At 44.6% G+C, this 71,406-nt stretch overlaps 2 protein-coding genes and 1 pseudogene across 15 annotated transcripts in view; 1 reads left to right on the top strand and 2 right to left on the bottom strand.

Annotated features, from left to right (window-relative positions):
- LOC310669854 (RNA binding protein fox-1 homolog 2-like) overlaps positions 1–4,408 on the bottom strand; it is an 11,060-nt pseudogene extending 6,652 nt beyond the window's left edge. Inside the window, exon 1 of the transcript in view lies at positions 3,745–4,408. The product of the transcript in view is annotated as an RNA binding protein fox-1 homolog 2-like (transcript). The remainder of the gene's footprint in view (positions 1–3,744) is intronic.
- Positions 1–20,275, top strand: part of LOC310669839 (putative G-protein coupled receptor 34) — a 334,470-nt gene extending 314,195 nt beyond the window's left edge. For 10 of the 12 annotated variants that reach the window (XM_083424263.1, XM_083424264.1, XM_083424272.1 and 7 more), the window contains 2 exons: positions 14,965–15,080; positions 17,360–20,275. In XM_083424263.1, the coding sequence (XP_083280389.1) occupies positions 17,364–18,374 (1,011 nt within the window). In that variant the 5' untranslated portion in view covers positions 14,965–15,080; positions 17,360–17,363 and the 3' untranslated portion in view covers positions 18,375–20,275. The remainder of the gene's footprint in view (positions 1–14,964; positions 15,081–17,359) is intronic. The other 2 variants (XM_083424265.1, XM_083424273.1) reach the window with 1 other exon arrangement.
- Positions 20,276–24,890: 4,615 nt separating this feature from the next.
- TMLHE (trimethyllysine hydroxylase, epsilon) lies at positions 24,891–54,020 on the bottom strand. 2 transcript variants are annotated; one of them, XM_083424249.1, is made up of 8 exons: positions 53,672–54,020; positions 42,469–42,650; positions 41,722–41,898; positions 38,376–38,655; positions 36,217–36,336; positions 32,601–32,837; positions 31,131–31,269; positions 24,891–28,873 (listed from the first exon to the last, which is right to left on the bottom strand). In XM_083424249.1, the coding sequence occupies exons 2-8, from the start codon at positions 42,647–42,649 to the stop codon at positions 28,742–28,744; spliced, it is 1,266 nt and encodes a 421-aa protein (XP_083280375.1). In that variant the 5' UTR covers position 42,650; positions 53,672–54,020; the 3' UTR covers positions 24,891–28,741. The 2 variants fall into 2 exon arrangements, with proteins under 2 accessions (XP_083280375.1, XP_083280376.1); XM_083424250.1 differs by lacking the exon at positions 53,672–54,020 and adding an exon at positions 47,082–47,404.
- Between the last annotated feature and the right edge of the window lie 17,386 nt (positions 54,021–71,406).

Below are 71,406 nucleotides of genomic sequence, written 5' to 3'. Positions count from 1 at the left end.
GTTCTAAAATCTCCCAATATTTTGGCCAGTTTGCCTCCATATTGAGCTTTTTTAGTGCTTTTGCTTCCATTGGGGACAACCACCTTGGGGTCTTGGTTTCAAGCAAATCTTTATACCTCATCCAAACTTTGAACAATGCATTCCTAACAATGTGGATTTTAAACATTCTATGCACTTTAACCTTGTCGTACCATAAATATGCATGCCAACCAAAAACATTATTAAATCCTTCTAGATCCAACATGTCAGTGTTTTCAAGAAGTAGCCATTCTTTTAACCAACAAAAGGCTGCCGCCTCATAATAAAGTTTCAGGTCTGGCAGGGCAAAGCCCCCTCTTTCTTTTGCATCGGTCAATATTTTAAATTTTATCCTTGGCTTTTTGTAAGCAATTTTGGCCTGCAAGTACTCTGGGGGAAGAGTTTCAGCTCCAGAGGATTTATATCTGTTGTAGATACAACACAGAGAGAGTCTAGCTTGCTTACATTTGGAATCAAACCAAGGTGCACCGCACCTGGGTTGATCTCGGTTAACCAGGTGAGTCGGCATCGTAAAGAAGCTAGTTAAATCTGCTGAGAGGTGAGAGAACCACTCCAATATCCTATTTGGTTCAGACAACTCCGCCACTGAAACAATAAGGGGTTCGGAGATATTCCTCTGGAAGAATTCTGCGTATTTTGGGGCCTGTTTCATAGACCATTTAATGCTTCTTACTTGAGCTGCGGCATTTAAACCTACATGAATTGGATGTGAACCGCTAACCGGGTGCCAGTCAATCATTAGCTTGGCTGCTAGAGGTAGGTGGTCACTGAGTTGTACATTGTCTACTTTAAAGTAAAAGAAGTTTGAGAATAGGTCTTCTGAAACTAGAAGGTAGTCTAGGACACTATTTGATGTTGTGCCCAAATGAGTGAATTCACCTGGCATGTCCGGAGGGCAATTGCCATTCAAAATGTTCAAATTCATACGAATGGCCAATTGATAAAGAAGGACTCCCGCCTCATTCACTCTGATGTCCTTAGATCTTCTTGATGTAAAAGAGATTAAATCAGATTTTGGATAGGGGGGACGTACCCACCACTTGGCCTTGATTATCCCATCCCAATTGGCGGCTGTACGTGCATTAAAGTCACCACCCATTATCGATGGAATATTAGGGTACATAGCATAACATGCCAATAAATGATCTTCCAGAGAATCCCATCTATAATGGAGGTCCGATATAAGACCACCTGGAGGAAGATAAACATTGGTGATTAATAGGGAGAATTTTCCGCTTGAAATCAGACCTGCAAAGGCAAAAGGAGGAAAAGTCTGAACTAGCGAGAGTTTAGCGCTCATTTTAAGCGATATGGCGATTGCAAGACCACCTCTGGACCGGCCACCTTTTTGGGAGGGACTAGCTGGAAGTGATATCAGTTCAAAGCCATTTATATCTATTTTATCTTCTTCCCATGTTTCTTGCAAAAGGATTATCTGAAAAGAGTTTATATAGGACATAAATTCGGGATCTAATCTTTTCCTTTTCCAGCCAGCAATATTCCAACTTAGGACTGCTAGCAGTCAAAGCGAAGGAGGGGCAGACTCTCTGGGAGAGCCGGAGGATATAACAAAAAAATCAGTTATTTTACATTGGGAAGATGGTAACTGTGAGGAACCCTCCAAATTAAAAATTTTAACAATTTGGTTTGACTGTTGGAACACCTGGGATGATCTACTAGAAGTAGATCCCTGAACAGGATGTCTCTTCATTTCGAGATTCTTTGTACAACTTGACAGAGAAATACCCAGAGAGGGAGAAATTAAGTCCGTCGGAGGAGACCCTCTAGCAGATTTATCATCAGGCATTAGGATGATTTTATTGATGCGTCCCATCGGTTCTTCAATCGTTTCCGACGACGGGTCCCGAAGTGTGACATTCACATTTTCCTTTAAAGAAGGTAGTTGAAGGACATCACGGGGGCGGTAATTATAGAAGACTCTCAGGGGCATCACTTGTGGACTACTTCTATAACTGGTCGAAACTGGAGAAGATTCTAGCTCTGGCATAGATGAGTGAGTTAAAGAAGGATTTGAATCAGGCAGGGAGATCAGAGTTTCGTCCTTAGGTGTATTGGCCGGTGGATGTAGATGAAGGTTAAATGAGGATGGCAGAGCCTGGTCGCACTGGGGGCAGAAACAACTTGAAGATTTGAGTCTTGCAAGATGGTTTTTGCTTTCAAAGTGGGGCTGAGCTGAAGAAGGTCGACCACTTCTGGCCGGTGAACCCAAGTGGGGTTGTTTGAAGCATCATTAGTATCTTCCCCTCTGTGTTGGACTTGCAAAAGCTGCGATTTAAGCGTGTCAAATCTTTGCATCATCACTGACTGTTCTTTCGGAGGGAGGGCTCTGAACGAATCAATAAGTTCCCTTTCATCAAGGACAGTCTGCAGGTTTCCGTCCTCATATATGGCTGTTTGAGAGGGTATAGAGATTGGTCGAGAATGGCACGCTGCAGAATCATCGCAGTGGGGCCTGGCAGTATTTTGAAGTAAGGCAGAGTCTCTTGTCCTAATGCCCTCACCGCCAGGACACCTATTTAGAAAGGGTTTGATCTTGCTATCTGCAAAAACCCTCGTTGCTACGATATCGGCCATGGACAAAAGCGTTTTCCGCCTAACAATAATAGATGGTATCTTTTCAGAGTGGAACGCAAGTATCACCTTCAAGAAGTTGGTCTGTCGGAACAGGGCATCACCGCATAAAGGTCAATCTGGTGTTTCTTAATTTTTAAAAGTTTGCTTAAACAGTCTTTAGCCCCTTCTAGCGATGACCATCTTCCTATTTCCGACCTGACAGAAAGGCAACTTTTCTTGGGTTGCAGAGTTAGTATCTGATTATTCAATTGGGAATTTAAGATATATTTAATTTTAGTCTCCTTTCTTTTATCTGAATTGGGGTGAGGCAATAAGTTTTTGACCTCACGAACTGAAGATTGTGTTATTGATTCAAGTTTTTCGACTTTCAGCAGGATATTGGATAATTGTGAAGATACCTCATCCAGCCTTTTGAAGATACAGTGAAGGGTCTTAATTACTAAGTGTAACTGCTCACAACTGGGGAACTCCCCCATATCAGATGTTAAACCGTCATCCTGTGTTGAGAGTTTTTCTTTCGTATTCTCCTTTACAGGCTTTACTTTTAAAAAATCCCAAGTCGTCGAAGTTGGCGTGGCTTCCAAATCAATTAGAGGTTGGAAGCGATTTTGGGTTTCCACTGCAAAGCAATGCTCAGCATTGTCACTCCCTCTTCTATTCCGGTGTGGCACCAACCTTGATATTTTTGGTTTAGGGGATGATAGGGGCTCGTCAAAGTCTCTCAAGCGTTTGTTCTGACCCATACTTTCCTCAGGCCAAGGATTATACGATTCTTAAAATAACATAACATTTAACACACAAATAAGATAGTTAAGACCACTGAGTCCTCTCTCCAATTAGGATAATGGCGTTCTCTTCTCTTTTAGCAGCCGAGGCCGACCCGCTGATAAGAGAGAAACAAGGAGCAGTCTGCAGCAATCTGGAGCAGGGCCAAATCTCTCAGAAAGTTTCCATAGCATGTAGCTGCAGCAATTATAAAATGCTTCAAAGACTGACTGGGTCAGTTAAGATAAAAATATAGGTCAGTTAAGATAAAATATAAAGAATTAAAAGAAGATTAAAAGCAATCCGAAGAGCACCGGTAAGCGCGTCTTACCTCGGCGCCATGTTCTGTTCTCCATGCGCCTGTGTACTCCCGTAGATTGTCAGATTGTGCTCGCTGGTCTGGCCTGCATAGTCCTGAGTGTGGGGTACGCCATACTCTGTGGGGATCCCATTCTGTGGGGGAGGTGGGAATGGGATTGTTGTGAATGGCTGGACCATTGTGTCAGGAGTGGCTGTCGGCTCCTGGTTGCCCTGAGTGACCATTTTCTTTTTCTCCATAAACCAAAACAGGGGGAGGGAGGTGTTGGAGAAAGGGGAAAGAAAGACCCTTCCTCCAGGTGGGGCTGTGGCAGAACCCTTTGCCTATTTGCTTTACGCCCCATCTCCGAATGGCGACCTAGAGGGAGTGGGGGGTTCCCCATGATCCTGGTTTTCCTCCCTTTCTTCTCTCGTGTTGCTTCCTTTCTTTTCTCTTCCTCTCTGGCTGTCTCTCCCCCGCCCGCCCTCTCCGCAGCTCCCTCATCAGCATATAAGAGCACTGAGATTGGTTTTGTGGCCAATTTAGGAGCATGGAACTCCGGAGATGTTAGGCTTTTAACCATGTCATTGATATATAGGTTAAATAAAGCTGGGGCTAAAATGCAGCCTTGCTTAACCCCCTTGGTGGCTGGTACTGGGCCTATGAGTTGGCCATTTGTGGAGGATCTTATGTATTAGTCAAAAATAATAATCGTTTATCTATACTGGATGTATTCAATTTGGCCCAGAGTCTTACTCTTGAAATTGAATCAAAGGCAGCCTTCAAATCAATGAAGCTGCATATAAGACCCCACAGGTTTTCTTGGCGTATTTGTCAATAAGATGTGCTAAAACAAAACAGTGATCTATGGTAGATCTGCCTTGCCTAAATCCAGCTTTCTCCTCTGCCAAGATAGCCTCAGCGTACATCCAACTGGTTAATTTGATATAGAGGTGTTTTGCATATAATTTGCTAGGTATAGGTGAAAGACTAATAGGTCTGTAACTTGCCGGGTGTGCTGGTCCCAGGGGGCAGTTACTGCGGGGCGAGGTCCAGGACCTGGGTCGAGGGTCAGCAGACAGTCCTCCACGGGCGAAGCGGGGTCCAAAGCGAGGAGCTGGGCAAGGACAGGAACTCTGGAGGAATAGGACTGGGTGCTGGCCGAAACAGCCCTTCAACGACGTTGCTCCCACAACCTGGGACTGGGCTGACTGGCTTTTATCTTCTCTGAGGCCAGGGGCGGTCCCAGCCCCCAGGAGACCCGCCTCTCCTGGCCTTAAGGCGAGCACTCCTCCTGGGAGAAACCAGTTCCCTCCGCCTCTCTGCCCTGAGCCTCTGCAGCTCAGGAGAAGCTGGAGGGTAAATGGACCCAGGGGGAGACTCACCTTCCCTTGACAGGGCTGGGAGAGGCACACCTGTAGGCGCTGTGTCCTCAACAACCTCGGGAGCCAGAGTGGATTCACCTGGTGCCTGCTCCTGAGGATCCGGCACAGGTGTGGGCGCTTCAGAATCAAGGCCCTGCCCCAGTTCAGCCGGCCCTGGAGGCGGGGACTCGTGTGCAGGCTGGGATTCCTCCAGTTCAGTCTCTGAATCGGATTCCCAGGCCATCACACTGGGTCTGATGTGGGGCCCTTTTTATAAATTGGGATGATTATCGCCTCGGCCCACCCTTCAGGAAATGTGGTAGAGCATTGGCCTGGTCTTCAGAAATCTCCAGGAGGCTTCTACAGGTAGTGCTGGAAGAGATTCCTGTCTGAAACCCTGGAGAGACGCTGAAAAGTGAGTGTAAACAATCTGAGCAAGATGGTCCATGAGTAGGAGGCTTCACTGTTGAGCCCTAGACTTGGCCACTCTCTGCCCCCATCAAGCCCCAGGGTCCTCTAGGTGTGCCGTTCCTGTCCCCTGCTTTCCTGCCAGCAGTGCACAGTCCCCGTTTCTTTTTCTTCCATCCCATTTTGGTCTGGCTTTTTGGAACTGCTAAATGGTCTAAATCCAAAGACTAATTAATTGAGGACTGAAGTACTTCAATTGCAGCACAGTGTTTGTTTCACCAGATCCTCCTTACCACTAACTGACAAAGTTCCTGTTCCTGTTCCTTGTTGAGATAGCAATGGCAGATGTAGCTGATTCACCTGACAAGCTATCCAGAGGTTGGGGGTTGATTCATTTCAAATCTAACCCAAGGAGGTGCCTGGCTTCTTCTCTATTACTGCCTGCAAGGCACTGAGGTGCAACAGCAACACTGGACTGTTGATGGTGATGACCCAATTGCCAGCAAGCACACCATGAAGAAGAGTCAAGACAACCAAATGTGAATAATATAACAACTTGAGGATCTCCAAAACTAATAATTAGTCAGATTCAACAAATGCAACTGAACAAGCATAAATATACTGTCATCACCTCTCCCCATTGGGTGAAATAATCCTCAGACCATAATGTCATCCCCTAAGGAAATATCACCTCTCCTCTTCTTCCAGGGGAGGAGGGGTATGGCAAATTCATCCCCTCCAAAAAATGGCGGGAATGGCATTCTTCATGTGTGGAGAAACTGAGGTATGGAGCATCTTCTTTCATTTCCCCAGAGTGAAGGCTGTTCCTGGGAGCAAATATGCCTTCTTGAGAAGCAAGACTTGCTCAAAAGATGCCCCTGGAAGCACCAAGCCCACCTCTGGCAGCTCCAGCAAAAGGGAGTGCAACAAAGCAGAGCACCACAGCCTCAAAAAAACCACATGGTTGTTCAGTGGGGGATGTGCTTTGCTGACTCCAGATGCTGAAGAGATGATTCCTGTTACTGACGTGCTCCAGTTTTTTAAAAAAACCAACCAACACACAATCTTCCACATGCTGTGAACAGGACTTGAATGCCGCTTCTGTAACAGTCTTGATCAGTAAGACGCTGGAGAACTGCTGCCAGCCAAAATAGACATTATGGGACTTGGATGGGCAAATAGACTGAGCTGCCATAAGCCAACTTCATATGTCCCTAATGGAATTTAATGTGGTATCTGATCGCAACTTGATAGAGCATCACTCTCATCTAGCACCCTTTAGGTGTCTGCCTTGAGGAAATTTTAGCTGTCTGCATTGTGTGTTTGTTGTCATCTTCCTACACTACAAAATGCCCTCTGCTCAGGGGTGCCTGATCTTTGCTTCAGAAGACAGCCCTGTTCACACCTTGTTCTTGATTTCTGCAAGTGATCTATGTCATTGCCACACCACCCACAAATGCCTGTGTGTTTGTGGCTTTTAGACAAGTTGCAAGTATTCTGGTTTATTAACTGGTGGCTACAGCAAGTCCTTGCCTATCCTGATCTCCTTTATCTGGTGGATATAAACTGAGGCTCCCTGTGGGTACTTTTACTGGGAACATGGCACTTATCCCAACCTGGGGCTGAAACTGGGCCATATAGTATGTTCTGCAGTAGCAAAAGTTATTTGGACCGGTACTCATTAAGAACAACTCATTCCCAACCATGTGCCTTGCAGCTGAAAGTGAAATGTGCAAGGGACTATGTTGCTTTCGTGTATGACATGGGAGAGTAGGCTGCAATTTGAAGGAGCTAAACCTGGAGCTAAATTTCCACTAGGAGGTGTCTGTGTCTCCTCTGTTAAGGTGTTCCTGTGGCCACTGCCGTTCATCTTTACCACTGGCTTTGAGATATGGTCTACACACAAACTTCCCCTGAGCAAGAACTAGAACAGTCCAATCTGGAAACAGCAGGCTGAAACATCTCCTGCTGCGAGATGAAAGTGATGTAGAACTCTGGCAAGGTGTGATATTGAGAATCGTCTTGGATGCTTTCAGCCTCTTTGGTTTCCAGTGCTTTTTGTGCAGGCAGGATGAATTTATGCAAATCCAAGAAACTGACAGCCCCAAGCAGATGCAAGGCACTGAGGTGCAACAGCAACTTTGGACCACCAATAGTGGCTTGCCTCGCAAGATTTGTGGTGTTGGTCCAATTCTTCATGTGTGGAGAGGCTGAGGTGCAGAGCATCTTGTTTCATTTCCCCAGAGTGAAGGCTGCCCTCAGGAGTCAAGACTTGCTCCAAAGATGCCTATGGAAGCCCCAAGTCCACTTCTGGCAGCTCTTGCAAAGGGAAGTGTGACAAAGCAGAACACCACAAGATCAAAGAACCACACGGTTGTTCAGTGGTGGATGTGTTTTGCTGAATCCAGATAAAGAAGAGATGGTTCCTGTCATGAATGTGCTCCAGTTTAACACACAAGTCACCCAATGCTGTGAACAGGACTTGGGAGATCAGAGCATATTTCTGTGCTGCAAGTTGAAAGTCTCTTGGAGCCAAACTGGTTTGTGGCTCTGTAGGCTATAGTTTCCCATGACCTTGATGAAAATCTCTATTGTTTTGCCTTTGGAGTGTCTTTATCATTTTCAGTCATCAGCCATTGCTTCCTGTCACCTTTTCCCAGTTGAAGACTTAGTTTTATTTATTTGCAAAAATGTCTATACCTCCAACATTACTAGTACTACGAAGAAGAAGAAGAAGAAGAAGAAGAAGAAGAAGAAGAAGAAGCAGCAGCAGCACGTGGCTGAAGAGCATAAAGTGGACAATACAATTACATTCAGAAACAAGTACAAAACACATCTTCTGGCATCTGTCTTTCTCAGGAGACAATAGTGGAGGGGGCCTTTGGGGACAAACTCGAACTGTTGGATAAATTGCAGCACCTGCTATGGCTGCAGAGACCAATATGAGAGAGACATGCTTTGTTGCAGCTGGGACAGATGAAGGTGTCCAGTTGTGCTGCTGCACCATGATATTTCTTCTCTCTGCACTGCATCACAAATCAGCTTAATACACCTAGTTAACTGGATTGGCCTTTCCAGGAAAGCCTGCATGAACATTTTACCTTGCCATCTCCACCTTACAGATCTCAGATCTCTCCTTAAGCCCTGTGAAGCTGTTCCATGAGCCCCTTTGTTCCTTGTCGTCTCCATAATAATAATAATAATAATAATAATAATAATTTTTATTTATACCCCGCCCTCCCCAGCCGAAGCCGGGCTCAGGGCGGCTAACAATTAAATAATCAAACAATCAAATAATCAAACATTCTAAAAACATTCCATTATAAAAATTAATTAAAGTCAAATTAATGGCAACCGTTAAGCAAAATTCTGTGCAGGTTGCCAGAGGAGGGAGTCAGGCTGGGCCCTGACCAAAGGCCTGGTGGAACAACTCTGTCTTGCAGGCTCTGCGGAAAGATGTCAGGTCCCGCAGGGCCCTAGTCTCTTGTGACAGAGCGTTCCACCAGATTGGAGCCGCAGCCGAGAAAGCCCTGGCTCTAGTTGAGGCCAGCCTAACCTCTCTGAGGCCTGGGACCTTCAGGATGTTTTTATTTGACGAGCGTAGGTTTCTCTGTGGGGCATACCAGGAGAGGCGGTCCCGTAGGTACGAGGGTCCTAGGCCGTATAGGGCTTTAAAGGTTAAAACCAGCACCTTAAACCTGATCCTGTACTCCACCGGGAGCCAGTGCAGCTGGTATAGCACCGGATGAATGTGATCTCGCAGTGAGGACCCTGTAAGGAGTCTCGCTGCGGCATTCTGCACCCTCTGGAGTTTCTGGGTCAGTCTCAAGGGCAGCCCCACGTAGAGCGAGTTACAATAATCCAGTCTGGAGGTGACCGTCGCATGGATCACAGTGGCTAGGTCAAGGCGAGAGAGGTAAGGAGCCAACTGCTTAGCTTGGTGGAGATGAAAAAATGCCGCCATCCAGCATCTACCTATCCCTTAGTTGTTGTCCCTTGCTACACTGCAGTTTTCCTCTGCAGCTTCAGTTAAGTAGGGCTGTAAGCTTCAATGCCACAAGCAGAATGCAACAGAGATCTACTCTTATATATGAGGATTGGTGCAGATTTTCAGAGCTTCCACACCACCCAAGTGTCCCACTTTGGCCGGGACATCCTGGGTTCACAGAAGCCCTTCTGTATGAAATTCTGGATGTCCTGCTCTGCCACAACTGCCACCTCCTCCATGGCCTTTTCCTCCACTGTCATGGCCTCTGCCATGCTCCCAGAAATGGGCTCAGCACTTCTTTGAAGCACACTTCCAAAGTGGGTGCACCACTTCCTGCAGCTGCAGCAAGTCCGAGTAGGCTGCAAGAAGACATATGGCCGAAGTCTAGCCATTGCTGCCACAGTGGCGGAGGAAAGACAGCTGGCAAAGGCAAGTGGGGCGGGCGGGGGCAACTGTGGCATGAAGATTGGGCAAGTAGGGTGAGAAAGAGGACAGAGCTCAGGCAGGGTGGGTGGGATAAAGATTGTGGCGATTGGGCAGGGTGAGTTGGGGAAAGAGCGTGGAGTTCAGGTGGGGTGGGTGGGAGAAGCATCACAGAGTTGGGGTGGGGTGGGTAAAGGTCTTGCAGTTTGGGTGGGTCAGGTTGGGGGAAAGTGTGGGATTTGGGCTGGGTGGGTTGGGGAAAGATCGTGGAGAGCATTCCACAAATGGGGAGCCACTTCAGAAAAGGCCCTTTATTGTGTTGCCACCCTCCAGACCTCTTGAGGAGGAGACACACAAAGAAAGAGCCTCAGAAGCTTATCGCAGGGTCGAGGTAGATTTATATGGAAAGAGGCAGTCCTTGAAGTATTGCGGCCCTGAGCCAATTAAGGCCTTACAGGTCAAAACCAGCACTTTGAATTGGGCCCAGAAGCTAATTGGCAGCCAGTGCTGTCAGGCCAGGATCAATGTAATATGCTCAAACTGTATTGTCCTGGTGAGAAACCAGGCCACCGAATTCTCCACCAGCTGAAGTGTCTTCAGAGGCAGCCCTATGTATAAAGCATTGCAGTAATCTGTCCTACAGGTTACTAGAGCATAGACAACAGTAGTAAGGCTATATCTATCCAGACAGGGGTGCAGGTGGACCACAAACCAAAGGTCATGACAGCATGTTGATGAAAGGAAAGAGGTGATGGCAGCTTATGAATGATCTGGCTCTAGCAGTGTAACTATGTCAGGATTATATAAAAACAACCTAGATAGATAACAGCATTTCTGTTGAATAAAAACAACAAAATTTTTAAAAATGTATGTTAACTAGAGAAGATTCAGCATATTTAACAGCAACATTATAAAAAATGTGGTCAACCAAAACAGAAATGACAAAGCCAAGCCACATAGCTGTTACGTCATTTGTGTTGGAGCATACTGGCATATATAACTGTTCACTGGAGAAGGAAGGGTCGTCTATCCCCCAAACAAGGTTCAGTAATGGTCTGATTTTGCTTCTGTCTAGGGAAAGAAGATAGTTGGGTGGGCTGGGTAGTGTTGAAATGTTTCTCATTTGGGAGAATTACACACTTCTTCGAGGTTGCTTTCGATCTGCTGTCGAATTCATAGTCGAAACACACCTCTTAGAAGAAGACCCTCATTCTCTCCCCCCTGCTTCTGCTTTCTGGAAACATGGTTTACCGACCCCTACTTCTTTCTTTAATTTTTCCAGAAGCCTTTGAAATTATAGAGCAACATACAAGAAACTACACCAACTCCTTTTATATCTGTGGGGGATATTTTTGTGGACATCTCATTGCGCATCCTGAGCTCAGACATCAACGTCAAGGACGTGATAAACGAATGGTTTCACAGCTTGTTCCCAGAGGTCTACCCATGCCTGGTGAACTCTGGCTCCATTGATCTTTCACTGGAAAGTACAGGCTTGATTTTACATTTAAAATATTAATAGATGCAAAAAAAATGTACTATGAGGAAGTGTGAAGGATGAAGCCATTTTCGATCTAGAAGAGTTTGATCTGGTGTTTGGAGGGCATGGTTATCTATATTATGATAAAACCAAAGCCCACAATTTTTTTTTTCCAACCATGTGATTAGGAAAGGTTGAAGAAAAATGGCAGATTAAGTTGATGGACTATGCTGAAATGGCAAAAATGGCTGGAATAATCAGAAATCAGGAAGACTAAAATTTTAGTAAGGAATGGGGAAAATATATAAATTATCTTAAAAGCCACTGCAAATAATTAAAATTATTAGTAGAATTGGAATAACACTTGTAGTTTAATGTTGAATTTTGGTTAGAATGGAAATTTAATAGATTTGGATTAATGGACAATATGCAGGAGGAAAAGGTTAATATAAGGACCCACAAAGGGGAAGAGCGAAGTCCAGAAGATTCTTCAGAATTCTCTTTCTATGTTGGTTGTTTGATAATTGTTCATAAATTTCAAAATCTGAAAAAAATAAATAATATATTATTATTTTAAAAAGGAAAAGTCTGTACAATGTTTGGGCAAGATATAAGGACCTTTTAGAAAGAAAGACCCAGGCTGGGTATCGCCTATGGAAGCAGTGGCAGTAAAAAGGCTAAATATGGACAAAGTCCAGGGAACATACAAAGACCTCCTAGACTTTAAGTAAGATTTGGTATGATTGAAAAAGAGGTAAGAAACAGGAAAAAATATTTACAGACTGGTTCCAATATATGCAAGTGAGTAAGAGCTTTAGAAAAGAGAAAGAGCTCTTGTGACAGAGCGTTCAACCAGATTGGAGCCACAGCCAAAAAAGCCCTGGCTCTGGGTGCTTTAATGGGGGAATACTGGGTGCTTTAATGGGGGAAGGGCTGTAGCTCAGTAGCAGAGCTCCGACCTTGCATGCAGGAAGTATCACGTTGAATCCCCTGCCTCCAGCCCTGGAGAGTCACCCCTAATCTGCCTAAATGAACCAATGGTTAACTTGGGATACATCAGATTCCTCTCTACAGCCTAACAATATGCAGTCAACAGCTGAAGCTATACAAAAACACACCCACTTGCTGGATGGGAGAACAGGCCAGGAGGGTACACAGCCAACCTCGCCCTGCCCTTCTGTAGGCCTGCCCTTCTAACTTTTATACAAATTGAAACGTCCATATAACATATAATACCATGCAATTCAAGCAATTTAAGTTCCATCTAATACATGGCTTAAAAACAAACACAAACCACAAACTGTGCCAAAAGTAGATTCTGACAATTATTCTAGCGCTGCACCACTCACACCAATATTATATTTTAAGCAAGAGCTCTACTTCAAACCACTGCGGGGGTCAGGGAGTTAACCTCAGCCAGCCCACATTTTACCAGCTTCTCTGCAAAAATATCATTTGTCAAAAGGCTTACTGAAATAAATATACAAGATACACTGCAGGGGGTTGGACTAAATGAGTCTTAGGGTCCCTTCCAACTCTACAATTCTATGATACTATGTCCACAGTATTCCCCTGATCCATGAAGCTTGTGGCTCATTCTTTTTGGGGGAAGACGCAAAGTAGGGGTCCAACAATTCTGCCTTCTCTCTGTCATTGAATAGCATTGAATAGCTCATTCTGTGTTTTGGCTCACCTGAACCTTCTCCCTGCAACTGTTGGCTGCTTGTGTATATTTTTCTTTCATGATTTCTCTTTTCTTCCATCCGTAAGAGCCAACTCCTAGGGGTTATGGGGGCTTTGGCCCCCACAATATAATATTTGAGGGGGCTGAGCCCCCACAAAGTGGGTGGGCATTCCCATTCAAATGGTGTGCAAGGTGGGTTACCTGGCCCAACAATATTTTATTCAAGTTGTCACCCCAGCTTCCATCTCTTACATTTCAGCTCATCTGGGAGCTACTTATGCAGCCACGCTGGTTTCTTTAGGTGTTACACACACACCATTTCACTAAAATAATTTGTTATAGAAAATAAAGTGATGAAAGAACAAAGAAGGAGAAAAAAGTGCAAAAAAAATACATGGGATTTCACTCAGTAGTTCCTTAAGCTTTTTGAAATCAGCCTTCTTAATTGCCTGCTTACAATGAAACCCAAGAGGAAATGATTACTTCCTCCCAAGCTCCCCAGTACTTTCACTTTGTCAATCAGTTCCTCCCTGTTGGTGAGGATCCCCTTGTTGCTTCTTCCACCTTCTGGGAAATGAAATTGTTAGTGAAGCAATTGAGGAATTTGTTGGACCTTGCATTCTTGGCAGAGTTTGAGTTCCAGCAGATATTGGGGTAGCTGAAGTCTTCCATGACTACCTCTCTCCTTTCTGAATGTTTGGTAAGGTGCTCTAGGAAGGCATCATCCAAGTCCTCAGTCTGGCTTGGAGATCTATAGCCAACAGTCATAGTAAGATCGCTGTTGCTTCTTACTCCTACCATTTTTACTCATAGACTTTGAGTCTGCTTTCCATGGTCCAGGTCATGGATCTCTTTACAAACATGCACATCCTTTATATATAATGCTATTCCTACTCCTTTCCTATTTGGTCTATCCCTTTTGAATAGGTTGTACCCAGTGCTGTTTTTCTAGAAAAAGGGATGCTGGAGCTCACCGTGAACTCCCTTGTTCTCTGAGAATGGCAATGGCGCCCATCTGAGAGGTGCCAGAGCTGAATTCTGGAGAGCTCCAGCTGGTGGTGGGGGGAGGCACCAGTTTCTATATTCCAGTCTTAAGTCTCATCTCACCAGGATTCAGTAATGACTATTAGGTCATATTTGCCACCCTATATTAAGAGCTCAAGTTCCTCTTGCTTGTTTCCTGTACTCTGTGTATTAGTGTAGAGACAGCTAAAATGAACAACTAATATAAAGGTGGTTGCTAAGAGGTTGCTTTATTAAAATTACATTTTGTTTTCATTGTATGATTTCAAAAGGCCAAATGTGCTACCCTTTAAATAGGCCAGTTACATTTTTTACCAAGGAAAGACTAGACTACAACCAACACAACATCCACCCTAGCAACTCCACTCCCCCCTGTCCCTAAATCCCACATCAGATAGTAAGAATTCTGAAGCCTCACTGGGCTGTTTTTGAGGTCTCCCAATGGGTAGGTTGTGGGGGGGGTTGGGGTTTTTTTTTTTTTTTGCACTTTGTAAAAATTGAGGTTTCTCCAAGCCTCTTGTATATGTTTGTAGCTATGTAAGCAATGAAACTTACAGCTTTTAACATTGAAAACAGAAGGAATTCTGATAATTGCATGCTCAGATGCATATGTATCTCACCCCAAGACACACATACGGTATACAAAGCGCACAAGGGAAACACCATCACCTCTCATCCTAAGCCCAAGTGTCCACTCCCTACCCCCTCTCCATCAAATTGCTTCTGTTTCCCTTTGCTGAAAAGCAAGCAAGCAAACAAACACACTCTTTCACTTCTGCTCTTTCTGCAGCAGGCTCAGACACTGTTAGATGTGGGCTGATTTTTGTAGAATTGCTCTTTTTATATATATTAAAAACCCTCCCACATACCAAACCACTTCCATCTCTTTGCTGACAGTATAGCATCTTGACATTAGAGGTGAAAGAGGCAGAGACACTACATGAAATTCTGTCACGAGCTGGTTGGACTTTTTAAAAGAGCTGGGACGTGTGAAAGAAGCTGAAGCTGCAAAGGTAGGCAAAAGTTGTTGGTTTGTTTTTAAGCCTAGAATGGTTAGTTTAAGCTATAAGCTGGAAAACCAGGCATAGGTATGGTATTTGATAACCTTCATATTACTTGGAGCTTTATGATTTCAATATGTCTGATTTCTGAAACTCTTGGGTATTTTTTCGCTTCTGTCCTGGATAGTGTTGTTTTCTTGTTTATTGTTTTTGTCTTTGTGGATTTTTGTAAATAAAAAGCAAATATTTTTGTTTTTCAGATTGTAAATAAAACTGAAAAATGAGAGATGGTATAGAAATGGGGGGTAGCTTTTGCTTACAAACATTAATAGTTAAGATAACCAAAGATGCTGGTATTTAAAGGAAATTGCAAAACCTTCTTCTAAGATAAAAATGTGCTTCGTAATGGCATGTTTTGCTCCTACCATAGGAACACATGAAGGTGCCTTATATGAAGTCAGACAATTTTTCCATCTAGCTCAGAGTTGTTCAAACTAACCAGTAGTGGCTCTTCACGGTTTCAAAGTAGGGGTCCCTTCCAGCCTGGAGAAGCAGGGCATTGAACCAGGGGCCTTCTGCATCCAAAGCAGATGCTGTACCACTGAGCTCTTGCCCACTCCCATATATTGGCAGAGATATACAAATAAAGAACCAATTCTGGGTTTGCTTGTCAGTTTGGAAGTTTCTGCTGGCAAATCTCTGTCCACAGACATTAGACACTCTGAAACAGTAGGTTCATCATCAGGGCCGGTTTTAGGTTTAATGAAGCCCTAAGCTACTGAAGGTAATGGGGCCCTTTATATGTCCAGCTGTCCTTTGTCAGCAACAAATTGTCGCTGTTTTTTGTGTTGAATATATGCTATATGGTAATTTATGGACCTAGTAGGTACCTAAAGCCATTTCCACATAACAAAATATGTATTTTATCAAAGTAATTGTTGACCTGAAATTACAATTAAGAAGTGATATTTTAGGGAGCAGGCTAGCAGGTGGGGCCCATTACTTACATCATGGGAGTCTACACAACATAAAACACTGTTGCTGTATGAAGGTTTTTATTTTATTTGTTCTTTATCTTATATTTTGGAAATGTACTCCAATTTTTTTCTTTAAATGTTTTTGGGGCCCCCAAGACAGTGGGGCCTTAAGCTATAGCTTGTTTAGCTTATACATAAATCCGGCACTGTTCATCATTAAATAATGTGATTAAATAGTCGGGGTTCTGAGAAAGTGGTGCCACGTGGGGAGGTCAGAGGGGCAGTGGATCCCGGGTGCATTGGGAGAGTGCATCTTGCTCCTTCTGCCCTGCCAGCCCTGTGCTACAGGGCTGTGTGAAGAGGACACAACAGGAAGGGTGCATGCCTGTTGCATCCTCCTCCACATAGCGCTGCAGTATCACAAAGTGGTGCAGCACTGGCAGGGCAGTGTGAGTGTTCCCTTTGTGCCTGCTAAGGGCTGCTGGTGCACAGGGGTGCAGCGTGGCCCCACTTGGCCCAGGTGAGCAGCATGTTGGATATGAGGGCTTGACACAGGCTCCGTTCACCCTCCACAGCCTGTCCCCAGGGCATGCATGCGCCTACCAGCAGCTCATGCAGTGCCCCTGGTCTTTTGTTTTTGTTTTGGTTCTGTCACTTTCCCCAGGAATATCTGCTGTTTACTGTTGAATTGGAACAAATGTCTATTGGGTTTTCTGTGGATTGATGTTCTGATTCAGCAGTGAAACGGTGAGTTTTCATGGGGAAAGCAATGGGACAAAGAAAACCCCTCTTGGACGCATGACTAGAAATCATGGGACAAACAGAATAAATCACAGGACAAAGTAAGTGCACATGAAACACTAGTTATGCACAGATGCATTCATTCTGTGCAACTTTGGTTCTAGTGTGTTAAAACATAGCACTTAAAACATTTAATTGTGAGTTTTAGATTTCCTTTAACTTCTTAAACAAAACACATACTGAGGTTTTGTCAAAATTTAAATGATTAGCTAAAAGTCAGGTGGACTAAAAATGATTTAAAATAACATGACTGCACTGTCAGGTTTCTTTACAAAATTGGCATCTAGTACAGCAATCAGATATGCAATTTCCACCTATGAGATCCATCTGGTTGAGCCAAACTGGCTCAACAAACTACCGCAATGCCTTTCACTGCATAATAGGCAGATATGAATCAGCAACATGCCTGATAAGTTACCAGAGATGTTTGCAGCTAAAGCAAAGATGGACCAAGTTGTTTGTGGAATCAGCTAATCATCTGCACCTTGGTCCCACCCCCCTTTTCTTTTGCAGAACTATGAATTTCCTTTCCCCTAATGACCATCTCTCAAGGAATGATTCTAATGGATCAACTTGTGAAATCCAAGATGGCTTTCTTGCAGGGACTCTGCCTGTGATGTACTCAGTCATCTCCACATTTGGTTTCTTCAGCAACATACTGGCCCTCTGGGTGTTCCAGTTTGGCACACAGAAGACAAACTCCATCACGGTGTACATGAAGAACCTTGCCATCTCAGACCTCTTGCTTGCCCTCTGCCTGCCCTTCCGGGCTGCTTATCAAAATGAGAGTGGCCCTCCCCTCCTGTGCGAAGTGGTTGGCACAGTCTTCTATATCACCATGTACATCAGCATCCTGCTCCTCAGCCTGATCTGCCTGGACCGCTACCTGAAGATCATCTGGCCCCTCCAGCAGTTCCGGATCCACAAAGTACCTCACAGCACTTCTGCCTCCAGAGTGGTATGGCTGCTCTGCATTGCCATAATGCTGCCATACTTTTTCAACACGGGCAACAGCAACGACCCCTGCAGCCACAAATGCTTCCACTTCAAGAAGAGAGGAGCTCTGGCAGCAGTGCTCAACATGACAGCAGTGCTCCTTTTCTTCTTCCTGTTGCTGTTTTTCCTTTACTCTTACTGCAAAATCTCTCTTAAGCTCCACACAGCATCCTTAAGGAAAAGTAAGCGGGTTAGCAGCAGAGCCACTCTGAAGATCTCTGTGGTCCTGCTTGTCTTCACAATATGCTTTGCCCCCTACCACGTGGTCCGAGTGCCTTACATCTTTGCCCAGGTAGGAGTCTTTTCTGCTGCAGAGAGTGTTCAGGCCCTCCACTTTGCCAATGAAGTTGTCCTTTGCATCTCAGCCCTCAACTGCTGCTTCGACCCCATTATTTTCTTTTTTCTGTCCAGCAATTTCAAGAGGGCTCTGCTGGCAGCCACCCATGGAAAACTGAAAGGAGCTCTTCAGAAGAACCCAGACATGTCAGGCAACAGAAAATCCATCACAGACTCCAGAATGCAGGAGAGCTGAGGTACAGGATGAACGGCTGGTTGTTGGGCAGTATGGAAGATATGCAGCAAATATGTACCACATTTCAAGGAAGCCAGACGCTAGGCTAGGGAATGGACATATATGCACAATCCAAACAGGGGTGCAGAAACCTCTTCTATGTGGCTGGAATGTATCCCATTGTTCAAAGGTAGGAGTCGCATCCATTGCTCCTTCTGCTTTTGCCTATGACCCCAGCTATCTCTGGTTTGTGGTTCCATGAGAGAATGCAACCCTCAGGCTAAAAACAGCTCCCCGTCCCAAATTCAAGCAACTGAGTCCTATTACCATGCCTCTTTGATTTCATATACATTCAGTAATACCTTCCTTGGCTGGTGGCTTGTATTTAATTGGTTTTAAATGTTGCCCTACAATGAAAATGTTGCATTTTTCTTTAAGACGTTGTGGTGGTGGTGGTAGGATCGAAGACCCAGTGCTGAAATTGTATGCTTAGTTACACCACACTCACAGGTTCAACAGTATATTCTAGGACCAGAGGCAGTTTTAGGGTATGCTGAATTGCAAGGGGTGCCACAAAAATGCTGCAGAATAGAGCGCAAGAAGAGCTCCCCCCCCCCATTTGTCTCACACAGGGCGCCACTGAAAGTTGAGAGCCCAAAGTCCGCCACTGCCAGGATGTATACAGAAAAAGCAGCAGCTACAGGTGCTGAAGCATAAAATGGTCAGTTACACTTGCATGTATCATAGGGTGGAAGCATGACTGGGTCACACTAAAAGCTCATAGTTTGGAAACCACTTTTTATCTGTTTTCCTCAATGGTTTCCCTATGAATTTGCCTGGCCTGGAGAACTCCAGCCTTAACAGACCAACAGTATTTATAGTTCTGCCAACGCTTTACTATTCAACTAGCCTCTCTCCCTCCCACACTGCGATTCCAGTGCCTTTTTTGTTCCCACAGACTTTTAACTTGATTAACTTTGATTTTTTAGTTTTAACTGGCATTTGTTTGTTTTTTGTCCTGCAAATTGTTGAAAGACTATTGTAATTAAGCAGTATATGCATTGTTTAATTAAATATATAAATAAAAGACTGCATAATCAGAGAAATGTATATTTATGGATCGTTTACCTTATTTCTGCAATTAAACAGGCATTTCTTTCAGTTTATATATTTTAAAATTGCTTCATATGGGATTACATATTTTTTATTCTTCAAAGTAACAAGGAGCAAGTTTTATTTATTTAAAAAAAATTTTATTTATTTTTAACATAGATATAACATATTTATTTAGTATATTAATAGCTGCACAGAGCTTCTCGACTTCCCTCCATCCCATTGCCTGGTTTTTCAATATCTATTTCATATTCACACACATTTGTATCATCTCCATTCTACCTTTTCCCTTAGATATTTTAAACTTTAAACATCAGTAGATAGGTCCATCTGTCTGACGATACAAGATTAATCTCAGTTCTGCCAGTGTCTTTAGATGTTTACAATGATTGTCTATATATTGTATAAATTTACTCCAGTCACTCTGGAACGTTTGGTTGCTCTGGTTTCAGATTTTTACCATCAACTTTGCTTGTTCTGCATAGTCCATCATCTTAGTCTGCCATTCTTCTATCATTGGTAATTCTTGTTCTTTCCATTTTGGGACCAGTAAAGTCCTAGCTGCCATCGTGGCATACATAAACAGTCTCTTATCTACCTTTGAAATTTCTTCTCCTGTCATATCTAACAAGAACGCTTCAGGGTTTGTACTCTTTCAGCCTCAGCCCTCTGCCGATCTATGCATTTGGTGTTTTGAATAAGAATAGCTTACCTTCACTGTGGCATTTCTGGTCATATTTTGAAACCAGCATTTTCTGCATCTCTCTCTCTCTCTGCTAATAAAAAAAGTGGCATTTCTTTTCAGAGCAGCTGGCTTGTGGCTTAATATTCTATTCAACAGGTGGTTTCATGTATAATGCAACCATAGCTTTCTCAGTTCCAGCTAACTTTCTGTAGATACAGTGGGACCTCGGGTTACATATGCTTCAGGTTACATACGCTCAGGTTACAGACTCCTCTAACCCAGAAATAGTACCTCGGGTTAAGAACTTTGCTTCAGGATGAGAACAGAAATTGTGCTCTGGCGGCATGGCAGCAGCACCAACCCCTTCTCTTTGGGGAACTGTGAAAATCTGACACCCGACACTGCATGAGTAGATCACCCTAGCTACTTGGAAGATGTGTGGTTTTAAATGTGCATAGCACCATTTTAGTGGCAGGTTTTTGTTTTAAATAATAATAATAAGTCAGTGGGTGGTCTTCAACATTAGTCACACTCAGAGTAGACCCATTGAAGTTAATGGAAATGACAAACAGGTTCATCAGAGTAGTGGGTTTACTCTAAGAAGGGCTTAGGTAAATATTGCCCCAACTTTAAAGTTGCACTGAAACACTCTTTCATGTAAACACTAATCCTTAAGAGATTCACATGATATACACCTAAATAAACTCGTATTTTAAAAACTGATTTGAAATAAACACACATTTCTAAAATGACATGCTTGGTATACATGCAGAGACACACTGGAAAAACTGTTTCACTTCCACATTTGCATCTGTGCACATTGCTTACAGAAGAAGAGCAATGACCAGGCGACAATAAAACAGGAACAGGAAACCTCTAGCCTATGAGCCAAATTAGGCCCTCCAAGAGTCTTAATTAGCCACACAATGTAGTCATACCCACCTGCCCCTGTTGGGTGCCCTATAATGTCAGATGTGGGAATAGGTAGAGGTGCAGCTGCAAATAATCAATCAAGCACATTAAACCATGGTGCCAATTACCGTATTTTTCGCCCTATAGGACGCACATTTTCCCCTCCAAAAATTAAGGGGAAATGTGTGTGCGTCCTATGGGGTGAATGCAGGCTTTCGCTGAAGCCTGGAGAGTGAGAGGGGCCGGTGCGTAACGAACCCTCTCGCTCTCCAGGCTTCAGGAAGCTCTGTGCAACCCTCGGGAGACCGGCTCCGAGGGTTGCGCAGAGCTGCCTGCAGTCCCGGGCTCAGCGCAGCTCTGCGCGGCCATCAGGAGCGGGGCACGAAGTCCCGCCCATCTCCCGATGGCTGCGCAGAGCTGCCTGCAGTCCCAGGCTCAGCGCACTTCTCCCCATCGCCAGCCCCACAAGGTCGGGGGACAGCGGGGAGGCGGAGCGTGCCTTCCCGCTGTTCCCCGAGCTGGTTCTTCCAGCCCCGCACCTGGGGGGGAAATAATTTTTTTTCTTTATTTCCCCCCAAAAAAACTAGATGCGTCCTATGGGCTGGTGCGTCCTATGGGGCGCAAAATACGGTATCCCTTGACATGTGGAGCTTTTGCAATTGCCCTCAAATATAGCCCCAGTTACGGTTGGTTTCACTTGGGAGCTCCCAACTGCTGCTCCTGAGTGGAGCTGATCCCTGCTAGAATCAGCTCCATTTGAGCACTCCCAAGTGAAACTACTGGGAAGCGGGTGGCGCTGTGGGTAAACCTTCAGTGCCTAGGACTTGCTGGAGGTTCGAATCCCCGCGGCGGGGTGAGCTCCCGTCGTTCGGTCCCAGCTCTTGCCCACCTAGCAGTTCGAAAGCACCACTAAGTGCAAGTAGATAAATAGGTGCCGCTTTATAGCGGGAAGGTAAATGGTGTTTCCGTGTGCAGCGCTGGTGCTGGCTCGCCAGCTGCAGCTTCGTCATGCTGGCCACGTGACCCGGAAGTGTCTTCGGACGATGCTGGCTCCCAGCCTCTTAAGCGAGATGAGCACGCATCCCTAGAGTCGGACACGAGTGGCCTGTATGGGCAGGGGTACCTTTACCTAAGTGAAACTAATCCCAGGCCAGCTTGCATTTAGGGGCCTAATGCAGTTCAATCAATTTTTATCCTCTCCCCGATGCTTTTTAATATCTTTATGCACCCCCTGCCCAAATTGTTGTCCGGAGCTTTGGGCTGGGTTGTCACCAATATGCTGATGACACTCAGCTCTATCTGCTGATGATGGCCACACCGACTCGGCCCCGAACACACTGACCAGATGTTTGGAAGCTGTGGCTGGATGGTTTCATGGGAGCCGATTGAAACTAAATCCTTCGAAGACAGAGGTCCTCTGGCTGGGTTGGGATGGAATGGGGATGAGGGACCAACTCCCTTCTCTTGCAGGAGCCCAATTAGTGCCATTGCCTTCCGTTAAGAGTTTGGGTGTAATCCGTGACGCCTCCCTTTCCATGGAGGTGCAGGTTACAGCAACAGCCAAGGTGACATTTTTCTACCTTCTCTGCATCAAGCAGTTGGTCCCTTACCTTTCTCGTCCTGACCTGGCCACAGTGATCCATGCGACAGTCACCTCCAGGCTTGATTACTGTAATTCGCTTTACGTGGGGCTGCCCTTGAAGCTGTCCCAGAAACTCCAGCGGGTGCAGAATGCTGCATCAAGGCTCCTCACGGGGTCTCTGTCACGGGAGCATATTCACCCAGTGCTTTTCCAGCTGTCCTGGCTCCCGGTGGAGTACAGAGACAGATTTAAGGCGCTGATTTTGACCTTTAAAGCCCTTCAAGGCCTAGGACCCTCGTACCTACAGGACCGTCTCTCCTGGTGTGCCCCACAGAGGACCTTAAGGCCCATAAATAGCAACAACCTAGAAGTCCTGGGCCCTAAGGAAGTCAGATTAGCCTCAACCAGAGCCAGGGCCTTTTCAACACTGGTTCCGGCCTGGTGGAACGCTCTGTCTCATGAGACCAGTGCCCTGTGGGATCTGATTTCTTTCTGCAGGGCCTGTAAGACAGAGTTGTTCCACCTGGCCTTTGGCTTAGAATTAGTTTGATTCCCTCCCACTCTTTCTTTTTCCTTTCTCCTCCTGTGAAGAGGCTGCACCCTAATGTTTTAATGTTGTATTTTAATCTTGTTTTAAAATTGTATTTTAATCAACTTGTTTTTATTATTGGTTGTTAGCTGCCCAGTCTTGGCTGGGGAGGGCAGGGTATAAATAAATTTATTATTATTATTATTATTATTATTATTATTATTATTACTACTACTACTACTACTACATGTAGCCAAAGGCCTTCACAGTGAACAGCAGGGGACGAAAGCATGGCTTTCCTCTAAAATCAAACAACTGAAGTCTATAAAGGGCTACAGCATAAATGTTTACAAACACAAAATTTAAAATTAAGAATAGATTTTTAAAAAAATTATCTGGGTGAATGCAAAAGCCCTACTTGCTGAGGCACAATGCGGGGAGAATGAAAGCTGCCACCTCGGAAACACCCAAGTTGTCATTTTTATGGAACCTTGGGTCCTAATAGGGTGCCATTGTTGGATGATCTTGTGAAGTGCTTAATTGAAGTATTTAAATATAGAAGGTGCTGGGTTTAGATTAGGGAAATGAAGACATTTTCTTGTGAAACAAGAGGCAATGTTGTATTTGGCTAGATAAGGTTTACCACAAGTTTCTGTGTGGTTTCTTTAATGTCACTGCAATAAAGCAAGCACTGTCTTGTTTTCACACACCCCAAGTGTCACTTGTCTTTCATTTCTTAACTGTGCTGCAGGGAAAGGATGGGTGGGAAACAAGATCTGACCAGTAGGCCAGATCCTCAGCTGTTCTACAGTCCAAAGGCATGTTGCTGCTCATCTTCACTAGGCTATTTCATCTATGCTAAGAAAGACTGTGAGGGTTAAAAATAGGTGTGCATGAACTGTGTAGAACAAGGAAGGGGAATCTAGCAGGGTTGATGGACTTTGGGAGTCCAGGAACTTCCAGAGGGCCATAGGTTCCCTTTACCTGATGTAGAAAAGATGAAAACTTCTCTCCTGTTTCGTAACATTTGGAATTTGAGATCATTTAACAAGCTGATTGCCAATAGGGTTCAGTATCAACAAGAGGAAAAAGTACTTCCCCGACGCACTAAGCATAATTTATGGAATTTGCAAGTATAAGATGAGGTTGTGATAGTCGCAGGCTTAGACAGCTTTTGTAAAGGATTCTTAGGTTCGTGGAGGACAACTGTGAAAGTGCTTATTAAGCCATGCAGAAATAGTGGAACATGTGGCCCTCCACATGTTGCTGGACTCCCATCACCCCTGAGCACTGGCTGTCCTGGCTAGTGCTGATGGGGACTGGGAGTCCAGCAACATCTGGGAGGACCACAGGTTAGCTAACCTTGAAGTAAATGGATTTTGATCTGATGTAGCAATCCAAGTTTTTGTTCTGCATGCTGTTTCCCAACAAAATTCTGCACACAGATTAACCCAGATCTAGTGCAAAGGAACACTGAATTCCACATGTAGAATTTTACTTACATTTATTTAAGTAGGGATACAGGAAGCACCTAGGAAAGGCTTATTCCCTATTCTCCCCCCCCCCCCTTTGATGGAGATAGAAATGGGAAAAGTCACTGGGGAAAGGTGAAAGAGCTTTCATCGTATCTACAGAAAGTTAGCTGGAACTGAGAAAGCTATGATTGCATTATACATGAAACCACCTGTTGAATAGAATATTAAGCCACAAGCCAGCTGCTCTGAAAAGAAATGCCACTTTTTTATTAGCAGAGAGAGATGCAGAAAATGCTGGTTTCAAAATATGACCAGAAATGCCACAGTTGAAGGCAAGCTATTCTTATTCAAAACACCAAATGCATAAATCGGCAGAGGGCTGAGGCTGAAAGAGAGTATACAAACTACATCAGCCATTTCTGATGTTATAATTTCCCTGTTTGCAAAAATGTGTGCAGGGAAGTGCCTGGGCAACAGCAGAAAGCACAGCTCTAGATCTGCATCTTGGAGCAAACACACTTGGCATTTGCCTTTCAACCTTCTTTTCTTGCTGCAAAACCAGGTTCCACTTCAGAAAGTCACCAGCTTCCAGGCAACAGGCCTCAGGAGTACGTATGGCTGGTGGTGAGGTTTATGACTCAGAAAGATTCACAGAAAGATGGTGTGCTTGCATGAAAAGGTGCCTCCATATTGGGCTATTGCATCACAATCAGCTTGATCATGATGTTCCACACTTTAAAAAAAAGCTAACACAAGCAGGGAAATTATGTGTGTCACCCTGCTCACTCCCCCAAACCTGAATGGTATTGTATGGTAACAAATGTCAAAGAAAAATTTCATATAAGAATTAGAACCATGTTAGGTCACCGAGGAAGCCCCACAAAGTGCTGAGGAACCTGCACCCTGTAGATATTGTTGAACTACAACTCCCATCAGCCCTAGCCAGCAGAACCAACAGTCAAAGGTGATTGGAGTGAGGAGCAGTTATCTTGAGGGTCACAGTCGACCCAGCCCTACCAGACAGCAATGATGTGGTACAAGTACTCAAGCAAAGGTTTGGTAGAGTAATGGAAACAACCAGCTCTGGACACTTTGCTGGTGACCAAATTGTACGGTACTTGAAGACCACAGGAGGCTAGGCTACAATCTATACTCTTGTCCTGGATTTGTATTTTCCTGGAGAAGCATTAAATGACACAAATCTCCCCATCCTCCCTCACTTTCTGCTGCAGCAGTACTGTCCAAAATACATCACTTCTATGCAGAACTCAGCTTTAGATCTCTATTTTTGGCACTCCTGGAGGAATGTAACAGCTTATCTTATTATCTTACTTTGATGCATGAAGGGAAAGCCACCAAGCACCAAAAAATGCCACCAGGGAAGTACAGCATCACTTCCTGCTTACTAATACAGAGACCAGATTTTCACAGCTGCTTAATGGGTCTCTCTCTCTTTAGTTTGGCATGTCAAAGGTCAGTTATAGCAATGACCCTGTGCACCTGATTCTGGTCATACCTCAGATCATGTGGAGATGGGAGCAGCTTTCCTTTTCCCAGGAAAAAAAAAGTCCACTGGCATAGCTAGCTGAAGCCAGTTGCCAACCCCTATTTGACAAAAAGGTGTTCCAGCTACAGGAAATGGATTTGGCCCAGATCTTGCCAGATTCAGCAATGGAAATGTGTTAAACCACAGCAGACTTTCTACTACCTCTTTCAGCTTTTTTAACGCCTCCCTCTGCCTGAGATTAAAAACATATAAAATATTTTCAGGCATTTACTCTCAAATACCGGTACATTGTGAAGCTAATTTCACAGAAACAGAAACATGCACATTTTTTTTTTAAAAAAAAGACTGAACTGCGTGAACTGAAGACATAGGCAAGGAGTCTGAACCTGTAAATAAGTGTTGCATTGTTAGCCATGATTAACAAGTGAAGCATGGATGCAAGTCCAATGTGGGCTGGGTGGCAGGAAGTTTACATTCAATTCAGGGACAGAAAAAGTGGGTCTTTAGCTGCTACTTGAGGGGCTCGTGCAATGGCAAGTAATGACTTCCTGTGTCATCAGAAATAGCAGCCCTTGATATCCCAACTTTGTCCTGGCCAAGAACTGCAACGTAAGTCCCACTGTGCTGGTAGGACCCATAAGAAGGTACTCCTGATGAATAGCTTACATTCATACCTCATCTGCACATACACAGAATCCTTTGTTCATGGCCAAGAAAAACTATTTTGTACAGGCAGTGAGGTGGTTGGGCACAGTTTCTTCACTTAAGACATTCACTTGAATTCTAGCAGAAGTGTCCTCCATGTGCTATTCCTATTCCTACTGGTACAAAAGGCAGCTACTGAGAAAGGCCCGTAGTTCAAAAACAAAACTGGTAAGTTGCTCAGCCAGCAGAGAGATTCCCAACTCAAGGAGTACAGAATTTAAGGAAGATGGCTTTGGTTCTTTTTCCCCCCTTGAGATATTTCCTAGAACAGGGCTCAACTGCTTCAGGCCTTCCCTTGAAACAGCAGTGCCAATCGTTAATTTTAGATGCTGGACTTAATGGTCTTATGCAGGGGCCAATCTACTATGAAACAAATGAAGCTTAAGCTTCAGGACCCTTAATCCCAGAGGGGCTCCAGAAGTGACTTTAGTGCAGCTGCACAAGTCAAATCAATTAATTTTTCAACAATCCCAAAGTTTGAGAGTCAGTAGCACAAACGCTGCAAAGGTGGAGTGTCGCGGGATAGCAATTTCAATCAAAATATGAGATGCAGTAGTTGAATTATGATTTTTTAATTGCAGTGATGTGTCATGAAACAACCCCATTGAGGAAGTCAACCGTGGTTACGCCATACCACGTTCTTGGTTGCAAAAGGGCCCCCATAACAGAGCAAGCTTCAGGGCCCCCCAAATGTAGGCCCACCACTGGTCTGATGGGAAGTCAGTGCTTTTTTCCACCTGTATGGAGGAACATTGCCTTGTTTTGTTCTGGCATCCTTGATACTAGATATGAGTACCAGCACCTGATTATTTTTTTTAACAAAAGAAACCACAGCTGGGAACCCCTTCCTCACTTTAGATGGTCATTCATCTTGTTCCAGTAACTTCAAAAATGTGGAAAGTCAGTCCTGCTGCCATGTCTGTCGGCCTCCATGCTCATTTTGCTGTGGGGACCATGACCTCTGCCCCAGAGTCCTGCCCTTACAGTGCCACGGCTCCTAATTCAATTGCTTTCCTATTGCTCACAAGGTGAGAGGCTATCAACAAAGTAGGAGTACATCCTTGGAAGGCCAAAGCAAAAAGAAAAGAAAAGAAAAGAAAAAGCACAAGGCAAAAAAATAATATTCAAAAACCAAAATGAAGAAAGGGCAGCTATCATGGACTAGGAGGAGCTATCATGGCAAAAGAAAAACAACGCAGGATATGGGGAAGGGGGAGATATCACTGCGCCCAAACTGTTGTTTGCAGATCTGGTAAGGAAGGACCCCCCCAGCATAATTACCTGGCTCTAGCCATGCAGCTCTCCTCCCTCGCCACAAAACTTCCTGTAGCTGCTTTCCTATCAATATGGCAGGTTTGAGCCATCAGCAGGCAATGGGGACAACCCTAAAAGCTTCCAACACCTGGCACTTGTGTATTTTTGAAGGTGTTTGAAGACTGGTGTCGGGTGGAGAGAGTTCTCTCCCCACACTTCTAAGGACACTCACTTGTCCTGTGACTATGGAGTGCCAGTGTAAAGAATGCCCACTGACCAAGGTTAGCATTATAGTTCAGTTACAACAGCAAAAAGGCACAACAAGATCTGGCACCTCGAGTGCTGCAGCAGACTTTGATTCCTTCCCGCACCAAATGTGTCCATTGTGCCGTGAAAGCCAAAGGGAGTTGGACAACAAAAGACCAAAAAACTGGGGTAGTGTGTGGGGTGGGGTGGGGTGGGGGAAAGGCAAATAAACTGCATGGGCTGGCTGACAATCAAGTAATCCCATGGGGAACTCTCCTCCTCTTGCGAGCAGAAGGTCAAGTCTGTGAGGTATATTGCGAAAAGCTCTCTCTCTCATTCCTGGATCCGCAATCCCCAAAATTCCGGAACCACACATCAAGCTAGGCTTGCAGCCCCAGGAAGCGGGCTGTATTCAGCACGTCATCTCTCGTCAGGTAGCAGCCGCAGAGCTGGCGGTAACCTGTGAAAGACTCCCGGCCGTGCAGAACTCGCCAGTTGTCCACAAACAGGGCCTGCAGAAAGAACGAATGGGAAATCTGTGTCCACGCCACAAGGCTCTCCCTATACCTGTTACATCATTGGCGTCTGGTTAGGTAATCTTAGCAGGAACAGACATGTAGCTCGTCTCCCCCATTCTTTTGGAAATGGAAGACAAGCTGAGGAAGGGTCAGAAGATCTGTCCACCCAACCCAGGATCGTCTGCACAGCTTTGCATTACAACTCTCTTAGTGAGGCGTAGGACAGCTAAAAATAATGCCAATATATTTTGCATCTGGTAACCCATGAGCCCTTTTGTTTCAGACAGTACACAGGTACAACAGCTGAAAAAGCCTGGAACACAAGTTTTTATCGCCCTCTAGTGGCTATGGTGGCTCATTGACCACAAGTAATGTATTTACTAGACGTGTATACCCGATTCTGACTAAACTAAGCCTCCTGATGTATATTGTGCTCTAGGAGGCTGAGTTTGGTCAGAATCAAGCATACACTTCCAGAGTTAATGCTAAAAACATTACTTCTGGCCAATGAGCCACCATAGCTGCTAGAGGACTGTGAAAATTTGAATCCCAGGCCTTTTAGACCTGTCTACCTATGCACTAGCTGAGACCAAAGGGGTGAATTGGTTACCAGATGTGATCCCCCCCAGCTCTTCTACATTACTATCTGGGTCTCAGACAGAGGGGTCTTTCCCACCACAAACTAGAGAGGTCACGTATTGAAGGAGCATGTGTCTGTCTTTGTACGTTTATGTGTCTGCTCCCAGTACGTTTCCGAGCACAATTCAAAGTGTTGGTGCTGACCTTTAAAGCCCTAAATGGCCTTGGTCCAGTATACCTGAAGGAGCGTCTCCACCCCCATTGTTCTGCCGGGACACTGAGGTCCAGAGCCAAGGGCCATATGGTGGTTCCCTCCCTGCGAGAAGCAAAGCTACAGGAAACCAGGCAGAGGGCCTTCTCGGTAGTGGCACCTGCCCTGTGGAACAACCTCCCACCAGATGTCAAAGAGAAAAACAACTGCCAGACTTTTAGAAGACATCTGAAGGCAGCCCTCTTTAGGGAAGCTTTTAATGTTTAACAGACCATTGTATTTTAATATTTTGTTGGAAGCCACCCAGAGTGGCTGGGGAAACCCAGCCAGATGGGCGGGGTATAAATAATTATTTTATTATTCTTATCCTTATTAGACTGTGTGTAGTCATGATGAGGCTACTTAGTACAGCAACGATGGGGGGAAGTCAGCTGGCTCCTTTCTCCCTCCACCCCAACTTTGAAAGGTGGGTGGGTCCACACACCTGTCAATCATCTGGAGTCATTTGTGACATCACAGAGGGCCTCCTTGGCATTTGTGCTCGCTCTGTGGAATGCCCTCTTGTCAGATGTCAAGGAAACAAACAACTATATGACTTTTAGAAAACATCTGAAGGCAGCCCTGTATAGGGAAGTTTTTAAATATTTGATGTTTTACTGCGCTAAATGTTTTTACTTTGTTGGAAGCCACCCAGAGCGGCTGGGGCAACCCAGTCAAGATGGGTGGCATATAAATAATAAATTATCACCATAAGCATCATCAGGGGATGACTTCAGAAGGTCTCCCTCTCAGCACCTCTCAACTGATAGGTGCTGAGAGCAGCCCGAATCTGAGCCACATCTTTCCTTGCTCTACACCTTATGCCACATATGATGTCAGACCTTGGACAGATGGGCATGGTTCAGGTAAAAACAGCCTAATGGGCTAAACTGGCCCGTGGGCATCAAGTCCCCCACAATATGAAAATAAAAAGCCACTTTATGCCGAGACTTGAGTGTCTGTTGCCCACTTCACTCTTGAGCAGATGTTAGTTTGGTGTTAAATTAGTGCTGGGACCTTCAGTGTGTTCCCTTCATGTTTCCCCTGAGATACTTGAAAGAGATAACAAGGATGGTTCAGATGCAGCACACATATATTTCTGCCCTCCTGCATGGAAGAGGTTGGACACAAAGCGAAGAAGAGCCCTGCTGGATCACGCCAAAAAGGCTCCACAAGTCCAGGGTCTTGCTGTCACTGTGTTCAACTAGATGCCTATGAGAAGCTTAGGCTCTGTGGTTTAGACCACAGCGCCACCCACGTCCCTTTAACCCTCTTTTAGTGCCATCCAAATTGCTGGCAATCTCTACGTCTTCTGGGGGCTAATTAGGTAGTTTAGCAGTGGAAGAGCACTTAACTCTGAGCTGCTAGTACCAAACGCCTCCACACCAAAGCCACATGCCAATCTGCTTGCCATGACTTTACCTTGCCCGGCTTCAGCTTCACCCAGAGCTCATTCTCTGGTCTCCTTAGCTCGGCGGTGAGAGTGCGGTGTGCGCTGTACCAGCGGTGCACAGTATCGTAAGGCACCGTGTTAATGACGGCTCGGTCGTAGTTGTTGTACCTAAAATAAAGCAGCAGAAGGGAACATCCACAGTGCACTACTTAAGGATTGCAATCCCCACATGGGAACCAGTAAGTCTCTAAGGATCCGCATGGGCAGAGGTATGACTGCTAGAAGTGATATCTATTTACCAGTGGGAGCAAACACTTTGTGTATTTCAGAGGAAGGGAGCCTGTTGTTAAGGCTTCAGTTTCCACCAGCCAGTAAGGCTAATGGTCATGAATGATGGGAATTGTAGTATAGGAACATCTGTGAAGCCAAAAGTTCCCTATACCTGTGCACACATAAATTGGACTTGGGTTTTCTGCAGAAATTATGGGGAAGGACAGGAATGGTGTAAGGTGTGCACAGCCAGTAAATTTGCCCCAATGGTGCATCTTTTAGTAGCTTCACCCCTGTGATTTTTTTAAAAACGCAAATGTTAATTTTTGGGGGGTCATTCAGTAGGAACTTGCCAGGGGGCGGGGGCGGAAGGTAATTTTGCAGCACAACTTGATTTTCCTTCTTGACCAGCCAGATTCCGTAATAAAGTGGTAACTATTTTATCAGCACAAGATCCACAATAAAGCTTCGCCTGGGCTCTGGTACAGGACTATTTGCTGGGATGGCTAGAGGAACAAACAAGGACTGTAGATATATCTAGGATCACATCCCTGCTCAGCTCTAGCTGAACTCTGACTGCTTAGGCCTCATCTGCACTATACATTTAAAGCAGTATTGTGTCACTTTAAAACAGTCACTGCTTCCTCCATAGAATCCTGGGAACTGTAGTTTGGTATAAGTGTGCTGAGTTGTTAGGAGAACAACTATTCCCTTCACAAAACTACAATTTCCAGTGTTTCCCAGGAAGAGGTACTGGTGGTTAAACCACTCAGGTATCTCTTCTGGTTGTGGAACATGCAATTTGACCATGTTTGCATGAACACAAACTGCTCCTACTGATGTTGCCACAACCCTAGAATCCAGCAGCACCCAGCATACCATGTAAGAGGTTGCAGTCACCCCCTAAGGAGCCAGAATGGGTTCTTGACACAAAACCTGATGCTGGAGACCAGGGGGACTGCTAAACTGGAGTGTGGTGGGCAAGAGCCCCCTGGGCCAGATTCCTCAACGCCAGATCCAGGACCCTCACAGGTGCTTTCCCTGGGTCTGAGAAGAACTGCCTTTCCACAGGCCCAAGTGTAGCCCCTTTAAGGACTGTAGCTATCACAAAGGAGGTGGAGCCTAGGACTGGTGACAGAGGCTCAAATGGCCTCAGTCCACCTCTAGTTTTGTTCACTTGGAGTGCTCTGTGGTGCTGCAAAGACCAGGGCAGACACTGGCCATCTCACCTGATCAAGTAGATCTCGTTGTTCCAGGGGTAGACATTCAAGACAGGCCCAACTCCAATCATGTGGTTGTGGCAGCCCCCCACATTCTCGATATATTCGTGCTTCAGTGGCACCTTGGTGAGGAGCTCAAAGTCATCCGGGGCTTGCTGGAGCACCTGCTCTGCTGCGTAGAAGCCATCCACAAGCAATGTACGACCACCTGTCCCTTCGTGCCGGAGGCAGTGAAACACCTGGATGCTGTGGAGGGCAAGGAGGGAGCCGGTCACTTGGTGGCAATAAGTACATTCAGATGTGTGTGGGGGGGGTATCCTGTTAATGCTCCTGTATTGTTCCTTTCACAATGCATTACCTGTTGCATTATGGAACTTTGGTTTTTGACCAATATACTGTACCAGCTAAATGTTGTGCTAAATGTCACTGGGTGTGGTGTGACCCAACTATGGACATTATTGTAGAAAATCACTCTTTCTGCATGTATACTTCCATTTCCCCATGGAAACCACAGGAAAGAAATGTAGGCTGGCATTATCACCCCAAATTTTGCCAATTATTCCCACGATCTTCTGGGTTAATGCAGTTGCATGCTGATATTGTTCTGGAAGTAATTAACATGGAAATGAGCACCAAACTTCCACTATGTTTCACTTGATTTCTGGAAATGGCCTTTATGTCATGTGAAAGTTCAAATATAATGTGGAAATTAACAGGGAAACTGAATGTAGCCTGGAAAGTGATTCTGCTGTGGCTCTAAGAGTGGCCCTGACAGGTCAGATCAACAAACTCTCTTGTGGTCCTTTGCAGTGGCCTTGTTCTAAACCAGGTGTGGGACACTAGAGCTGGCCAACAGTCAGAATTCTTATCTCTCTCCTTGTCCCCAATAGATGAGCAGAGCCGGCCACCTGCCAATCACCCCAAGCCGCAATGTCAGGTTTCACATTCTTGTCTGCGTGGTTTGAAACCAAAGAGTGCAGGTGAAAAGCAAAGCCCTGTGCTCTGTTAAGCATGGAAAATGAGCTGCGTGTTTGTGCTTCAAAGCCCCATGCACAGGACTTTTCAGGCACCACTGATCAGCTGACTGGCAGTGCCTACAACCTCTCTTTTGGCTCAGCCATGTCATATGTGGCATTAGGTGCAGAGCAGGTAGGTAAGGCTTGGTGGGCCAAATGGGGAGGCCTAACAGGCATAACTAGGTCTGTGGGCCAGGGGTTCCCCACTGCTGTTTTTGACATTACTCTTGTCTTTACCGCTTTGGCTCCTGGCTCATTAAAAGAAGTCTAGTCCCTGGGAGGAAATTAGTAGAAAGCACAGCATCCATTCCCTGATACAGAAGGTATCTGAGGTAGAACAGCACCTGGTTCCTCCTTGCTTTGGGCTCCTGGAACATCAGACTTCAGGTTGCTGTCAAAAGGTTATTGAATCTGCATTTCTGGATGCAAACCACTGAATGCCTCCTATATGCACCTGGTTCAGTCACCTGGATTTAGTTGGGAAATAAGGCTAAAACTTCCACTGCTGCATCTAGTTTGGAATTGGCCTAAACAATATAAGCCTGCAATGGACCTGGACCTAAGCCTTCTGTATATAAAACACAGACTATGCCAGCAACCTACAGCTCCTGTCCACTTGTCTATTTATGTAGAGAAATGTGTTTAAACCCTCTCCCTCTCTATTGCTTCTGTTAGTTATTAGAAGGGGCAACACTAATATTGCAAGGTCTCTGAAGTTCAGCTGGCTTCTGAGATTCTACAAAGCATTTTTGTTTCCCTTTACTATCTTGAGTCTAGAAACCTGCTTCTTGTCTTTTGATCATAATATTATTACATATAGTGGTGAATATAATAGTGCAACCTCAGGCTTTTTCAACTTCTTTTCTTTTCCCCTCAGAGAGATTTTAAACTTTGCAGTCTCTGTGCTGGATACGTTCTCCCAAAATCTTGTCCAAGGTCAATGTTTTCAGGACCTGTTCAGAGCGCTATTTAAGCAGGCTCAGGCTGTTTGGAATTACCACAGGTTAAAGGGACTTAAATTCCTCTGTACCAGAGCTCTCTGAAATGTGGCTATATTAGGGTGATGGCCAGGTTCTGAAATTCACGTAACAGGGTAATAAAAACATCAAGCTGCTGCCACTGGTAATAAAGGCAGGACTGCTTAGTTTCCTGTTGGTTTTCTGAAGCTGGAAGAGATGATCACAGCTGGGGTGTCCCTTAATGGCCTGTGTTGTTGCATTCTTCACTGTAAAGGTAAAGGTAAAGGTAAAGGGACCCCTAACCATTAGGTTCAGTTGTGGCTGACTCTGGGGTTGCGGCGCTCATCTCTCTTTACTGGCTGAGGGAGCCGGTGTACAGCTCTCGGGTCATGTGGCCAGCATGACTAAGCCGCTTCTGGCAAACCAGAGTAGCGCACGGAAACACCGTTTACCTTCCCGCCGGATGGTACCTATTTATCCAGTTGTACTCTGGGAGCTCATCCCATCGCGGGGATTTGAACCGCTGACCTTCCGATCGGCAAGTCCTAGGCTCTGTGGTTTAACCCACAGCGCCACCCGTGTTCCTCCATTCTTCACTGTACTCCTTTCAAAAATAATCAGGAAGCAGGTGATGTGAAAGACCTTTAGAGAACCACTGCCACAGAGTTGACACTACTGACCTAGATAGGAAAGTAGTCTGATCTGATAGGATGCTGCCTTATACCAAGGCAGATTATTGGTTCATCTAACTCAGTACTGTCACCACTGACTGGCAGCAGCTCTTCTAGGGTTTCAGACAGGGTTCTCCCCCAGCCTTACCTAGAGACGTCAGGGGTTGAACCAGGGACCTTCCTCGTGCAAAGCAGATTCTCTACCACTGAGCTACGGCTCTAACTGATGTAAAAACAGCTTCTTGGGATTCTTAATAGGCTGTCTGGCTCCTAACTGCAGGTGCAGCCACTGTTAATGAGCTTAGGGGAGCCTGCCCTACTGACAATGACTGAAGTCATAGCAGACTCAAAATGTGAATGCCCCACAAACTCTACAGCATTTGTTGAGGTAAAGTGAACCTGGCTACTCTGGCAGGGTGGGTTCCCTGAACCCTGTAAGGTGGGGTGGGAATGGGGTAGTTATTGGAAGATTTAGCACAGATTTTAAAAAGTGTTTCACGCAGCTCAGAGTCAAACTATAGAACTCTCTCTCCTAGGAGGCAGTGATGGAGGGCTTTAAAAGAAGATTACGGAAATTCATAGAGGAGAAGGCTATCGATGGCTTCTAGCTCCACAGTCAGAGGCAGCAATACCAGCTGTTGGAAACCACAGGAGGGGAGAGTTGCCCTTGTGCTCATGCTCTGTTCCCTGGCATAACACAGGCATCTGGTTGGCCGCTGTGAGAAAAAGGATGCTGGACTAGATGGGCCATGTAAATTTGTTAAACAATTCAGGCCTCAGGATAACTTTAAATACGTCTGTATTACTTACTTAATCACCTAGACAACGCTTGGACAGAAGCCCAATGTCGGCTGTTCTAAAGACGTAACCAGGATAGAAGTATTAAACATAATAATGTGGTTAAACCTGATCATGACAAAAAGGAGCAGTGCATTTGTGACTCGTGTCAGTCCCTGCCTCTTAGGCCATTTGAACATACCCACAGGGTTCCTGGAAATAAGTGGTATCTGTGTGACGGTCCAAAGCCAGCTTGGTGTAGGCTGTGTCTCCCCGGGAGAAGTCAGAGGTGAAGTGCCACATCCTGCCGTAGATAGTCTCCCTGGAAAAGGAGAGAGAGAGAGAAGCACACGCATAAAGGCCTCTGTGTTGGCATCAATCACTAAAGCCACGGCAGGTGGGCTTGATGACAATTCATGCAAATGGGCAGGTGAAGCAACACCTGTGCAGACCAATTCTATCTATGCTTGCTCAGACGTAATTTCCATGGACTTGGAAGCGTGCATGGAGTTAGATCTTTCGACGAAGGGGCAATATATAAATATAATAAATAAATAAATTACAAGAACAGGTGAGTTCCTGAAAATACACATCTCGGGTATCAAAGTCCGGGGAAAAGAGGAGTGTCTTCAGCATAAGGCAGAAACAATATCTTGAAGGTTCCAGACACATCTCTGTGAGGAGGAATTTCTACAACTTAAAAGGCTGTCAAAGAGAATGCCCTTTCCTGGGCCACTGAACTTCTGAGTGTGATGGAACTGCCAAGAGGGTCTCCCTCTGCTTATCTAAACACCCGCAATCAGCTATTCCTACTTCAGCTATTTCTCTCTGAACCCAGTCCTGAATTTCCTTCTAGGGGTTAAGGATAGCAAGTCCGAATGTTGTCTGCACATGCCAATCTTTCAGGAGTAACAATATTTACTAAAGCGAGAACGAATCTGGGTGGATTTGAGAAGATGAAAAGGGAATCCAGCCTTAAGAACAAGCCACGCATGGGAGGGGTTGAAAGGAACAATTATCAGACACAGCGGCAAGACAGACTAGAAGCTCCCAGGCCAAAGAGGCTGCTCAGGCCACTTCCAGGCTGGAGAGAAAGGGAGCCGGCAGGCAGGCAGCTGGTATAAATCCCTTCTTTCCTAATCCCCCAGGGCAATCCAGGGTCAGCCTGACAACTGCAGTTTAAATTGGAAGGGGCGGAGAAGAGAAACATTCCTTGTACTTTCCTCTGACGTCCCAAGCACTGCTTTGGTCTTTGGGTCTCCAGGGGCTGAGGCTGTTTCTCCTAACCTTTCCAGGGAAAACAGGAAGCAGTGATTGGCGTGAACACTAAAATGTTCCCAGCCTGCCAAAAGAACTTGCTCCTTGTGCTATGCTCAGCTCCGGCAGCTCTTGAAGAAATGCTAAAGGAAAAGACGGTACTCTTCCCCCCCCCCTTCTTTATTCATAGAATCATAGAATCATAGAGTTGGAAGAGACCACAAGGGCCATCGAGTCCAACCCCCTGCCAAGCAGGAAACACCATCAGAGCACTCCTGACATATGGTTGTCAAGCCTCTGCTTAAAGACCTCCAAAGAAGGAGACTCCACCACACTCCTTGGCAGCAAATTCCACTGTCGAACAGCTCTTACTGTCAGGAAGTTCTTCCTATTGCGAGCAGGAAGAAAAATAAACCCCAGTTCTGTGCAGCAACACAACAAGCCTCAATAGACATCAGCATGGAGCACATTATCTAGGGCATGAGAAGAAATGCCACAACCACCAGGGCCCAGATGCAACTGATGCAGGTAGACAAGGACTAAACAAACTTGGAGCACTCCAGATTTTTTTGACTGCAACTCCCATCAGCCTCATCTAGCACAGGAGCAGATGGGCATTGCAGCCTAAAACACCTAGAGGGCACCAGACAGCTGAAGGCTGGATTAAACCATATCTCAGTGGTAGAACACACAATTTGCATTTAGAAGGTGCTTTGCAAGATAATAAATAAAATGTGCTTTTTAAAAAGTACCCTTCGTTGCATATATAAAGTGCTTTGCAACTCTCGTCCTGCCTAAATTCTTTTAACACAGGGGTGGAGAAGATGCAGCACTTCATATGTCTCCGGACTAAAATAATCCATAGCCACTGGCTGAGTCTGAGAGCTGGAGTCCAACAACATCTGCAGGGTCAGAGATCAATGCTTCCGAGTCTCTTTCCAGCCCTATGAGCATCAGCAGGAGATGCTGAATGCAAAGGCTGCAGACTCCGGAATGCTACACTCCTTTTTTCAGCTCAGTCAGAGGAGAAGCACAGCAATGTTGTGACCCAACCCAGGCAAGCCCCTGACATATTTCCACTTACCGAAACACCCACACAGTTACCTGATCAAGCTGATCCTCTCTGCTAAGATCTCGGTGTCTTCTTTGGTTGGGGGGACGTTTTCCACAAATGCGATCCCGTAGAGCAAGAAGTTCTGCAGGAACTCTTTCAGGCCCTCGTTGGTCTCCAGGAAGCTCTGGCAGTCCACTGAGGGCACTTGGGCTTCCTGGTAGATCTGAGCATTCCAGAGAATGCGTGGCTGCATGACCTGCTGCTTCTGCCCTTCGTAGCTGTTCTTCAGCAGCCATTCCAACCCGTACCTCGTCACATGGCCATCTGGCCCTGGGAGACAGACAGGATTAGTGCAAACATTTTTTTCAAAATGCTAAAGGCAGATCTGGGTAACTGATAAGCCTTTAATGATCAGAGAAAAAGAGAGAGAAACACACAGAGAGTCCACAGTCTGTTTCTTCCAGCAGCCTTTTGTGCAACCCTTTGATCTTCTATGTAGCATCAATGCAACCCAGGGCTAGGAAAAGCTGTTGTTGGGATTCCAGATGTTGTTGGACTCCAACTTCCATCAGCCCCTGGCAGCACAACCAATGATCTGGGGTGATGGAAGCTGGACTCTAGACAACAGAAAAAGCCACAGGCTCCCCAGTCCTGATCAAACCTAAAGGCTCACCTTCTTCTATGTGAAGCTGAGTCAGTCCTAAATTAACTCTGCAATATTTTGCTGGGTTGGTTCTACCCCTAGATTTATGCAACTGGAATTTGGTTGCATACTGAGGTTATTTTGAGTGCACGTTGGGATTTTATGGGGCTTATGTTTGTTTTGCCTTTACTACTTTTAGCTGCTTTGAGCTTCTTTGCAGAATAAGGTAGAACTTGAGTTTTAAAAATAAAACAAAACTGAATGAAATACTGAAAGAGTGGTTTGCTTTGATAAGGTTTAGCATATTGGTTTGATAAGGTTTAGCATATTGCTGAACTTGTTGTTCTGTATATTTTTAATGAAAATATTCAAGTCCAAGTAAATAAGCAGTAACAACTTCACTTTCATCTAAAACCAGAGCCAGCCAGAGGGCAGTTGTTTCTCATGCCCTCAGTTTACAGAAGGGCTTCTTCTCAAAACAACACTTAATCAAAGGAGAAGCTTGCATGCTTCCCATAGGCATTTGGTTTGGCCCTGTGAGAACAGAATGCTGGACGGGTTGGGCTTTTGGCTTAACACAGCAGGACTCTTTATCAGCTTATGTGGGTAGAGGAAAACGCATATAACGATCACAGGGTCTATTCTAGGGCTGTTCTCTAAGAATTATTGCTTTTATTGCTTTTTACTGTCCTGTATGCTTTACCTAAGTAAGAAATTACTTTTTAGTTATTAGGTACTAGCTAAATATTAAATAGAAGTAGACTAGAGGATGTATTGATGTTCTGTTGAAGTTTCCAAATATCAATTTCCTGTAACCAAGCAGCTAACAGCACATTATGTCGTTAAAAACAAGGAGGTGATTAATCTTTCTAAAAAACAGGCGCAAATCATACCTGGAACAACAGAATGCCCAAGGAGCTATAGGTTTCATGTATGGGCAGAATCATCAAAAGCAGGAAATAATGTTGGATATTTTAAGACCCTTTGCCATTTTAGGAATGAAAATTCATAGTCACAGGAGGAGAGACAAGGAAGTATGAAGGTGGGGCTCAAATTCTGTGCTGCTGTGATTTGGACTGGGTTTGGTGCTTCATCAATGGAGATCTGTTTTCTTACAATGCTTCTGAGTTTGTAAGTCTAGAAACTTTTGCTGTGAAAGAGTGTGATTGGTTTACTTGTTTTCGTTTATTTATTTTGCTATTAAATAAAAATCCTTATTGGTCATTTGTCTGCAACGATGTGGTATGTGACATTTGCTGAAGCTCGAAAGCCTATGTCTTGGGAAAAATTGCTGAGTTCTCAGCAACCTTTGACCCCAGCAATCTCCCATGAATGCTGGTTACTCATTGACTAGAAGGATTCTTTAAATGGTTTTGGCTGTTATTTTGTACTAAGAATTGTCAGGAGACAGAATAAGAATACTGCTCAGTCAGTTCAGAAAGACAGCTCAGTGAAGTAAGCCTGAAGTCCAAATTAATAGGTGTTTAGAAGTGTCCAGTACATATAGTATACAGGACAGTAAAAAGCAATAAAAGCAACTGAATAAATATAGGGGTATAAAATTCAAGTCCACAGGAAAGGGTCTATTTTTAGGATCGATTTATATCTATTTGTATTATTTAATAGCAAATTTTGATTAAACCTACTTTTGACAATTAAGCTTGCTTTTTAATCCAAGAACACGTGAAACAGTATGAGGGTGTGAGAATGTGTGAAGTTGCAATTGGATAGGTGTATAACGAGAATGGAAACTTGATGACTATATAAGGCAACATCTAAATGGATTCCTATGAGAAGGCGATACCAACAATTAAGCTCAATAATTGAACAATATTTAAGATAACATCTACACTTGATCTTAGCCAAAAGGCCGAGAAGCGATTTATTTAAGATAACATCTAAATGGATTCAAGGAAGAAGAAGGTATAATAATTTAAAGTGTGCACATAGTTAACACTGCCTGTCTGGATGCTCTTAAGTATTTGTTTGAATGTCTTAGAGAATTTTTATGGTTTTGAGTATGGAATCAGTTGTTTGCTGAAATGATGTTACTTATTTGGTTTAGCTACTTCCCATGGTTAAAATACAAAAGGTATTTACAGGACAATATTACTGAGTTTTGAAGAATAATAACTAAGAAAAATGGAAAATGTGATTAAGTCTCTCAAAAATATTAATTACTGTAATCCAAAATCATAGTTGCATATGATTTGAGAATACTTCTTCATTAATTCCTGATTCCTGCCAGGAATATCCTTTCTGTTTTTGCTTCTTTGCTGATTTTGTAGACCTGCCTCAGCAAAAGTTCAACAAGAGCAACAAGGAAAACAACCATTTATGTTTTATGCTATGTCTTATTTACTTGCTATTAGTCTTGTGGCCGTAACAGAACCATATTTGAATTTATTTTATTATGACTTACTTTTAAATCCTTAAGAAACCCTATGGACTCCTTCTGTGTTGGATTTTTTTTTAATTAAAAAAATTTACTTTGTAGGAATCCTTAAGAAGCAAATTCTTGGTATCAGGATCGCTAGCAAAGACATGAAAACGGGTGTGAACCCATCTTTTACAGGTTCCTTTTCTTTAGATGTTCAAAGAACTTCAAGTTTCCTCTTCTTTTACCACAAATAAACGGAAAAAGCCTCTTGGTTTCTTCTTTACTCAACTTGTGCTCTTGAGAAATCCTTCTCTGCATCCTCCCCTGCTCCCTCCTCGTCTAAACCCCAGAAAACAACGCTCCATGGACTCACAGGTAAGAAAGAGTGTTGTTTCATCCACACGGATGCTCTTTGGCCTGATGCACAGATCCACACTGGCTGTGTCCAAGCTGCGCTGGTTGGTCTTGGTATTGTAGCAGGAAGCCGAGCGGCAGTGATCACGTAGCCAGACGTAGTCAAAGCGCATGAGGACATCCCCATATTTCAGCTCTAGGAAAGTCACATGCACACACCACTTGGCTAAATGCAAGAAACAGTAAGGAGGATTTTCTTCCAAATGAAATCCCATTCTTTGCCAGACACTTTTATTAGCAGCTAATTTAGGTCACATGCATCCTACACATTTAAAGCAACCCCAAAGAATCCTAGGACCATGATTATTAAAGTGGCATGAATGTGCTTCAAATGTACAATATGGATGCGACCTTCTAATAATGAACACATTCTGCAAGCGTGCATGGCAACACAGCCAAGACGGCACCAACTGACTCGCAAGAAGTCAGCTTCAAGCAAGCTTGGGGGAATTCCGAGGTTTACAAAAGTACAAAAAACCCTGGGGGGAGGGAGACCCTAAAGAAAAAGAGGACTCACACAGGCTGGGTTTGCTCTACAGGCATGGAATGCTGATTGACTAACTGCATGGAGGGGAACACTGAATGTCCTAAGAAAGCAGCACGGCTGGCTGGCATCTTGAATGGAAGCGCTTTTGCCCAGGAAGCTCCATGCTCTGACATTTATTCTTCCCAGCCCTTCAAAGCCCCTCACCCCCAGGCTCCTTACCCAAGTGATCATCGTTTAATTGCCAGGCACACTTCAGCGACTCTGGGGCTGTGTGATGCCAACGGGTCAGACTTGGAAGGGTTTTCCTGAAGTTGAGCAGCCATGGCACCCGGCACCTGGGACTTTTCTTCAGTAGCCGCTGGGAGCTAGAGAGCAGGTGAATCAGCTGACGACCCCACATCCTGGGAAAGGGAGACCAAACAGGGAGAGACCCTCACTCACGTGCCATTGTTAGAAAGAGTTTTGAAACCACACTGCAATCCATGCTTGACGCTCTGCATGCAAGGAGCTGTGTGTGTGACGATATAAGAAGAGAAAGACACTTTGGGTGAAACCCTAGATTACAGCTGCACCACCTGATATGCAGCTGGTCTCTTGGGGGGGGGGGACCTGCAGCATCCTCAGCCAAGATGCTGATTTGGGGGGTCGCTGCTGGGTTTTGTCCTTTTCATATGAGCAGGTAAGCAGGGCTGTTGTGCAACAGAATTCCATGCAGCTGAAAATACCTTACCTCCCTCCCAACCAACCCTGTGTGGGGTTTATCCGCATTCACCTGGAGAGGAACCTTTAGAACAATCAAGAGTTATTTGCAATGAAAAGATAAGGCCAAGGCCATGTTGTGGGTTATTGATCACACCCACATCTCAGACACTTGCTAAATCCGACTGCAATTAGGAGACCGCTGTTCTGGGTGGTAATGGGACTTGAGTGTGTCAGCTGCTAGGTTGTGTGATGACAGCAGGAAAGAGAATTAGGCCAGTAATTCTTGGGTCTTTTGCTGGCAACAGTCACGTAAATGGCCTGCTGTAATCAATCAGTCCTCTGCATCTGGCAATTATATGCTAGGAACCATGGTGTGGCACAGCAGCACACGTCCTGCTAACTTGATCTGCTGGGAGACATGATTGAGTAGAGATTGGCTGCAAATAAGCACCTGCTTAAGCACCTGGATTTAGGAACAAAGAGGGTTGTCAGATTATCAAGTCAGAGTACTTATTCATATAGTTCAGTATTGCCTATTCTGACTGACAGAGCTGTACAGGATCTCAGTAAGAGGGGAACAGATTATAGCCCAGTGGTTAAACACATGCTTTTCATACAGAAGGTGTCAATCTCCATCATCTCCAAGTAAGGCGGGGAAAGATTCCTGTCTGAAACCCTTGAGAGCTACTGCCAGTCAGTACAGACAACACTGAGTTAGGTGGATCAATAGCCTGGCTTGGGGTAAAGCAGCTTCCCAAGTTCTCATATGTGGTGTCCCTACCTGCAAGAGCACCCCCACTCTTCCCAAATCCTAGTGACAACCAAGCAGGGATTTCTCAATGCCAGCAGCATCCTTACTTGACTACTGGTTTAGGTCACACAACAGAGAGGTCAAGTAGGTATTCTAATCTTTATGGCGGTATTTCACAAAGTTATGCAACTGACTTTATATCTCAGCTCAAGGCAAAAAACAGAACTGGTATGGCAGTGATGGAAAGAAAACACAAGAGAAGGAGGGAAGGAGGGCTGCAGAAAGTTGCTCATAACTGTAGAAAAACTCCAAAAGCAGGACCCAGAGCACTAATTCAACCATTCTCACAGCAATTGTTTTGTGACCGTGCTAGCATGAGATGTAAGGTTCAGCAGGGTCTAAACATTCATTTCATCCAAGGCTGGTTCAAGACGTTTTGGCACTTGAGATGAACACAAAGATCTACACTGGGAACAAGGGGGGACTGCAGTCGCAGCAACAGTGAGCAATGCATTCATTGAAGGTTGGATCCGCTGCCCCTGTGGATTCTGCCGCCTGAGGTGGTCACCTCATCTTGCCTCATGGGTGGGCCAACCCTCCTTTCTTTTTCTTTTCTTTTTTTATTGTTATACAAATAGATTTCTTTTTTTAAAGTTTTTATTGTTAAAATAGTTCATCATTAATACACATATACAAGCATACAAACATACATTTCATACAATCCTTAAAAGTGTTCAAACATACTTACACTCAATCCCACAAATAATTCCTTTCCCCATCACCATCCACCACCCCTCACCCCACCTTTGGGTTTGACTTCCAATCTACTCAAATACAATTTCTTTCCACTTCTATTACTTTCTTTCACACACCTTTAGCCTAATTTCATACTTCTTTTTCTATTACACATTGTTATCCATCTTATTTGATATTTCAGTATTTGAAATGGAACTTGTTTATTCTAATAGGAGTTCTGATTTTTCGATATGATTTTGCAAGTATCTTTTAAACACCTTCCAATTTCTTCCATTGTTTTGGATATATTGTAATACTCCAATAATTTGACAAGCCACTCTGTTTTTGTCGGTATTATACCACTTTTCCAGTTCTTCGCAATCAATAACCTTGCTGCTACTGTTGCGTATAAATATAAGGTCTTATCTTCTTCCTTTAGGCTTCCTGGTACTATTCCCAAAAGAAAACCTTCTGGTGTTTTCCTAAATGAGTATCTAAACATTTTTTTCATTTCATTATATATTATTTCCCAACCCTCCTTTCATCTACTGAGAACTTCAATCCTAGGTACATTCAATGGCCAGCTGCAATTCCCAGCATTTTAATCTTATCCGTATTATAATTTCGTTGTTGTTTATTAAATTTCTATACCGCCCTTCATCTGAGGATCACGGGGCAGTTTACAATATGCATTGTTGGCACAGCACCACTAGAACAATAGAACCAGGTTAAACAGACCAAAACAACAAACTGGGTTCAATTCCCAGCATCTCTTGGTATGGCTGAGAAAAATTCCCTGCCTGAAACCCTGAGATCCACACTGCAAGTCAGCTAGATGAACCAATGTACAGTATAAGGAAGCTCCCTGCGTTCATAGTGTAACAGGCAGCTCAGTGGTAGATGCATCATTTGCATTTTACATTCAAGCCCTGATATCCCCAGACAGGTTTCCTGCCTGAAACCCTGGAGAGCAGCTGCCAGTTAGTGCAGACAAAACCAAGCTAGACAGACCTAGGGTTCAACTGTATACAAGTCAGTTTCCTATTACAGCTTTTTAAAGAGAGTTGACAAAGAAGATACTGTGAAGCAATTCACATGAAGAACATAACATAGACATCAGAGTTCACATTTATCATCAACAGGTAAGTTAGCAAGAATGATTCTTAATAGCTGCAGCTGACCCTTTGAGACCCTCACATTATCAATGAGTGGTTACCTGCTAGACTGTGGCTATGATGCTGCTCTCAAAGCATAAAGCAGGGGAGATAATATACTTTTATCAGACTGATTTCACTGCTACAAGAAGTTGCAAACTTTCGAGTTTCAGGTGAATTGCCTGTTGGCAGCAAAGACATATTTTTCAACCACTTGCTTTCTATTGCCGAGGTTCTGCACCTTTTTTTGTTTTGTTTAACCAAGAGCGCTGTGAAATGCAAAAGCTTGCATTTTTTCCCAATGCCAACTTAAGTTTGTCTGATAAAAAAGGCCCTTTAATTAAAGTCAGCAAGAAAAACCACTTTTGCTATGTTCTCCTAATGCATTTGCTCCCAAAACTCTTTCCAAAGGGAGAAGAAACTAATTCACACATTGATAAAATGCAAACATAAAACACAGAGAAAAATATGATCCTTGTGTTAAATCAAGAGAGGAACAACCAACAGACCACTCAGTACCATCAACTGCAGAATTAGCTCTTAGATCCCCACTTTTGATTCCTAGAAAGCAGCTCAAGAGAGAAAAACAAACCTGAAGAGTGGAATTGCTCATTTCGACATGAAGTTTCTCTAAGCATCAATGAGAAATTTGAATGACTGTAATTCCAAGAGCCTAACTGGCATGAATGCGTATGCAGAAACTGAACAGAAAGTTGTTACAAACCTATGCTTGCTCCAACAAACCTGCCAACAAGACTCTCCTGGGTTGCCAAGAGCCTGGAGTTAAAAGCTGTTATCTCCTTCCCCACACACAGTCTCTGTCACCTTTCCCGTTCCAGTATCAAAGGTTGCCAGAGACAGACTGAATATATTTCACAGCTAAAGGGCTCACAGCCCTTGATCTAATCAGTCCAAGCGATTCTGTATATTCAATTCCATGCATGAGAGGCTGGTTACCAGGGCAAGATGGGGCAGAGCCCAACCATTATTTTTACTCCTGCACTGCTTAAATGCCCACAGTATCTTTGCAAGGGAGGAAAATGGGGAGAAAAGCAGAACTAAATGACCACACGTCCGGCGACCCCTTGGCTACCCCCACCAGGTCCAGTGATTACCAGCTGGCACTGATCCCAGGTGCTCGTGGCTCACATCCAGAGATTTTGCATGCACCTTTAACCTTTACAATAATGCAACATGGTTAAGGAGCCAAAGGCTGGCAGACACACAGAGATCAACGATGGAAATTTGCATCAGCCACCAATCATGGCAATTTGCGTACAATGCACAAACATATACACAGCTAAGCAAATAAAATTGCCAAATTAAATTTAGAATTAGAAATCAAGGGGAACAACCATGGCTCTTACAATGACCAGCTGGTAACAGAAACAGTTCAGAGGTAAATTTTCTGTTATCCTCAACACCCCTGAACACTTCCTTGTTTTTTAGGGAAAGGCTGAGCAATTACTTTGTCGTCAAGCAAAGTTTACCTCTGAGCTTCAGCTGAACATAAGCAGGATGAAATCCGCAGCTCATTCCAACCAAGTGCAGCTGCAGCCCGTGGGAAGCTGCTGAGCAACAGAACAGCTTCCCTGTGATGATCTAAGGAGGGGGAAACAGTCCTTCAGCTACCAGTATATCCCCTCCCTGAAGTTGGTCAGAGGTCAAGGCAGCTTACTGGTGCTTTTTTAAAAAAAAAATTGAAAAAGCAAAGCAAGCAAAGCAAAGAGCTGTGCTTTCCAAGGGAAAAAAATGAAATAAAATAAAAGGAAGGCCATGGTGACTTCAGGTCTCCAGAGAGGCTTTTTGCTCTGTTTGCACAGAGGATGCTGTGACTACAAAAAATAGAGATACAGCATGATAGGTTCCAAGAGTTCCACATATAAATAAAAACACATATACTCAAACACTTGGAACCAACTATCCTTGCACAAGCAACCTGAGGCTTCTGGAGCTTGCTTACCAAAAGATTTACACCCCTAACCAAGCAGAAAGCTTGAAAGCTCCTTTCCAAACTGGTTTCCCCATCTCTCTGCCAATATGTCCTCGTAAGGCTATCTGCAGAGGCAAATTTAGGGTAGTATGGCTGGTTCAGTTAAACTGGCTGCAGACCATCAAGGGTGCTGTGACTATGATGCAGAATGGAAGGGGGGGTATTTGTCAAATTTTGGCATCCCACATAGGATCTGCTGAAATTTGAGACCCCCCAGGTTTGTCACTGAAATCCAAGTTCCTGCACTCTCTTGCAAGAGCATCCTAGACCAGGCGCATAGAGAGGGCCTTGCTTCTCCAGCAAGGCAAAACGAAGAAACAAAACAAATCCTGCACAAAAAGAGATTGGAAGCTCTCAGATTTTCTTGCACTTAAAATGTGAAATTTCAACTGCACATGGTTAAAATTGCACAAGTTAAATGTGCATAAGATACGATCATATTGTATAACAACTGGGCTGCTGCAAAACTACAACAACACTGCAGTATATACTAACATAGATGCATGCGCCCACCTCCACTCCAAAGGCGCTTTGTAGGTGAGGGTTCCACTCAGCTCACATTTCATACCTTCCTGTGAGATACTACAGGGTAGCCCAAAAGTAGGTATACTTTTCAGAAAAACGAATGATTTTTTTTCTTTGCTGATATTGTGAATGATGAGAACAAAGAAAGTAGATTCCAAAGCAGTACCTGTACACTTACTTTTGGTTCATCCTGTATCAGATGTTAAGGTAGGTGGAAGGGGAACCTTTATCCACAGAGCAAGACTGGCCCTCCCTTGAGGGCGACCAGTGCTGGGTAGGTTCAGAAGCAAAAGCAGGCACAGCAACAGAATTGACTTCTTGTGTGGCTGGTACGTTCCAGCCACACGTCCGAGGTTTCTACACCGCTCACATCTCTTCAACCTTTATCCAACTGAGCAAGTTTCAGTCAGGGAAAAGAGTGCAGAGTAGGGCTGGTAAGGGGTGTGGCCTGAGGCGAATCTTAAGGGCCAGATCAAGAGGTTTGGATGGCCACACCCATGAAAGGGGCTTAAGCAAGCCAGTGCCTTCCCCTTTAATGTAATCTTTAAACTGACCCTCAACATTTCACGGATCCTGGAGACCACAACTTTCCTTTTTAGGGCAGCTTTTGAGCTACAAGTGGTTGCTCATTTTCCAAAGTGGTTTTCACTGCTATGGTTAAATTATTTTGGTCTCTCTCTCTCTCTCTCTCTCTCTCTCGTATTTCAACATTTAATGGCTCCCTTTCTGTGTTTATTAGTCTTCAAACTGTTTTGTAAGTTGTTAGGTTAGGCATAGGTATCAAAATGAATAAACAAGTAAAACCTATGGGTGCTTTTACTAGAGAACTGAAGAGCCAAACTTATTACGTTTGCAAGCATAGGTGACACCATCCAGTTACTGTTGAACTGCTGTTCCATCATGAAGGGTTCAGATGTTTGGATGGCTGACAGCACACAACTAGTGATGGACAACTTGCCCCCCCCCCAAAAAAAAATATCAATTGGAAAATTGCCGGGGAACCACCTAGGTAAATCAGGCTAATTTGCATGGACTGATTTGAGTGATTTACAATTTTTTTTGGTTCATATCAGAAAATTTTCCGATGCCATCAACAAGCAGTCAAATTCACCATGTTTATTTTAACTGTATTTAGTAAGCAAAGATTTCAAAAAGTACTCTGCGCCAGTCTTTTGTCGGGATGCACCAAAAGCATTTGACCTCAAACATCTGAAGGGTAAATTGAAAGCTTACTTAATGCAGTTTAAATGTTACATTTTGGAGTATGTTTTAGTGGAATGTTTGTGAAAATGAAATGACAATAGCAAGGGTTTCCTTTACATTGTTTAAAAACTACCAAAGTACTGAAAGCCATTGACACACTAATAAGCTTTAGCAACCCAAAGAACTGTGTGTGATATGCTGACTCACAAATTTGCTAGGGATAATCACCTGAAAAACAGTAATTACAGCTCTGGAGCTGCCAATTTTGCCTAATATTATCCATTGTTACTAATGAACTTATGAAACACAATTTTCGGCAGGGGGGAAAAGCACTGGAATTTTCCTGCCTCAAATCACTGACTGCCATGATGGTTCAGGTTGATGAGAGTTGGGAGTCCAATAACATCAGCAAGATTAGAGATTCTTCACTCCTCATTACACATATACAAAATTTAAAAACCCAGCCATGGACTGATGGCAAAAGAAAACCATGCCAAGAAGATTAACATGTCATCATGTATTACAAGAAGTTTATTTAGTACCAGCAGTGTGTTAAATACTTCATGGAACACAGAAGTTATCTAGCAATGCCTAGAGGATTTAGGAATATAGGAAACTGTCTTAGACCATTTGTCCATCTAGCTCAATATTCTCTACACTGACTGGAAGAGGGTTTCAGACAGAAGGGGCTCCCAAACTCACCTGGAAATGCCAGGGTTTGAACCTGGGACCTTCTGCCTAACTTGTGGATGCATGATCAAGGTTTGTCAAAGTGTAATCAGGATGGGGAGTCCTCTTATAGCAATGGAGGGGCAGGTAAACTATGACGAGGTGGTTTAGCCACAAGCTTTCACAACCTGGGACCTTCCAGGTGTTTTGGACTACAGCTCTGGACCATGTTTGCTGGGGCCGATGGGAGTTGGATTCCAGGACATTTGGATGGCTCCAGGGTTGGGGAGGGCTGTGTACACTCTGTTCTGCTCTGCAGTTAAAGCAAGCCACAGCTAAGATGATAGAAGGGTACACTGATAACTTAGCAGATGGCAAGGCACCTGCAGAGCACAGAGAAGCTACATTAGGATCAGGCCAGTAAGTCTGGACTGACTCACAGTGACACTAAAAGCCATGTAACATTCAGCAGAGCTCAGATTTACTTCCAGGTGCTTCAGCAGTTCAAAAAAATTATGTGCCAGACAAACAAAAAAAGCCAGGCAAGTCTTTGTTCCTGCCTGACATCCCTTCTCTGGCAACTTCAAACACACTTTCCAATTGTTACAGGCAACCACCATTTTGCACGGGGGTTCCTTTCCTGACCCCCACTGGCGTCGGCAGAGCAAGTGTGAGCCAGCATGATGCTTGCGTGCACAGTTGTGCGTCAATTGGGCATGCCTGAAACAGTTGCTGCCTGTAGTTTATTTTTACACACTGTATATATACTGCTTAATTGTAATAAAACCGCAAAGCCATTTGGGGTAGCCAACATGGTACCCTTCAGAAGTTGTTGAACTCCAATTCCCATCAGTCCTACCAAGCACTGCCATTAATCAGGGATGATGGGAGTTGTAGTCCAACAACACCTGGAGGGCACCACGTTGGGTACTTCTAGCAAGAAGGCAACTTAATGTCCTTTCCTGTTCATGGGACATTAAGTTGCCTTCTTGCTAGAAGCCAGATATTTTTATTTCAACAGTTACTCATCCAGATCAGGGGTGCACAACCTGTGGCATTCCAGATGTTTCTGGACTACAACTCCCATTAACCCCAGCCAGCCTAGCCAGTGATCAGGGATGATGAGAGGTGTAGTCCAACATCTGGAGGGTCTCAGGTTTTGCACCCCTGATCTGGAGGTTCCCTATGTTGGGAAACTATGTACGTGCAGATACTCACACAGAGCCAATTAAGGTTTGGCAGACAGCCAGAAGGCAATCTGAAGAAGTAAGTCTGCCTGGAGATAACAGAGGCATTGAGACCGCTCCCTGATTGGTCAAGCTCTCTCAAGGGAGTGATAATTAATGGCCTACTAACTGGTAGTTGAGAGTTTTGGAGTTCAGTGTGTCAGTCAGTGTAGGAGTTGTGAGTCGTGTATGAGAGAGCTAGCTAAAGAGCTGTGTTCTGTTCCTGTAAATAGTCCACTGTATATAATAAACACCCGTATTTTTCGCTCTATAAGACGCACCAGACCACAAGACGCACCTAGTTTTTGGAGGAGGAAAACAAGAAAAAAAATATTCTGAATCTCAGAAGCCAGAACAGCAAGAGGGATCGCTGCGCAGTAAAAGCAGCAATCCCTCTTGCTGTTCTGGCTTTTGTGATAGCTGCGCAGTCTGCATTCGCTACATAAGACGCACACACATTTCCCCTTACTTTTTAGGAGGGAAAAAGTGAGTCTTATAGAGCAAAAAATACAGTAACTATAAGTTCCTGGTTCCTGCTTCGTCTATCCTGTCTGCAGCCAAGTTGCCAATTGCTTCCATGGATTCTGCGTGTACTCTGCTAGGTCTGGCTAAGGTCTTGCAACTAGTCAGAAAGTTGTGAAACACCAATAGGTTTTGCCAATACCCTATCCCTGGTATGAAGAGTGGGATAATGGCTTGGAAATCAGGGAAAACAAGGAATAAATCATTCAGATGTGGCAAAGGCTATTTCAGTGATGGGAGATGCATGCTGCACACAAATGATTCTAGTCCAATTCCTGAGTTACCAGATTAAAAGGTGCTAGGAAGGAAGCCCACAAAAGACCTTTGTTCAAATCTTAAAGAGCCATAACCCAACATCTGTCATGTTCTTCTCCGCATCAGAGTTGTGCCATATGCCTTAATGCAGTAGAAAGCTAGCAGGTCGTGGTTCTTAGCACCCAGCAGTTCCTTATATGCAGATGGAAAAGAGTGGAAGGGAAAGAATAGTGTCAAATGTATTAGAGAGGAAGACATAAGAGCTGCTTGTGGAATGCTAGGCTGAAGCAAACAGGTTTTTGCAGTAGTCAAAGTGAGTACAGTGGTACCTCGGGTTAAGAACTTAATTTGTTCTGGAGGTCCATTCTTAATCTGAGGCACCATTTTAGCCAATGGGGTCTCCCGCTGCCGCCACACGATTTCTGTTCTCATCCTGAAGCAAAGCTCTTAACCCGAGGTACTATTTCTGGGTTAGTGGAGTCTGTAAACTGAAGCGTCTGTAACCTGAGGTACCACTGTATTCCACTTGCACAAAACGTCCTAGTGAAATGCTGGTAGAAATGACATTTTGTTAGAGCCAAGGCACATAGCAGAAAGAGTTATACATATTTATTTCCGTTGAAAATAAGTCAGGAGGGGAGCATGGCTACTCCGTTAAACAAATATGGACTACACAAGTCGTTAGCATACATGAGTGCAGAGGCACCTCAGCCAATCTCTTTGTGTGGCCCCTGACAATATACCATAAACATATAGCCCACAACTTGAACAAATGACAAAAAAAAACCCCTCCTTTCCCAGTTCTGACTTGCATTGGAGACAGCAGTAGAGGAGGAACAGAGGGAGCATTATTCATGCCAAGCAGATTCATTGTGGGGAACGTATTTGATGCTAATAAAAACATGAGTACATCCGTTAGATTTGCAAGGGAGAGCTTCCCCAGGGCAAACCCTTCCATCTATATATGCCCCAGGAGCGACATCTCAGCATTCCTTTTGAGAATCAAGCAACAGGTTTAGTAGGATTTGATTTTTTTGTGCCAGATTCAGCTATACAAACATGCCACCAAGTCATGAAATTTGGCTTTCATGATGTGTTTTTCTGCCTTTATTTCCCCTCATTGTCTGCTATCTATTTATTTGGAAAATACTATCTCTGCACTGCTCCTATGATTATGCTTTCTTCTTTGTACTTTTGAATTTACGTTAATTAAACTCCCACCCCCGTAAAACCCATCAAAAGATACCACTATTCCATATCTAAACAAGTGGCGGTGGGGGGGGGGCGTAGAGCGCTGTCTGCCTATGGGCTGCAATTCTGCCACTTACTCAGGAGTAACCCTCAGTGACTGACAATAGGACTTCTGAGGAAACTGAACAAACACGCACGGCGCTCTCTACACCAGCTGCCCTTTTCTCTCTCTCTCTCTCTCTCTCTCCCCCCCCCCTTAATCCCTTATGAGTTGTGACTTTTTTTCGGCGTGGGAAATGCACTCTGGGCGTGTTCAGAGGCACTTTCTCCTGGGGGCTCACATGTCCTACCGGCGAGCGGTCTCAATTAAGCGCAATAAAAGGCACCCCGACGAATGCTTCCGAAGTTCTGCACCCCCCTCCCCACCCCAGCTCCCCTTTCCCCTTCACTGCTGCGCGCACACGCCCCCCCCCCCTTTCAGCTCAGCATCCCTTACCTTCAAAGGTATCCGCACCGCCAGCTAGAAGACCGCTCCGCCCCTGCAGGAGGAGGAACCCACGACCATAGAGTGCGCGGAGCGGAGTGGTCTCAGGAAAATAACTCTTTTGGGAGAAGCAAAGAGGAAAGTCATAATAAAACTGTTAAGTCACGTCCGGTTGCTATTTTAACCGTTCGTGCGACCATGGCTTAGAGACAAAACGAGGGTGAGGGGCGTTCCACCGTATGGCATTTCTGTCCGTGCCCCGCACATGGCGGCCATCCCACGGGGGCAGGAAGGAACGCCTGGCTGTAATCCCGCCCCCTATGTAGATCGAGGATTGTAGGGCTCTTTGGAGTTAGTTGGCCGCTCAGCTCAAGGGGCTGCAGTCTCTGCATATCGGATTCCGGTTCTTGACAGCAGCTGTTAGGTTCCTCCATGTGCGGGGCAGGAGCTGCGGGACAGGCATAGGGAGTTAGCGTTAAAATGTAAGGATCTGGCGAAGCCGGCGTAATCGGAGGCACTTTTTGGTTGTCGTTGCTCCAGTGTTCCCGGGACATTTTTTCGTTTCGTGTTTGCTTCAGTGTTTGCATTCTGTTTTTGCCGAAAAGCAATCCCAGACTGGTTGTCAATAACATAGGCCATAGAAACTCCCTTCAAAACACGACCAAACACTTTGTCACGTAAATGCAAAACTAAACAACACACACAACGTGACAGGCTGTATGTAACTATATAAATTCTTTTTTAAAATTCTTTTTAAAATACGATTCAACATATCATATCAAAACATGTGGTTCTGTAGACTGACTTATCATACAAACAAAACATATTATAAGAAATTAGAGTCCAGCAGATTGACCAGGAGGTACAATCTATTTAGTTCTTACATTAGCAATATCCACTATGTGGAATTCTTATATCAATCTTCTAATGTTCCATGTGAAGATGCTTTTAAGATTTCTGGCGTTCCTTGTATGCAGGTGTAAGACAAAGGACTTAGCACTTTTGTCTGAAACTTGCATACAAAGAACGCCAGAATTCTTAAAAGATGGATATAAGAATTGTATCTTCTGGTCAATGATATGATATGTTGAATCGTATTTTTAAAAGAATTAAAAAGAATTTTTTTAAAAATTATATAGTTACATACAGCTTGTCACGTTGTGTGTGTTGCATAGAAACTCCCTGGCAAGGAGGGGAAGCTCCATTTTGTGGTTCACCTCATGTACCGAAATGTCTTGGGCTGGTCCTGGTCATAGGCCATTGCCATCATCAGACTGCCATTCTCCTGCACAGAGCAGGTCCTCCTCTCCCTCCTCATTGCTGCCTGTTCACTTTCCTTCTCCCAAACATGCAAAATCCTGGGTGAACTGAGCAGGGGTGCAAATGGGACCCTGCGGGAATGGGCAAGGCGGTGGTTACATAGCAGTGGTTACAGCAGCAAAGAGGCTCTGCGAACGACCTCAGCATCTACAGGAGCACTTCCATGTGGGACAATGAGCTGGCAGAAGTTGACCAGTCCTTACAGTAAAACTGGCACTCCATACACTTGTTCCCTGTTCCCCGCCTACTGCTGGTCAGCCGTCCCTGTTCCCCTTCTGCTCAGTGCCACTGTCCTCTGCCTCCTTGTGGGCAGCCGTGCCAGTGGCAAAAGGCAGGAGGAAGGGCAGCAGCAACTGCCCCAGGGTGTGTGAAACGAGGTGGCGGAGTCACTTTTACTTTATCACCTCCTGCCTCTAGGTGAGGTTTGGGCCCAGACCATTGAACAAGCTAGGGGAAGACGCAACAGTGTGATGTAGTGGTTAGAGTGTGGGTCCAGGACATGAGAGGGTTCAAATCCCCTCTGGGCCAAAAAAACTCACAGGGGTAACCTTGGGCCGGGAGCTGCCTCTCAGCCTATGCCTACCTCACAGGGCTGAATGAGGAGAGGATCATGGAGCCACCTTATTTATTTCATTTATTTATTTAGTTTTATTTATACCCCCCTTACCTGGCCAAGACCAGGCTCAGGGCAGCTAACATCAAGTACAAAAACAATTAATTAAAATACAACTTAAAAGCAGGATTAAAGTACAACTTAAAATGCAGCCTCATTTCAGTGGAAGCCCTTGAGCTCCTTGGAGATGAAGGTGGGATATGTATGCAATAAATAATAACGAGAAGGGGGGGGGGATAACACAAAGGGAAGAATTCTCTGGGAAAGCCAAGCAACACCTTTGCCAACCCCATTTTTTGTGACTGCCTGCCATCACCCCCGCCCCCCATGCAAGGCTCTGCCTTGGCTCTGCTGAGCAGCAGCAGGAGAGAGACAGAAGCAAATAGGCAGCAGAGGCAGCCCAGTAGGGCCTCCAGGGACATCTGGGGGTTTTTTTTGGGGGGGAGAGGGGTCTCCAGGGAACAAAACGGGAGAAAACGGGGCTCCAAGCACAGCACAGCTGACTGCCCCCCCCCCCCGTGGACATCCGTGAAAAAAAGCCACAGAGTAAAAAATGACTCAGTTGCTCCACTAGGAGGCAGCAGCAGCAGCAGTGGCTGCTGGTCCCCTCCACCCCCTTTGCCCATTGCCCACACTTGGCCGCTGTCCCACCAGCAGGGATGGCAGTTGTGGGGGCAGCAGGGAGGGAGAGTTGCAGGGAGGACTGGCAGCCAACACCTTCCCTCGGGCCTGGGCCATGGGAGGGTTAAGGAGCTTTCCTGCCTTTCAGCAAGGCTTGCACAGGTTTGGAGGGGGTGGGGGTGTTCGTAGTTAATCATCCTTTTCAGCAACTGATGTTGGTTGAATGGTAGTCTGGTTTTGCTGTAAGAACCGCAAACCTCTGGGCAGGTCAGGAGCCCTGTATGCACAAGTGCTAAGGACATCCTCTACCCCTGCTTTTGCTGCAATTATTGATTATTGTTTTTGCAGATTGCTATCTTGTAAAAATGAAATGATAAATACATCCTCACTCTCTGCACATTCGATTTTGTTGGTCAGGCTATAATGCAAAAATTAAAAAAAGTACTAAGAGTGTTGTGCGCTCAGGTAGTTCCTAATTCACGTAATGCCACATACGTTATTTGTATGCGTATTTTAATGCACTGTAAGATATATGTTCTTCTATGTTACTATTATTTATTGTTTGTAAGCCGCTTTGGGATCTTTTGAATGAAAAGTGTCATAGAAATAAAATCCATCCGTCCAAACCCTCTGCCTATTTATATGGTCTTCCAAGCGTGCATTGAATTACAACATGGGTGGGTGTTTCTGTTCTTATACTTGGCGTGCTATTAACATTACTTTGCAGGAAATTGACGCGTAAACTTGCTGAAGGAAAAAGGATTTAAATATGCCGCAGAACACTATTCTCTCATAGAATTATCTGTGGCATCATTGCATTGCGCCTGTAATTGTCCCTGCGGTCTGCTACTGGATGGGCAGCTACATGGAGCTGTAGAAAAGGTAAAGGTAAAGGTACCCCTGCCCGTACGGGCCAGTCTTGACAGACTCTAGGGTTGTGCGCCCATCTCACTCAAGAGGCCAAGGGCCAGCGCTGTCCGAAGACACTTCCGGGTCACGTGGCCAGCGTGACATTGCTGCTCTGGCGAGCCAGAGCCGCACACGGAAACGCCGTTTACCTTCCCGCTAGTAAGCGGTCCCTATTTATCTACTTGCACCCAGGGGTGCTTTCGAACTGCTAGGTTGGCAGGCGCTGGGACCGAACAGCGGGAGCGCACCCCGCCGCAGGGATTCGAACCGCCAACCTTTTCGATCGGCAAGCCCTAGGCACTGAGGCTTTAACCCACAGCGCCACCCGCGTCCCACATGGAGCTGTAACATGCCGCAAATATCTCTACAGTGGTGCCTCGCAAGACGAAACTAATTCGTTCTGCGAGTTTTTTTGTTCTATGAGTTTTTTTGTCTTGCGAAGCACCAATGTGCATTGACGGTTTCCCATAGGAATGCATTGGCGGTTTTAAAAAAAAGGCGCAAGACGTTACGTCTTGTGAAGCAAGCCCATAGGGAAATCCGTCTTGCAAAGCAACTCAGAAAACGAAAAACTCTTTCGTCTTGCGAGTTTTTCGTCTTCCAAGGCATTCGTCTTGCGAGGTACCACTGTATTTTGCTGCAACTTTTTCTTCTTCTTCTGGCTATTGTATACAATGCAGTGGCGTTTTAAATATAGCGCTGGCAAATCGGTCACAACTGGACCTAAAGGTCAGGGGTCCCTTTACCTTTAAAATGCAAAAATGAAATGCTTTTCTTTCTTTTTACTGGGACTGTGATGTGCTGCGTTCAGGCAGTTCCTTCTCATCACAGTAGGAGGTACTGTGCTGATGTAAGAAATCATGACTATTTAACGGTAAAACAGATACTCTGCTGCGGTCCTTATTTGTGTGTAGTTATGCTTGTCAAGAACCTTGGCTCTAGGGCGTACGAAGGGGGGGGCAGGTCGCCCCAGGTGCCATCGCAGAGTGGGGTGACAAAATTATCAAGAACAATTACTGCCCTACCCTCCGAGGTGGTTTGGGACCCAGCGCTGGGCTTCCTGGGTCCGGTCCCAGAAAACCAGCCTGTGTGAAGGAAGTGAGACAAGACAAGTAGAATCGTCCTTGCCTTTGCCCCACCCCCTGCACGCAGCCAATTGGCCAGCTGGGTTGGGGGCGGGGTGAAGGCAAGGCCGAATCTACATGGCCTAGTCTCATTTTCTTCACATAAGCCAACTTTCTGGGCTGCTGGGGAGGCCTGCCGAGGCCGCTGCCTGTCCTGCACACCCCGTTCAGGCCCTGACCCCCCTTTGAAAAGCCTCTGCTGCCCCAAAAAGCAGAGCGCGCAGAACGATGGCGCCGGGAGGAGCAGCTCACTGCCACCCTGGGTGCTTGACAAGCACCATATCATGGATTTCCTGGTGGTCTCCCAGCTGGGCACCTCAGGAGACCTGCCAAGTGTTACCGGTTCTAGTACTTCCAGGTTTGGTGCGGTGCGCAACCTGAAATCGCGCAACCCGAAGCGCCTGTAACCCGAGGTATGACTGTACTGACACCATGAACCACAGAACCTGAGCACAGAGTTTGCCATCGCTCTCTACCAACACTGGGCAGAGCTCCACCATGGAACAAACCTCGCTATTTCCCCAGTGAGCATGTCTCTTTCTTGGGGGTGCAAGAGAGCACATTGGCCCAACTGCAGCATGCTCATGGTAAGGCAACCTTCTGAGAAACAGCTTTTCGGTGAACAGTGCATACTGTTGTGAACTTCACCTTACAGTTTGGACTGTCCTGGTAGGGAAAGCATATAAAAACAAAAGCAAGTCATACAAGGGGCCTTACTTCTGAGTTAACCCCCTTCATGCCATGCTCTTCATTTCAGTGGGCTTTGCATGTGCATGCTATACCTTTAAAGTAGTTTACTCCTCAGTCCCAGCAACACTTAACGAACTGCAGGGCCCAAAATTCTTTAAGGAAAGAATGTGCCTCAGGGGTTGGACTAGATGACCCTTAGGTCCTTTCTAACTCTACAGTTCTATGATTCTGTGAATGCACATGGAACCATGTATTGGTGTATGCTAAAAGCCACACTTTGGTTCTGTTGAAATCAGTCACAGCTAGCTAAGTCCCATTGATTTATGAAAGTGTGGCTAATTTACAGCACAATCCTATGCATGTCTACTCAGAAGTAAGCCCTGTTGACTTCAGTGGGGGTTACTCCCAAATAAATGGGTATAGAATTGTGGATTCATATCAACAGAAGAGGGGCTTTTGATTTAACTGTCTCACCTGCTATAGACCATTTAATGCAAAAAAATGACTAACAGTATAAACTTAATGATGTCTACTCAGAACTAAGTCCTTGTGAATTCCATGGGGCTTCCTCCCAAGTAAATGGACGGAGAAGTACTTTGAATGAAACAGTGGATGTATGATTTTTGTGGTTCATGCTGTGGCCACAGACATGTGATTTGATGGTGAGTTTGGGGTAGCCCAATGCAAAAATCCTGAGCATCCATGTGGATCTGTGCTTTGTAACCATGTTTTTGCGCCATTGCGGTGCCATGAAACAGTGGGTGCATTTTTATTTTTTTTGGGTGCAGGCTGTAGCCATGGACATGCTATGTGATCTGATGGTGAATTTGGGGTGACCCAATGCAAAAATCCTGAGGATCCATGTGGATCTGTGCTTTGTAACCACGTTTTTGCGCCATTGTGGCCCCACGCAACAATGGGTGCATGATTTTTTTGGTGCAGCCTGTAGCCATGGATATGCTATGTGATCTGATGGTGAATTTGGGGTGACCCAATGTAAAAATCCTGAGGATCCATGGGCTTTTACCTCCCCGCTCCCAGGCAGCCACCTTTATCACTAGTGCCCCTTATCTCCCTCCTGATCCCTTACCGATCAGCTGCTTTCTTTCAACACTCCCTTCCCTCTTGTTTGCCTTAGTGTCTTTTCTTTAGCTGGAGCAGTTTTTTGTTTCTCCTTTTCGTCTAATTTCTCTCCTCATTGCTTCTCTCCTGTCTCCTCTCCTTGCAAGTTCACTGTCTTTACCTCCCCACTCCCAGACAGCCTCCTTTATTGCTAGCCTCCCTTATCTCCCTACAGATTGCTTGCCGATCAGTGGCTTTGTTTCAACACACACTTCCCTCTTTCAAAAAAAAAGCATGATCTGCTTTTTGCCCCTGGGCAATTCAGCTCCAGGGACCACACATTCACTCCATAAGATGCACAGACATTTCCCCTTACTTTTTAGTGTGTCTTATGGAGCGAAAAATACGGTAATTTCATGTTAATAATAATAATAATAATAATAATCTCAGAATAATTGTTACCACTAATATATTCAAACCACTGTGGAATGCAGCAATAAACAGCAGACAAAACAGGAAGAGAACAGTGTTTCCGGGATAAGTCAACTGTTTCAAGGATGATTCTTCATCAGCTGATAATAAAATTGGATACATTACATTCAATTACGAAAACAGAAATAGCAGTGGTTTGAATATATTTTCCCTACGTTGGAGCACCTACCACTACAATATTGCTGGACATTGACTATTGAAAGGCATCCTGCCTTCGCCATGGTGTTCCCTGACAGCAATTTATTACGCTTGCTATTTCTTGTTTATGAACTTTTGTATAACCATGCATATATTATATGTGGATGCTGCAAGGAGGAAAAGGAGGTGAAGAAAGTTGAAGAAAGACAGTGAACGAACAAGAAGGCACAGTGGAGTGTAGGCTAAGCAGGAAAATGGTAGCATAAAAAGACTGAGTCAGCGTCTTTGTCTTCACCAAAGAAACAGAAATAGGTCACCGGATTTGCAATCAAAGAACTGTCTGAGAAGGTCATTAAGAAAAAACACCGAGTGTGACACTAGGGCGAAAAAAAAAGAGAACACAGTGCCACCTACTGGTGGGAAAGAAATTTACAAGAATAATTTTGAATTACCGTATTTTTCGCTATATAAGACGCACCAGACGACAAGACGCACCAAGTTTTTGGAGGAAGAAAACAAGAAAAAAATATATTCTGAATCTCAGAAGCCAGAACAGCAAGAGGGATCGCTACGCAGTGAAAGCAGCAATCCCTCTTGCTGTTCTGGCTTCTGGGACAGCTGCGCAGCCTGCATTCGCTCCATAAGACGCACATACATTTCCCCTTACCTTTTAGGAGAGAAAAAGTGAGTCTTATAGAGCAAAAAATACGGTAGGTTTGAATTAACACTTAAAGTACACCAAGGCTCCAAAACAGTCAAAAATTGTATAGAACAGCAGAGACTGCGGAGATTATATTTTGCCTTTGTGACTATGGCTTGTGACTTCATTTTTGTGACTTGTTTTTGTGACTGTGTGGAACCCACTTCAGCTACTGGTTGATTGTGTGACTTCAGAAATGGATAAAAGCCCCCCATCCAAATTGACTATCATCAGTGCACATAAGAAAAAAAAAAAATGTTAATTTTTTTCATCTAAAATACTGTCTTATTTATTTTATAGTACAGTACATTGATTCAGGGAAGTGGGTGGCACTGTGGGTTAAACCACAGAGCCTAGGACTTGCCGATCAGAAGGTCGGCGGTTTGAATCTCCGCGATGGGGTGAGCTCCCGTTGCTCGGTCCCTGCTCCTGCCAACCTAGCAGTCTGAAAGCACGTCAAAGTGCAAGTAGATAAATAGGTACCGCTCTGGTGGGAAGGTAAACGGCGTTTCTGTGTGCTGCTCTGGTTCGCCAAAAGTGACTTAGTCATGCTGGCCGCATGACCCAGAAGCTGTATGCCAGCTCCCTCGGCCAATAAAGCGAGATGAGCACCCCAACCCCAGAGTCGGCCACGTTTGGACCTAATGGTCAGGGGTCCCTTTACAGTACTTTGATTATTGCCTTCATTTTATGGATCAATGGTCTCGTTAGACAGTAAAATTCATGTTAAATTGTTGTTTTAGGGGGTGTTTTTCATCGTCTGGAATGGATCAATCCACTTTCCATTACTTTCAATGGAAAAGTCTGCTTCAGGTTAAGAACGCTTCAGGTTAAGAACGGACTTCTGGAACCAATTAAGTACTTAACCCGAGGCACCAGATAAAGCTCCATTAGTAGATATATATTGGTCACAAAACCCAACTCAATTTTTTTTTCAATTTTTCAAAGAACATTAACTGAATTACAGGTTAGACATGGGCTCCGAGAAAAACCAAACACAGACTTCCAGTGTTGTGGAGAGGAATGGTGGTGCCCAGCACTTCGTCCCACTAAATACGAGCGTTTTTGGGGTTGGTGGACGAAGAGGGGAGGTTGCCAGGACTAGGCACCCCCCTGAAAAAACCCTGCAGAAGAGCAGGGCTTCAAAAGGGTTCAGCAGAATCCGTTCTTTCCTACTGCTGGGACCTGGCTCTCGCAACTGCTTCACCATTGTGTTTTTGAAAGACCAGGACAAGTACTTCAAAGTTTAAATCTTTAGAAAGTTGACCTGCTGTCTGAAAATATGATAGAGCTACATGGACACTGGACTAACTGGACTTTTTTTGGAGTTATAGACTGTTTCAAGCCTGGATATTTGGAAGTCAATCAAAACCTTAAAAGAATTACAACTGGGAATTATTGGATACTTGGACATTCAGAATATTACAATATTGATTATTAATAAGGTGATAATGAACCAATTCAAAATAGAAAAAGGAACGAGACAAGGATGTCCGCTATCACCTTTATTATTCATTTTGGTCCTGGAGGTTCTGAATAGAAATATAAGAAAAGATAAACAGATTATGGGAATAAGAGCAGGGAAAAATGAATTTAAGTTGAAAGCATTTGCAGATGACTTGGTAATTACAGTAGAAGAGCCAAAAAATTGTCTCCCTAAAGTCTTAGGAAAAATACAAGAGTTAGGGCGAGTGGCAGGGTTTAAATTAAACAAATAATAATAATAATAATAATAATAATAATAATAATAATAATAATAAATTATTTATACCCCGCCCATCTGGCTGAGTTTCCCCAGCCACTCTGGGCGGCTTCCAATCGAATGTTAAAAACAATACAGCATTAAATATTAAAAACTTCCCTAAACAGGGCTGCCTTCAGATGTCTTTTGAAGAGAAGGTAGTTGCTTATTTCCTTCATATCTGAAGGGAGGACGTTCCACAGGGCGGGCGCCTTTACTGAGAAGGCCATTTGTCTGGTTCCCTATAACCTCACTTCTCGTAATGAGGGAACTGCCAGAAGGCCCTCGGTGCTGGATTTCAGTGTCTGGGCTGAACAGTGGGGGTGGAGACGCTCCTTCAGGTATACAGGACCAAGGCCATTTAGGGCTTTAAAGGTCAGCAGCAACACTTTGAATTGTGCTCAGAAATGTACTGGGAGCCAATGCAGATCTCTCAGGACTGGTGTTATGTGGTCCCGGCAGCCACTCCCGGTCACCAATCTAGCTGCCGCATTCTGGATTAATTGCAGTTTCCGGGTCACCTTCAAAGGTAGCCCCACCTAGAGTGCATTGCAGTAGTTCAAGCGGGAGATAACTAGAGCATGCACCACTCTGGCAAGACAATCTGCAGGCAGGTAGGGTCTCAGCCTGCATACCAGGTGGAGTTGGTAGACAGGTGCCCTGGACACAGAATTAACCTGTGCCTCCATGGACAGCTGTGAGTCCAAAATGACTCCCAGGCTGTGCACCTTGTCCTTCAGTGGCAATTACCCTATTCAGGACCAGGGAGTCCCCCACACCCGCCCGCTCCCTGTCCCCCAAAGCAGTACTTCTGTCTTGTCAGGATTCAACCTCAATCTGTTAGCCGCCATCCATCCTCCAACCGCCTCCAGGCACTCACACAGGACCTTCACCGCCTTCACTGGTTCTGATTTAAAGGAGAGGTAGAGCTGGGTGTTATCTGCATACTGATGAACACCCAGCCCAAACCCTCTGATGATCTCTCCCAGCAGCTTCATATAGATATTAAAAGGCATGGGGGAGAGGACGGAACCCTGAGGCACCCCACAAGTGAGAGCCAGGGGTCTGAACACTCATCCCCCAACACCACTTTCTGAACACGGCCCAGGAGGAAGGAGCGGAACCACTGCATGACAGTGCCCCCAGCTTCCAGCCCCTCTAGATGGTCCAGAAGGATGTTATGGAAACAAAGGAAAGACAAAAGTATTAACAAAAAATGTGACCAAAATGGGGAAAGAGGAGTTGCAGGAGATCACCAAGATAGAAATCCATAAAAAGTTAAATACCTAGGAATCTGGCTTACCAATAAAAACTTGAATTTGTATAAAGACAACTGTGAGAAAGCTCGGAATGAGATCTAGAAATATTTGGACACTTGGAACAGAATGAACCTTCCCCGATGAGAAGGATAGCAGCAATAAAGATGAATGCACTACCAAAGATGTTTTTTTTATATATATTTCATTCAATACCAATAATAAGTAATCTTGTCTGCTTCAGATACTGGCAAAAAGATATTTCAAAGTTTGTCTGGAATGAGAAAAGCGTAGAATAAAATATAAAATACTCATAGATACAAAAGACAGAGGAGGCTTTTCCCGCCCAGACTTTAAACTCTACTATGAAGCAGCATGCATTACATGGATTCGGGACTGGATTAAATTAAAGAAAGATGAAATACTGGACTTGGAAGGAAACAATAATAGATTTGGTTGGCATTCATATTTATGATATGGGAAAGATAAAAAACACAAAGACTTTCATAACCATATAATAAGAAAAACGCTTATAAGAATCTGGAACAAATATAAATATTTTTTAGAACCCAAAACCCCATAGTGACTTTCACCGGTGGAGGCATTAGTATTAAAACCACTCAACAGGAGAGGCAGCTGGCCGACATATAGAAAATTACTGATGGCGGGGGGAGGGTTGAAACTAAGAGTATGAAGAACTGAAAGTCGTTTTGCAAAGTTGGCTACATCATAGACAGTTGAATGAACAGTTCAAAGAGGATAATAGGAAAGGTATTAGTTACATAGTTTCAAATTTTCAAAAAGAAATTATCAAGAGTGATACAAAATTACTTTAAAAGATGTACAATCTCCTGCTATATGGGGAAATGTTGGATGAGATGGTAAAGTCAGCACAAATAAAGTAGGCTCAAGATTTAGGTCATAATATGTAATTTAAGGATTGGAAAAGCATGTGGAAGGCGCAACCTGAAAGAACGTAACATGAAGCAAACGTAACATGGTATGACTATCTAAAAAACAAAAAAATGAGGAAGCTATACAAAAAATAAAGGTATTACAAATCCAAATTTCATCAATACTGAGTCATGAAATAGAAATCAATATGGAATGGATGAAGCAAATAACATTTTAATTTGCAAATAAGCCAGGGAAAATGTTACCATGGCAACTAAAAAAGAAGCAAAAAGAGAGAATGATTGACAAAATAAATGTAAAAGGGAAGGTGTTAGATAAACCGGAAGAAATAAAGGAAAGCTTTGTTAGACACTTTAAAAGTGTCTACAAGGCTGGTAGTCAAACAGAAGAAGAAATAACAAAATATTTACAACAGAAAGACATACATAAGGTATTAACTGACAATACTGAATATCTAAACTCCCCTGTATCCATAATGGAAATACATCAAGAGATAGCAAAGTCTAAAATAGGAAAGTCCCCAGGAGCAGACAGTCTCACTACAATGCATTATAAAAAAAATAGAGGACTCCCTAGTGCTATCTATGAATCTATTGATAAACAAAATTTTGGAGGAAGGGAAAATACCAAAAACATGGCAGCAAGCACATATAGCATTGATACTAAAACAGGGTAGAAATAAAGAACTTATAAACAATTGCAGACCGATCTCCCTACTTAATAATGATTATAAAATATACGCGGATATTTTAGCCACTAGATTTAAAAAAGTATTGGGCATAACATGTTTTTGAGAAACCCACACTGCCTCTTTGTTGTCGTTTAGTCGTTTAGTCGTGTCCGACTCTTCGTGACACCATGGACCAGAGCACACCAGGCACTCCTGTCTTCCACTGCCTCCTGCAGTTTGGTCAGACTCATGTTTGTGGCTTCGAGAACACTGTCCAACCATCTCATCCTCTGTCGTTCCCTTCTCCTTGTGCCCTTCATCTTTCCCAACACTGTCTCTTAGTAATCGCTGAATCTACGCACACAGCCCAATTATTTAATAATCTGTTTAGGACCTTTTCTGGTATCAATGTCAAACTCACCAGTCAGCAATTACCTGGGTCTTCCTAGTTCCTTTTGAAGATGGGGACAACATTTGCCTACTTTCAGTCTGAAGGGACCTCCCCTGTTCTCCAATAATTCTCAAGATTATTGGCAGAGGCTCTGAGATTACATCCACAAGCTCCTTGGGTGCAGCTTATTAGACTCTGGAGTTTTGAATTCATTTAAAGTAGCTAGGTGTTCCCTTACCACCTCTTTTCCTATCTTGGGCTGCAGCTCCCTCCTTGCATCATTTATTTTGGTAACCACCAGGTTGGGCACTGCTTTTCTTTAGGGTGAAGATAGTGGCAAAGTAGGTGTCGAGCAGTTCTGCCTTCTTTCTGTCACCCAACAGCATTTCTCCCATCTTCTCCATGCAGAGGACCTACTAGCTTGTTCTTCCTCCTGCTTTGAACATAGCCAAACAACCCTTTTTCTTATTTTTAACTTCGCATGCAAGCCTGAGTTTATTCTGAGCTGTGGCCCGCCTGAATCTTTGTGCTCATGTTGTTGAGCTGGATGGGAGTTGACCTTCACAATATCTGGAAGGCATCATGCTGTCCACCTACTAGCGGGGAAGGCAGTGGCCAGGTGGTCTGTGTGCCTGCTCAGTCTGCAGTCTATTGTGAACAAGCGACATAAAAAACCCATCCCCCATTCTTAGGGTTATGTTTCAACTGCACTTGGAGCAGACAGCCCTTCAAACACAGCAATCCTTCAAAGAAAGTATTGTATTCCAGCTGTCATTTACATGGAGGACTGTCCTCCTAGCACTGCAGTAAGACACATGGCCACTTATTTCCCTTATTTCCAGTTATGGAAAATAGAATGCATCCATCCAAGTGGCAACCCTGGCTAAGCCTTTGCAAAGGTTCCTATTCCTGCCCACTAGAGGTCCTCCTAAGTCAAAGAAAGAGCACAGTTCCAATATTTCCTCCTATTTGCATGGAACTACAGCAAACTGGCAAGTTCTTAAAGAAATGGGAGACCTTATCTGTCTCCTGAGAAATCTCTATGTGGGACAAGAAGCTACAGTTAGAACTGGATATGGAACAACTGATTGATTCAAAATTGGGATAGGAGTACGACAAGGCTGTATATTGTCTCCCTGCTTATTTAACTTATATGCAGAATTCATCATGCGAAAGGCTGGACTGGAGGAATTCCAAATCGGAATTAAGATTGCCAAAAGAAATCAACAACCTCAGATATACAGATGATACAACTTTGATGGCAGAAAGTGAGGAGGAATTAAAGAACCTCCTAATGAGGGTGAAAGAGGAGAGCACAAAATATGGTCTGAAGCTTCTTTTTTTTTTAAAAAAAAATGAAGATCATGGCCACTGGTCCCATCACCTAGAAGGGGAAGAAATGGAGGCAGTGATAGATTTTACTTTCTTGGGCTCCATGATCACTGCAGATGGTGACAGCAGTCACGAAATTAAAAGACACCTGCTTTTGGGGAGAAAAGCGATGACAAACCTAGACAGCATCTTAAAAAGCAGAGACTTCACCTTGCCAACAAAGGTTCGTATAGTTCAAGCTACAGTTTTCCCAGTAGTGATGTATGGAAGTGAGAGCTGGACCATCAAGAAGGCCGATCGCCGAAGAATTGATGCTTTTGAATTATGGTGCTGGAGGAGACTCTTGAGAGTCCCATGGACTGCAAGAAGATGAAACCTATTCATTCTTAAGGAAATCAGCCCTGAGTGCTCACTGGAAGGACAGATCCTGAAGCTGAGACTCCAATACTTTGGCCGCCTCATGAGAAGAGAAGACTCCCTGGGAAAGACCCTGATGTTGGGAAAGATTGAGGGCACAAGGATCTGTGCAGAAGGCACATTCGCAACCGGCAGTGTTCCAACCCGCAGAGCGGCATCTGCACACCCGCGGGTCGCGATTTGGCGCTTCTGCGCATGCACAAAGCATGATTTAGCACTTCTGCGCATGCGGAAGTACCAAAACCCGGAAGTAAGCCGTTCCAGTACTTCTGGGTTCGGCACAGTGCGCAACCCGAAAACACGCAACCTGAAGCGTCTGTAACCCGAAGTATGACTGTACTTGCTTCTCTCTCTCTCTCTCTCTCTCTCTCTCTCTCTCTCTCTCTCTCTCCATAATCCACACACGTTGTAGATCTATTGCATATTTCTGCTCACAAAAGTTCTCCTTGAAAATGAAAACTCATTGCAGATTGATTCAGTGTTACCCCACAGTGTGTCTATTTGAAAAGAGACCTGCATAGTCCCAGCAATGGGGTGTGTGAATGTATTCACACCTGCTTAAGATTGCAATCAACACTTCCTTCTCCGTTCACTTGGGGCATGTGCAGGGAGGAAAAGGCATGGATATCCTAAACAAGGGGTAGGTTTTTCAAATGCATATCAAGTAACTACACTCACCTTTCTGGGTGGCAAAAACCATGGCCATAGCCAGGATTTTTGTTGGGGGGGGGGCAGGCCTTTAGTTGTGAGGGCATGCCTTTTGTTCAGGGGCGGGGTGTCAGAACCTTAGTTAGTTATGTGTTTTTGTTTATTTTTATTGATGGGGAGGCAGCTGCCCCCCTGCCCCCCTTGGCCAGATCATCCTGTTTTGCTGCACCGCCCACAAAGCGGCAACCACAGTGGCTGTTTCCAGTGAGATCTCACATGCTCTGTGAGTTTCCAGCAAGATATCTCTGGGAACCAGCATCACTGCCAGTGCCGTCAGTGCCGTCTTTTGCTGGTGACAAGGAGGATAGGGTACCTGGAGGGGATGCTCCCTCTCAAAATTCTGCCACCTGAGGCAGCTGCTTTACCCCACCTCATGGGCAGCCTGGCCCTGGTTCCATTAGAGCCTTGTTCTCTTAGCTACTGTTTTTAGAAGGCTTCATGAGTGTGGTTAAAATTAGGGAAAATCAGAGGTGGGGCACATGGATTTCATCCCTGCCTCTGCTTCTCCCACTCTCATAGTTTGCACACTGATTTCATGCATGTATAAGTGATCATTCCAGAAAACGGTTCAGTTTGATTCATTTCCAGTGCCTGCCTAGGTAGACGGCACCCAACTGTAACATGTGGGGTGAGAGAAAGAGCGATGACTTGCAAACAGCTGTAAAGACCTGGTCAGACATGTTTTTTAATCATTATATATTTGGAGTGTGTTGTTTGGGGCAGAAGGGCTAGAGAAAAGTTCATGGGCTCTCATGCCGAGTGGCTCCCAGAGGAACCAAAACGAGTGAGTCACTCAATGACTTCAGAACTGAGGCATTTTGGCATCCATGAGAATTTATCTCTGGCCCTTCCTGGGATTCCTGAAGGCCGCTCGCTCTTCTCCTTGGGGGTCAGAGAGGAGACCCTTTTCAGCCAATGGCAGATGGCAGCAGTCTTGGCATTGCTGGGAATGACTCCATGCCCCTTGATGTAATCTTTCCTCCCTGGTCTTCACTTTTCTTCAGGGATAATTTGAGAGCAAACCTCCCAGGCATTTCTCTCCCCCTGCCCCCAATTTCCCTTTTAAAGGGGTGGGGGAGGAAAGGAAGCAGGATGGAAGCCGAAAGGAAGATACAGTGGTACCTCGGGTTACATACACTTCAGGTTACATACGCTTCAGGTTACAGACTCCGCTAACCCAGCGCGGTGCGGCAGCAACAGAAGGCCCCATTAGCTAAAGTGTTGCTTCAGGTTAAGAACAGTTTCAGGTTAAGAACGGACTTCCAGAACGAATAAAGTACTTAACCCGACGTACCACTGTATGAAAAAGCCCTCTGTATGCTAAGGTAGGAGCAAGGAACCTTTTTCATTCAGAGGGCCACATTATCTTGTGACCACCTTCCTGGACTGGAATTGCATGCCAATGGTGGGCATGGCAAAATTGGGTGCGGCCAGACACACACTGCTCTTCATCTTCCATCCAGGCAAACCAGAGGCATCACAGTCCTAGAATATTGTTGCATGCCACCCCAATCACTGACTGAGATTCCAGGGGTTCCAGGCGCTTACCCAGGGTTCGTGTTTCCTCTGGAATGAGGCACAACAGAGACTGTGGTGTCTTTAGCATATAGGGTTATTTACAAATATATGCAACCTGAGTCTACGGTGGAGGGGTTCGCAGAATTAGCACCCCAAGAAGGACTCGCTTCTTCCATAGCTGTAGCCTTGGATTCACCCACTACCATTGCAATTTCTGCTATTGCATTTAAGTCAATGTACAGTTTAAAAATAAGTCAGGTTATTTAGGTGGCCTGAGGCAGGAAATCTCACAAGCTCCTCTCCTTGAGAGTAAAAACAAAGACAGACTAAATTAAATAAGCAACTATTTGCCTGAAACTTTGTTGTGGACAATCCATAAAAGGGGCAAGGGGAGGGGAAGGGGAGAAGGAGCAAACTCTTACATAGGACTCAGCTACATTAGTAAAGAAACAGCAATTTGAATGTACTAAAATATGCAACACCAGATGGTGCCAAAGAGCAGGAAATTTTAAAGTGTGATTTTCCACAGAGATTTATTTCTTTTGTTAAAGCAATATAATTTATGACTTCTTTATAGCATTTTCCCCCTGTGTTTAGATGCACCCATAGTATCATAGAAAGCTATCTTATACATATTGCAGTGGGTTTTTTAAATGAAAAAAGTGTTGCAACTGAGGACTCAGCTATACAGTTGCAAATAAAATGTTTTAAATGCAATATACAATGTGACACTAGATGGTGATGGTGAGCCTTTTGGAAAATTCAATGTCTTTTTAAAAAACGCTTAAAAAAAAACATTTCCAGGGCAATTTGTATATGTGTGTAGATTCTACCTAGGACTCATTAGTAAACTAGTGGTGTACCTGCTGAAGTAAGTAGCTCCAATTTATTATATTGAGCAGAGAATTAGGTCCAGTTCTACCTCCAAGCAGCAAAATGCAGGGGTAGAGCCTTGATATGGGGTAGTGGACTGTGCCACTTCAGACTTCACATTTGGGATGCCATTTTGAATACTCCCCCACATTTTAAGAACAAAAAGGTATTTGCAAGCCAAAAACTAGTTCCTGGTGGGGAGTGGGTGGGAAATCCCTGTTCTAATATTATTTTTATAGGGATCTTATGCCCTCAAT

Source organism: Podarcis tiliguerta (genome assembly GCF_965153285.1).
Source record: "Podarcis tiliguerta genome assembly, chromosome: Z".
Taxonomy (NCBI): Eukaryota; Metazoa; Chordata; class Lepidosauria; order Squamata; family Lacertidae; genus Podarcis; species Podarcis tiliguerta.
Note: the sequence above shows the minus strand (reverse complement) of the source record. Positions and strands in the feature narration are given on the sequence as shown.

What these genes read in the sequence shown, in the direction of transcription:
- TMLHE (XM_083424249.1), bottom strand. Translation starts at nt 42,649, where the DNA reads ATGTGGGGTCGTCAGCTGATTCACCTGCTCTCTAGCTCCCAGCGGCTA. An exon ending in GAGAGGATCAGCTTGATCAG is followed by an intron (nt 36,337 to 38,375) that starts GTAACTGTGTGG and finishes CTCCTTTTCCAG; the next exon opens with GGAGACTATCTACGGCAGGA. An exon ending in AACGAGATCTACTTGATCAG is followed by an intron (nt 31,270 to 32,600) that starts GTGAGATGGCCA and finishes GCTTTATTTTAG; the next exon opens with GTACAACAACTACGACCGAG.